The 70,943-nt window shown below is 34.7% G+C and overlaps 6 protein-coding genes and 1 pseudogene across 25 annotated transcripts in view; 1 reads left to right on the forward strand and 6 right to left on the reverse strand.

Moving 5' to 3' along the window:
• LOC108994920 (RNA polymerase II C-terminal domain phosphatase-like 2) overlaps positions 1–8,509 on the reverse strand; it is a 13,842-nt gene extending 5,333 nt beyond the window's left edge. For 3 of the 5 annotated variants that reach the window (XR_001996779.2, XR_001996778.2, XM_018970342.2), the window contains exons 1-15: positions 8,040–8,509; positions 7,236–7,709; positions 6,303–6,513; positions 5,880–6,037; positions 5,699–5,769; positions 5,491–5,596; positions 5,270–5,359; positions 4,915–5,056; positions 4,297–4,664; positions 4,131–4,188; positions 3,092–3,222; positions 2,945–2,998; positions 2,505–2,601; positions 1,719–1,879; positions 663–736 (exon numbers count right to left, since the gene is read on the reverse strand). Coding sequence is in view for 2 of the 5 variants with exons in the window: in XM_018970342.2 (XP_018825887.1) it covers positions 663–736; positions 1,719–1,879; positions 2,505–2,601; positions 2,945–2,998; positions 3,092–3,222; positions 4,131–4,188; positions 4,297–4,664; positions 4,915–5,056; positions 5,270–5,359; positions 5,491–5,596; positions 5,699–5,769; positions 5,880–6,037; positions 6,303–6,513; positions 7,236–7,709; positions 8,040–8,309 (2,465 nt within the window). In the remaining 3 variants the exon portion in view is untranslated. Of the gene's footprint in view, positions 1–662; positions 737–1,476; positions 1,880–2,504; positions 2,602–2,944; positions 2,999–3,091; positions 3,234–4,130; positions 4,189–4,296; positions 4,665–4,914; positions 5,057–5,269; positions 5,360–5,490; positions 5,597–5,698; positions 5,770–5,879; positions 6,038–6,302; positions 6,514–7,235; positions 7,710–8,039 lie in introns of those variants that run through there. The other 2 variants (XR_001996780.2, XM_018970343.2) reach the window with 2 other exon arrangements.
• Positions 8,510–14,716: 6,207 nt separating this feature from the next.
• On the forward strand, positions 14,717–17,874 carry LOC108994913 (clathrin light chain 3-like). The gene is made up of 3 exons (XM_018970331.2): positions 14,717–15,148; positions 15,362–15,515; positions 17,238–17,874. Exons 1-3 carry the CDS (start codon positions 14,772–14,774, stop codon positions 17,610–17,612), a joined length of 906 nt encoding a protein of 301 aa, XP_018825876.1. The 5' UTR covers positions 14,717–14,771; the 3' UTR covers positions 17,613–17,874.
• Positions 17,875–18,026: 152 nt separating this feature from the next.
• On the reverse strand, positions 18,027–22,072 carry LOC108994912 (putative serine/threonine-protein kinase). Of its 7 annotated transcripts, none has more exons than XM_018970327.2 (7): positions 21,629–22,072; positions 21,357–21,503; positions 20,650–20,762; positions 20,359–20,569; positions 19,737–19,974; positions 18,744–18,894; positions 18,027–18,475 (listed from the first exon to the last, which is right to left on the reverse strand). In XM_018970327.2, exons 2-7 carry the CDS (start codon positions 21,439–21,441, stop codon positions 18,119–18,121), a joined length of 1,155 nt encoding a protein of 384 aa, XP_018825872.1. In that variant the 5' UTR covers positions 21,442–21,503; positions 21,629–22,072; the 3' UTR covers positions 18,027–18,118. The 7 variants fall into 7 exon arrangements, with proteins under 7 accessions (XP_018825872.1, XP_018825869.1, XP_018825871.1 ...); XM_018970324.2 differs by having other exon boundaries at positions 21,357–21,513; XM_018970326.2 differs by having other exon boundaries at positions 21,616–22,072.
• Positions 22,073–27,478: 5,406 nt separating this feature from the next.
• LOC108994859 (putative uncharacterized protein DDB_G0290521) lies at positions 27,479–30,773 on the reverse strand. The gene is made up of 5 exons (XM_018970252.2): positions 30,425–30,773; positions 30,246–30,321; positions 29,223–29,334; positions 28,062–28,991; positions 27,479–27,917 (listed from the first exon to the last, which is right to left on the reverse strand). Exons 1-5 carry the CDS (start codon positions 30,513–30,515, stop codon positions 27,672–27,674), a joined length of 1,455 nt encoding a protein of 484 aa, XP_018825797.1. The 5' UTR covers positions 30,516–30,773; the 3' UTR covers positions 27,479–27,671.
• Positions 30,774–32,007: 1,234 nt separating this feature from the next.
• Positions 32,008–34,642, reverse strand: LOC108994895 (annotated as a pseudogene).
• A 1,329-nt stretch (positions 34,643–35,971) lies between these two features.
• On the reverse strand, positions 35,972–46,457 carry LOC108994909 (mitochondrial inner membrane protease subunit 2). Of its 5 annotated transcripts, none has more exons than XM_035688538.1 (7): positions 46,262–46,457; positions 46,034–46,109; positions 41,099–41,250; positions 38,746–38,947; positions 38,603–38,675; positions 37,154–37,322; positions 35,972–36,237 (listed from the first exon to the last, which is right to left on the reverse strand). In XM_035688538.1, exons 4-7 carry the CDS (start codon positions 38,897–38,899, stop codon positions 36,130–36,132), a joined length of 504 nt encoding a protein of 167 aa, XP_035544431.1. In that variant the 5' UTR covers positions 38,900–38,947; positions 41,099–41,250; positions 46,034–46,109; positions 46,262–46,457; the 3' UTR covers positions 35,972–36,129. The 5 variants fall into 5 exon arrangements, with proteins under 5 accessions (XP_035544431.1, XP_035544430.1, XP_018825864.1 ...); XM_035688537.1 differs by having other exon boundaries at positions 46,034–46,144; XM_018970319.2 differs by lacking the exon at positions 46,034–46,109 and having other exon boundaries at positions 41,099–41,244.
• Positions 46,458–52,802: 6,345 nt separating this feature from the next.
• LOC108994907 (methyltransferase-like protein 2) lies at positions 52,803–67,293 on the reverse strand. Of its 6 annotated transcripts, none has more exons than XM_035688540.1 (15): positions 67,116–67,293; positions 66,940–67,033; positions 66,773–66,826; positions 66,507–66,641; positions 58,931–58,989; positions 57,955–58,020; positions 56,900–57,221; positions 56,364–56,595; positions 55,761–55,900; positions 55,372–55,405; positions 54,819–54,894; positions 53,923–54,100; positions 53,740–53,829; positions 53,506–53,605; positions 52,803–53,224 (listed from the first exon to the last, which is right to left on the reverse strand). In XM_035688540.1, the coding sequence occupies exons 6-15, from the start codon at positions 57,987–57,989 to the stop codon at positions 53,082–53,084; spliced, it is 1,350 nt and encodes a 449-aa protein (XP_035544433.1). In that variant the 5' UTR covers positions 57,990–58,020; positions 58,931–58,989; positions 66,507–66,641; positions 66,773–66,826; positions 66,940–67,033; positions 67,116–67,293; the 3' UTR covers positions 52,803–53,081. The 6 variants fall into 6 exon arrangements, 5 of the variants coding, with proteins under 5 accessions (XP_035544433.1, XP_018825855.1, XP_035544434.1 ...); XM_018970310.2 differs by having other exon boundaries at positions 66,507–66,664; XR_004801160.1 differs by lacking the exon at positions 57,955–58,020 and having other exon boundaries at positions 53,740–54,100; positions 56,900–56,978; positions 57,056–57,221; positions 66,507–66,664.
• Between the last annotated feature and the right edge of the window lie 3,650 nt (positions 67,294–70,943).

The following is a 70,943-nucleotide window of genomic DNA, read 5'->3' on the forward strand; positions in this document are numbered from 1 at the left end:
GAAAGGTTTGCAGGGCGAGATGGACATGACTGTTTAACACTTCAAAGAAACCTACCAACTTTCAAACACCCCTCCATTTTTTTCTTTTACAGGAAGCCTAGAACTTAGAATATATCAACACTTACATGATGCACCCCACATTATGTGCCTTACCAACATCCAGCAAACAAACAATAAAATGTATGCAGGAAAACCATGCTCTATGAAAGTCAAATGATGGGGCGCGAGAGACATTTTACAAATAAGAACCCCAAAAATACAGAATTAATAGTAAAATAAAATAATATTATATTTATAACATCCATAACCAAGCTCCAGACCCTCAAACAACCATCTATTCTGCCCCCTCCTTCCTCTCCAGAGAGCCCATTAATAAGCACGGAGGATCATATTCCACGTAACTGTTTTTTTTTTTTGAGTTAAGACAGAAATCCAACCAAGCAAATCAATCAACATCATTTACAGAAAAATCCATAAAATAATTGCTTGAAATTCAGTCAAAAAAAAATATAGGTAATATTATGAATCAGCAGGAAACTATCCCTTCCTGGATGCTCCACCCCTGGAACACTCAGTAAGAAATGCACCCTCCCACGCCCGTCTCTTTACTCAGGCATAACTTAATATTTAATAAAACAAATAAACCCTTTGTCTTATGATACCTTGGGGAATTGGCACGCTTTTGCACTTGCTGATTTAATACATTAGAAGGACACCCAGGTTCACTTTCACTGGCCTGAAAAGCATTGCCATCAAGTACAGAGGATTAAAGCAGGTCTTCCATGACAAAAACTCTTAAGACTAACTGCACTATACATCAATGGTTTTCGTTCTTCCAAAAAAGAAGTATGTTTAATGTTTGAGGACCATCACTTGGTCTATTGAAAAATTGGCTGATCAGACAAGAGGACACCACACTTAGTGTCCACCTGGACACAAAACAAGTTTCAGAAAGAAGGTGATAAATTTGATTATCAGAATAATACGCAACATGTAAACAATAAATTAATTATTCATAATAATATATGAAATTGAATGATAAAGTATATTACTTTTCGAGTGTTGTATCATTTGATGATGCCATGTGAATCACTCCAGGCATAATTCTAATTGTATTGTGAAGTAGGTTCCATTCATTTTTTATTATCAAAATCATACATTTTCTTCTAAATTAATTTCAGATTCCTGGTTTTCTACATTTCTAAAACTTCTGGTATCTGTAAGCCTATGACCAAGCTAAGTCAATGACCCCACCATCCAAGTCCATAAATCGCAGACCAGTACTTGCACGCAAAACTCAGTAGGATGTCTTTTTCAATTACAGATTAAAAGATTATCATGAATTCATGCAAATACCAAGTGAACAAGATGAATGTTCAATGAAATATTAAGATATAAATATAAAATAGCTGAATTGACTACAAGGGAGTACTTGGATAATGGGTAGAGACTGGGGACTGACCACCAAGCCCTTACCTCTTTATTTAGATATATTGGAGCCTGGGTAAGGCAGCAATAGCAGACATTAAGCCAGCTCACTTCCCTTTCAGTGATTTTAGCTCTCACATCTGGGTGCAATGCAAAATCCAAAAAAGGAGCGGTTTCTCTCCATGTAACCAATACCCCTCATCTGGAAAATTCTTGCCTACATACCCTTTATCCAAGCATCACCTATGTAATCAAATCAAATATGGAAGGGCATCATCAGAAATTCCCACCTCAGAAGTGCTTTCTTTAGGCAACCCATCTTCTCTTAGGGGTTCATCCGCTCCAGGACTGAAGATATCCCATAGAAATCCATTTTCATTCCCAAGAGAAAGCTTGTCAAAATCTGTGTCCACGGCCCCAGTACGAGGTGCAATGTATGCTACATATTTTTCTGCAATTCATGGGGAAAAAATAATAATTCAGAAGCGTAGCATTTATGATGTCATTATCCAATAGCCAGAATCAAATGGCACAAGTGCTGAGAAGGATGTCACTACTCAATATCAAAATCAAATGCAAAAAAATGACATTAACTTCCTTGTACACCAGAATACTGAAAGATTACAAGTTTATTCTACTTCTCTACAAACCAACAAAAAGGAGGCATGCCATATCCCAAAAACACCAACAGTAGGAGACATACAAACACAGCCTTGCTTCTAAAAGAACCAGCTACCCCTCACCTCTCACCCAACACCCAATAAAAAGATACAACATAGATTCTCTCACCAATCAAGCTCCTCTTCTTTATCTCACCAATACATTCACACTCCTTATTCCTTAACTAAAGTATACAAATTTCTACTTATCAAAAAAGAAAGACAGAAATTATGGAACTAAATTATACTTCTTTTGTTAAATGAATGTTTATTGATATCCATAGGCCTAATCTCTACAATTTCTAAGGACACATTTCAGTAAAAGAAATAATTGTTAAGAAAGTATATCTAGTATAAAGTCAAAGGCAGATTAAACCAAGAAAACGACTGCAGAGAATGAAAGGCAGATGGTTTTACCTGCTAAGCTGTGAAGGGCATTTTCGGCAGCTTGTTGTTGAGCATCTTTCCTTGTCTTGCCCATTCCAACCCCTATCTTCTCGCCAGTGAACAAAACCTGCACCAATGGATCAACAACATTGAGTTTTTTCAAGTCCAAATGCTAGACGTAATGTTTCCTTGGACCTACATAAGTTTTAGAAAAATTAAAAAATTAATTTAAAATAAAAAAGGAGGGAGGACACAGATTTTTGCAGCTAACCACGTAGTTGGGACTAAAAGATAGATGAGTTGAGTCGCGTATTTGTGAATGCAAAAACAAGAAATAGAATCTGTTACCATTGCCTACATTTCAACTTGTCACCTTATAATACACATCAATGAAATAATATATATGTATATATACACTTCTTAGTATAGAATCGAAATAAGTTTCAGCAAGGAAACATGGTTTCACTGACCTCAACAGAAAATTGCAAATCCTTACTGGTGCTGACAACAGACCTGAACTCGACCTGCATGGGAGGATAGAATGTGGTGAATAGCAGCAAAAAGGAGAAGAAAAAAGGGAGCAATGTATCCCTGGTAAAGCCAGAATGCATTTGTACCTTGGAGTTGCATCTTCGTCCAATCTCTTGCAGTACTCCAATAGATAAAGGAGAAGGTAGCATGTTTGATTTTCCAGCTTCAGTTTGAATATCTCTGCTAGTAGACACCTGATTTTGAGATCCAGCAACCTCTGCAAGAAACCTCAATCAGCAAATCAACAAAACAAACATGTGTTAACCATTGTAAACAGGGCATCATCCATAATGTTTTATTCAAGCTTGTCGTTTACAGAAAAGGCTATAAAGATTGTAGGGCTCGTTTGGGAAGTGAGATGTTATGAGAATTCTGTGAATAATAGTGAAATGGTTTGAGTTAAGATGTTTTATTAAGTTTTGGAAAATGAGAGAGAAAAAGTTGAATAAAAATATTATAAAGTTAAAATATTGTTAGAATATTATTTTTTAATGTTAGTTTTGTTTTGAGATTTGAAAAAGTAGTTTTATTTTGTGTTTTTTTTTTAAGTTTGGGAAAGCTATAATGATTAGGTAATGATTAGATGAAAAAGTTGAAGATTTGAAATTGAAAAGTATTTGTGTTTTAGTGATGTTTGGAAAGGAAATTATGAGAAGTTTTGAGATGAGATCATCTCACTTCCCCAAACAAGCCCTAAAAGATCAGATCGACCCTCCCGCCCCTCTGATGTCAATGCAGGACAAAATCAAATGCGAAATCATTAAAAAGACAATAGGTTAAATTTCTAAAATATTTAGATAATGCAGCACAGAAGCATAAGTGAAGTTTAAGCATTAAAAACGATGAAATAACAAACAAAAGCAAAATATCGAAAACTGAGAAACCATCCATGAAATAATTCAGTAGTAGCAAACTGGCATGTGAAAAAAGTCCCCAAAAAAGAAAAAGATGGATGGTACATTGAAAAATCTTTATGGTCAAAAGGAAAGATATGCGATGGGTAGTAGCTAAAAAGTAAATTAACGCATGATAAGGTAATATCTTTGGAAGTTTGCATACATCGAGAACCAAAAGTTAACCTTGCTTGATGGACAATGTGAACACATGATTTGCTAGTTCCCATACCTGATGGCAGACTTGCAGGTGGAAGATTTTGTTTTAGCGTATCATAACTAGCACATGCCTACATATAAGCAAGACAAGAGACGTTTTAGAGTGCTCTCCACAGGAAGAAAGATTGTCAAACTAGATATTAATTCTCATATAAGCTTGAGGGATATCCAGAACAAACCTCTTCAACCTTCCCTTGGGATGTTTGTGAAGGTAAAGCAGTAGGAGTAGATCCTGGTGTGCTAGGTGAAAATGGCATTAAATGTGCAGACTGCTTATCAGGTTTTAGCGCATCAGCTTCAGGAACAAATCCCGAAGGTCGACTATTTAAATGCCCTCGACTAATATCATCTTCCATCAACCAGCCACCCTGTGGCTGCATCAATGATCCAGATTGTGTAGGCAATCTTGACAAAAGGGGGGGTTCACCTGAGCTTTGAATCCTCGAATCTAGACCATGCTTCATAGTGAGGAGTCCTCTCTTCATATCATAATCACGATCAGAGGAGATGCAATCTCGTCTAACTGGAGCTCCAAGCAACCCAGGTTCTTCAAGGTAATTGAAAGCATAACATAAGAAGACAAGAAGAAAATATTGTCAATGCTGTATATCAAACTTCAAAAAACATAAATTTATTTATTTTTTATAAGTAATGCCTAGCCCAAGTGCACATGGAGAATACAAGCGGAAACACCTAGATACAAACTAAAGACTAGGAGCTAGGAAATGCCAAAAGAAAATCATTTAGATTTTACTAAGGCAAGTGCATAAATTTATTGGGATAAAGGAAGCAAATACTCTGAGAAGGCATCAGTGTTCTTGAAGATGCAGGGCCAATGGCATTCGGCAAGATTGCAACAGGTGGCTTAGAGGCCTCATGTCTATACTCAGAACTATTTGTCAATGAATGAGTAGCTGAATCATTAGCACATTTCTCGTCCTGGAAAAAAACATAAGGGAATGGAAAATGAAACTAAGTTATCAAACTTCCATTATGCTAGGGTACATAGAGAGCAGCAACAGAGAAGACAGTTTCATAAGAATAGCAACAGCCAATCAAAAACTATACCAAATGATTATTTTGTACTCATATTGCTAACACAAACAAGGATTCAGTGGTAAATACATATCTGCCAATATACTAGAATCCTACCGTTGGGTTTAATCTCCGTTCAACTTCAAGACCGTTCATTCCTTCACTTATGGGAGCATTAGTATTGCCATTTGGTACAAATCCAGCATCCTGACATTCAAAAATATTTTATCATAAAAATTAAAAAGAACAAAAAGGATACTTGTTAACAGCTAACTAAAGCATACAAAGAAAAACGAGTGAGTTTCATCAATGGGTTGAGAATCAGATCAATGAAATACCTCTGATATCATGTAGTTGCTAACATCAGGAGCAGGAGGTAAATTTACCACCTCATCCTCATAAAAGATCTCAGAGATTCTCCGTAATAAATTCTCATCAAATTCTCTGAATGTAATCATTACATATATAAAATTGCAACTGTAAGCCAATTGTCATCAATGAATGGTTAAATAAAATGCTATTAGCTTGCAAGGTAACTGCTCTTACTTGAAAAAGTAACCTCTGACATTGCATGCAACGTTTCTTGCTACACAGAGGACTGGAACAGCATGGGCGGTCTATTAAATCAATAACTCAACCAATCAATCAAATATAACATTTTAAAAGAAAGGAAATTAAAGAACTTCTCTCAATAAATATAGATATTAAAAAAAACATAATTTAGTACCTCTGCTTGAGGAGCATAATAAGGAGTGAATGCTGGAACCATATGAACTCGTGGTTGGTCCTTATCTTCCCAAACCTTCGAACGGTCATCAATTACCATTGCCATCTTTGGATGGCACATGGCATCTTGGAAGACATTTAGCAAAGATTTCCTGGAGCCTACCCAGTCAGAACCAAGGAAGGAATGTCAAATATTGATGTAATGTCTAAAAAGAGGAGACCACCATGAGACAAAGCTGAGAATCTAAAGCAAAACAACTTCATTTAGCAAAATTGTGAAAACAGAAGAACAATGTTCACTAATTAAACATCCCAACATGTATCACAATATATTTTTTGATGGGGAAAAAATGAGAAAAAATACAGGTATCACAAAATATGAAGATTCCAAAAGTAATGTTCTCAAGACGATATCAACACTTGCCTGATTTGACACAGATAACACGGTCCAAAAGTTGCTTTGAATCTATAAGATGTGCCTCCGGGTCAAGAAGCCTCCACATTTCCAGGGCATAATCTCTTTCTGCCATTGTACATACATAAACTTCAAACCGTTTCCTTCCTTTTGCAGTTAAATAACTTCTCAGATCCTCCCACGCAGGTCGTAACCTCACAAGCACACTGGTATCACGATTCTACCAAAGAAAAAAAAAAACAACCAGTCCTTAGGAAAGGAAAATATTACATTTCAGAAAGTATAAAAATAACCATATCAACGTGCCATAAACATATTAAAGGTTGACTTCCTATTAACTTCCTATCCATAACTTCTATATCACTGGATTAGTATTAGTCATACTATAGAGGTTCCCAAGTTTTCCTAATAGCAAAAGGTGTTCTAGCCAAACTAGAAACCTGGCAAACAGAGTGGTGATGGAGACAGCATAAATACAGTAAAAACCACTATGTGCTACCGCAAGAAGCTTGGCCTGTCCAAACTCCCATATCATCCAGCAGATACCATGTAAATGCTTAATTGGACCATGTAAATGCTTATTTGGGTTTCCCAACACATTGTAATACGTAAAAATGATGTCATTACAGCAAAAGCTCTTAACTCCTTGGCTAGCAAAATTTCGTAATGCATAGTGATCTTCTTCTTTTTTTATCAGTAAAAAGAATATTATTAATATTAAATAATGAATAGGGATCTAGTATTGCAATAAGGAAAGCTCCTTTTCTATGCATAGGGATCTTCTTCTTTTCTATAGGTAAATAGAATATTATAAATATTAAATAATGCATAGGGATCTAGTATTGCAATAAGGAAAGCTCCTTTTCTATGAAATATCAATCATCTCGCTAAATGAAAAAAGCATATAGGAACAACCAAATAGAGTGAAAGAGATCATCTTACATCAGGATTGATACGAGTGAGGACAATATTCTTTTCTTGCAATCTAATTACTGGCCGAACAACTCTTTCATGGTTATCAGATAGTGGTGGAACCTCCTCCAATTGAGCATTAAATGGCTTCCCATTATTATCGACCACGGTGTCATTCTCTGTGTACTGCTTCAATAGCGCTCGATCATCTATGTACCGCTTCATTTCGGCAGTCATTACTGACGCACGCAACGAATCATTCTCGCGTACAATCCAACTTCGAATGGCCTCAATTCTATCCTCGAATGACTTCATGGTGTTCGCAACAATGAGCGTCTCGTCGAGATCAAATACGATTGCCAGACAACGTAAATTTAGCATTCCTAAGCTTGCGTCGTACAGACCTGCAGGAACCGCATAGCACCAAAAGCACGGAAACTTCTTCTGCTTACTTGGCATTGCAACCAAGTGAATCTCTTCGTCTCCAATCAATACCACCGCCGTCTATATAATCAAACCAAAAAATTTCCAAAACTCGGTTTAGTTTTCAAAAAGTAATCTAGAACATAGAGCATATATTTATTTGATTTCCAGTACTTACAGTTTCCAGTTTCCAGTTTCCAAAAATGAATAACATAAACTGGATTTAGGTAATCAAAGAGTGATTGTAATAGGTCCATTAAGTAAAGGTTCTAACAAATCAACACTCAGAAATCATATTATTCAAACTTTTACTACATTCTCGGTGACAAAATAACAAAAGGAAATCGTTTTATGAAAAAATTTTCTCAACAGGGAAAGAAAATGGTAAATGAAGCAGATTGAGAGGGGGACCTTGAATTCGTAGAAGCAGGAGGCGTGGAGAGTGATCAGATGGGACTGTTCGACCGGCGAGGACGACTCGAGCTTGCACCGAACGGAAAACGAAGAAATCGTTTGGAGAATTGAGAGCGGAGGGCATCGTTCACTCTGTGGCGATATGTGGTGGATACGAATCTCGTGATTCGGGAACTGGAAATTCTGGTCCTTGACCGGAATAGCGTCCAGCTCTCCCAAGCACAAGTCGCCGTGATATACCACCGATTTAAACCCTAAACGACTCATTTAAATCAACTTCGATAGGTAAACAAACGAGGAAAACAGAAGAAAACGTAAATGTCTGTAAAATGGGAGGAATCGGTGGGAGAATTGAGGGTTGATTTTCTGGTTAACCTCTATTTTTTTGCTGCTTCGTCTCACTCTCAGAGCTCTTCGCTCTCTCTCTCTCTCTCTCTCTCTGCGCCTACGGTTACAAACAAAGCCTTCGTTTGGGAGAAGGGGGTGTTCTCAATTTATAGGAGGCAAAGGTGGGATAAATATATACCAGTTGGTTTTGAACGAATTTACGAAAATACCTACTCGATGCGAACCAATCGGCGTTGGCCAGCGAGGGAAGTAAAGACGGGTGGGTCATGCTCTTCGCGGGGGTAATGGGACACACCTTGCATACGTGGCATCCGAAGAAGGTCAGTGATTTTGAAGAGCCGACTTCGAGCCGTCGGATCTATCGGTGGCTTTGAGTCGTTCGTTTTGACTTAAGTATGTGTAAGTTGCACTTTGAAAATTAAATAAAATAGAGTGAAATTTAAAGGTATTCCCTTCCTTTTAATTTCCAAGGACTGGACCGACATTTCCATTTTTCTCTTTGCTTTCAGAACAAACTCCCTGTTACGGAGGAGCTATATATATATATTTTTTTTTTATATAATAGTTGTATAAATTAATTATATAATTTTTACAAATTAATTATATAATTTTTATTTAAGGAATTAATATTGATTATATATATAATGAAATTATTTAATATTCATTTATCATATATAAAATATTAAAACAATCACTTAATTTTAATTTTATTAATTTAATTAACTTTTTGTATTAATTTTTTTGTCAAAAAATAATAAAAAAATTGTTTATGGATCGAATTGGGCCAAATAGACTGACCAAACCAATAACTAACGGTTCAATCCGGCAAAAATGATGGATCGAGATTCTCGATCCATAATCTGTTCAAACTAGACCAATTATGCCTCTACTTCCTATATGAGACGTTAGAATTTTAAATATTTTTTTAATTATTATTTTGTATTTGAAAAAGCATAGTACAATACAGCCCCCAATTCGACCCTATCGGCCTTTTTATTTTTTCACTTTTCAAATTTTTAAGAATCTAACTGATTTTTATTCATAAAAAAAAATTGAAAAAAAAAATTGAAAGGTAAAAGACAATAAATAAATTGGTCAAGTATTTTATCAAAGGGTTAATATGGAAAACAAATAAGCCCAAATGAAAGAAATCATCCAAAGAGGAAAGCATTAAAAGGAATATTTTAATGATGAAAATCGTTCCACAGGTTGGAATGGGAGAAAGATTTATTCTTAAACCATGGAGGTGGCCCGTACCTCGAATGATACGGTCTGAAGTCCACGATGACAGTTTGGGATGTCGGTATCATGCCTTTACATACATTCATAACATTAAATAGAGAAATAATACAAAAAATATAATAGAGAATGAGATACACAAATTTACGTAATTTGGCACAGAACATATGTCCACGGATAGTTTAGAGGGCAAATCCACTTTAATTGTAGTATTTTACAGTTTCTCATTATCTCTCTTATCTTACTATACAATGAGGGCTGAGACCCTTTAGCCTATAGAAGATAAAAATAACGTTTCGCCTAATGAGGTTGAAGAAAATATTTCCCTTATTTCAGTCGAAGTCTAGAAGTCCAAAAGTCCCCACTTTTACTCGATCAGATCCCTTTTATTGTGGCCCTATCAATGATATGCGAGAAAATCAATTTTATGTCACTTTCTCCCCTTCCATATTTGACTTGCTTTCCTCCTCCCCCAGCTTTAGCTTTTTCTTTCCTTCATTTATCTTCCTCTTGCTTCCTAATGTCACTTTTATCATGGATTGGGCTTGAAATGCTATAATGGGCATGATATATGTACCCCAACAAAGATTTACTTGAAAATTGTTTTATGTATATTGTGTTTTTACATCTATTAATAGATTAATACAATAGAGGGCGACAAATTCTTATCTAAATTATAACAAGAACTAACAAATTAATTAGCAGAATTGCCAACTAAATTATGAAATAGGATTTTTTTTAGAATTTTTATTTGAATTCTAGAATCTAGAATGGAAAAATCGATAAAGGCATAAATAAATTCTATAATATTTAGTATTTTCTAAATATTCATATAGTCAATAATCAATTTTTTATATTATTTTTATTAACAATTTTATGAAAATGGTGTAAGATATAGTGGGACTATCATGAATATGGTAAAATCATTTTCGTTTTTGGATGAATCTCCATAAAAAATTAGGGTACTACGATACATCTATGGGATTGTTTGGGGAAAAAAAAAAGTATCTCAAAATTATCATCTCATCTCATCCTTTATCCTTCCAAAACATTACTAAAATACAAATATTTTTAAACCAATCATTATAACTTTTTCAAACTAATTATTATAATTTTTTCAAACTTTCAAACAAAAAATAAAAAACAATTCAACTTATTCAAATTTTCAAAAAAAAATATCAAAAACTATATTCTAACAATATTTTAACTTTATAATATTTTTTATTCAACTTTTTCTCTCATTTCCCAAAACTCCATAAAATGTTAGGGTTGGTTTGGATGGTTAGATGAGATACAAACTATCTCATTTGGCTTGTACAGCTGATTTAATCTATCTATCCAAACAGTGAAATACACAGATATATCCCATCTATATCTCATCTTAATGTTTCAAAAAAGGGTAGTGCTACAGCCCCAGCGGGGGCTCCCGCTGGGGCTGTAGTATTATTTAATATATATTTTATTTAAATAATTTTTATATAGATTTTTTAATATTTTAAAATATTTTTAAAAAATAAAATAAAATAAAAATATTATTAAGAAAATATTTTTTAATAATATTATGATTTTTTTAAAAAATATTTAAAATAGTCATATTACAGCCCCCGTTGGGGGCTCCCGTTAAGCTTAACATGTACTTTTTTATGTGTAATTTTTTAATTTATTTTTTATATAGATTTTTTTTACACTTATAAATATTTTTAAAAAATAAAATAAATTTAAAATATCATTAAAAACACTTCCTTAATCAAAAAGTAAAAAAATCATTAAAAAACACTTCTTTAATCAGAAAGTAAAAAAAAAAATCATTAAAAAACACTTCTTTAATCAGAAAGTAAAAAAAAAAAATCATTAAAAAACACTTCCTTAATCAGAAAGTAAAAAAAAATCATTAAAAAATACTTCCTTAATCAGAAAGTAAAAAAAAATCACACTTCCTTAATTAGAAAGTAAAATATAAATCATTAAATATTAATTTTTATTCTATTTCGTAATTAAGAAAATATTTTTAAATAATATTATAATTTTTATTTTATTTTTTAAAATATTTAAAATTATTAAAAATATTTATATAAAAATAAATTTAAAAAAATATATAAAAAAATACTACGGGCCCAACGGGAGGCCCCAGCGGGGCATGTAGCATTTTCTTTCAAAAAAATACAATTAGTGTCTGACAGTAAACAATGAAAAGTGAGTGAATAGTGAAAAGCATTGTCTTCTTCAATGACCTGTCGTGCTTTTTCCATCCCTTCGAATTTATCCTTAGTTCACACTTCACGCCCCTTCCCCTCTACAGTAACACTACAGTATCCTTACAGTGACGCTACATTATCGCTACAAAGTTTCATCTGTTTCTACAGTACCGTTACAGTAACATTTACCACCACATTTTTAATATATATAATCATCTATTAAAATTTTTTATTTTATTGTAATATAAAATTAGAAAAACATATTTCAAATTTTATAAAATATAGTATAATAAATAGGTCATAAAATAATTTCATTTAACAAAGAAATGCAATAATCACAACCAACTATAAAAAAAATATTTTGGAAAAGTTAAAGTATTTATAGGTTTTTAAATTAATAATAGATATTACTTATTTTTAATATATTCATAATATTTTCCACCCCATAATTAAAAATATTTTCAATAATTGGTAGGACTCAGTGACCCACCACTTTATCAAGTTTCCACAAAGTTAAAACTATCTCATTTAATCTCACTATCCAAACACACTTTTTTTACAAAATATCTCATATCATCTCACTATCCAAATACACACTTTTTTACAAACCATATCATATCATCTTAACTCAAAAAATCTCATTAATATTCAAAATATCTTATCTCATCTCATCTTAACTGCATAACCAAATAAGGCATAACTCAAACTATCTCACTACTATTCATAAACTATTTTATTATTATTTATAAAATTCTCATCTCATGCTACTCCTCAAGCTTGTCCATATATCACTTTTATTAATTAGATTAAATGACTAATCATTGTAGATAGATACATATCAATCCACCACACTTTCTCCACTGCAACAATTGTACGGAACAATCTTTCACTTTTTTTCCTCTACACCTTTTGCCTATTTTCTAAGACAAAAATAAATATAAAGACTTATTCGTCCGAATAATTTTATTTAGAGATCTCTACACTCCATATTATTTATATGGTATAATTTAATTTTGAAAATAAATTTTAAAATTTAAATCTTACAAATCAAATTATGTTATGGTGTGTGGTGTAAATACCTTCAAATAGCATTACTCATTCCCCCACCCCATTTCCCTTCCCTTTCCTTCATCTTCTTCCTTCTTGTTCGTATGTTCCAAGCTAGATTTGTAGATTTCGTCCATTTCCTCCACAAAGTCAAGCATCAATCAATTATAACACAAAACTCTACCCCATTACAAGTGTATTTGATGCGGCATCGTTATATGCACGCATGATTATCTACTTCATCTCTATCCTCGTTTTGATGCTTATTTTGCTAACATTAGCCAATAATCTATTTTTTTATGGACAATTATAAAAAAAAATGGCATTAATGATAATATTATTTTTCATTTAAAAAAATTGTTTTAAAGAACTGTTAGAGACACAAATGGATCCCGCAAACTAATGTGACATTGTGTCACGTTAACTTTGTTTTTTCAATCTCTTGCATCTCTCATTTCTCCGCTTCCTCAATGTCCCCTGCTACTAAGGTTTTTTTTTTTCCTTTTCTCTCATTCGCCATGCTAAGGTTTATTCAGTTGCTTGTAAAGGTATTTTTCTTTCATTTTGTTATTTTTTTTTATGTTTTTCCAATCCCCAGCAATTTGTCCCAATAACCATGTTTGGTAGTGCAAACATCATCCTATATATCGTCCCTGCATCCTAGATATGTTTGGTAGTGTGTAAATACTGTGTAGTCGTTTTAAAAAAGAATGAGGTTCACTATTAAAAAAATTATAATTTTTTTATGTGAGTCCTGTATTTATTCACTTTTTTCAAAGTAATTGTACGGTGCTTACACATTCATGAATGTAACTATCATTTCTCTATACGAATTGCAAAACACTGATGAAAAAAATATATAATAGGCTTCACAAGATTTAAAAAATAGGACAAAATACTGGATTTTTTACTTTACACATTTGTATTTTTTTTTAATTTATCATCTTACTTTTTAGGTTTCATAATTTTCTCAATTTAGTTATTTTCTCATATTATCTTTAAAGTAATGACGGATATAATCTTGAAATTATGTGCAAGCCTCAAACATTCCATTTGAAAAAAATCGAGACTTTTCATTAAAAAGTTAATTTTATATATGAGTTTTATATTTAATTTTTTTTTAAAAAGTGCAAAAGACTAACACATCTTAAATCTGTAAATATTATTTCTTTTCTTTTAAAGATGATTTCATTGTATATAAGAAGCCTTGGTCCTTGGATATTTTATATAGAATTAGGTAATTATGTTGTATCTTTCGTAGATAAAGATTTAAAGTGAGAAATATATAGATACATAAAGTATATAAACAAGGTTAAAAAAAAGTATATAAACAATATTTAAAATTATTAGAACAAATTTTTTAGATAGCATTAAATGTTTAATAAATATTATAAGATTTAAAAAAAAAACTAAAATATTAATGCATCTTTTTTTTTAAATACAATTATTTTAAAAAAAAAATTAATAGTTATGAAATATACATAAAATAAAATTAATTTTTTAATAATAAATTTCGATATTTTCAAAATTACTTTCACTGCGCATAAAAGTCTTGTTACTCCTCCAACCAGCCGCCACAACGGTTAATGAACAGTCCAGGTGGTGGAAACAGTGAAGCGAGGAAAAAGTAGATGTCTGCTCTACCCCACACAAGACCTTTTCTGTAAACGTGTCAGTGAATCGTTGGTTACACAAAAGAGCCTCTTTGACGCTCAAGCCTTTCCAGCCAATAGGAACCTTGGTAAAGTTAGCTTTACTGTGGATCTTGTAGCACAGTACTGATTTCTTCGTAGCCGTACGATTTCTTTAAGAGACATTGAAAGGTGACGCTTGTGATTCACCGAGACCTTCGGGCGGAGCTATCGAGCCGTGTCCGAAAGAGAACGTCAACCAGAAAACCATGTCATCGTTCTCAGGGTCAACCCGCCCCTTCGACGACGACGGGTACATTGGCTACGATCCTCGCCTCTCATCTCAGCGATTCCACTCCTTCTCGGCCTTCGATGCAGAATCGGTCAAAGATTCGGCCGGTGACTCTTCCCCGATCTTCGCCAACCAATCATACGGTACCGGAGACGACGTTTTTTCCTCGCAGCCGGTACCGGAGACCCCATCGCCGCCTTCTATGTACTCCACCGGCGGAGGATTCTCGGAGTTATCGCCGGAGCAGAACGGCGGGGGCTTTGATGAAGGTTTTGGCTCGTCGGAAGGTCCGATCTTGCCCCCGCCGGCCGATATGCAACCGGAGGAGGGCTTTGCTCTGAGAGAGTGGCGCAGGTGAGTCCTTCGTATCAGTTCTCCGCCACTTCTGACTTCATCTATGCGATCATTAGGTTCTAGTGAGTTAAAAATTGGATTTTGATTTTTCTTTAGATTTAAATTCTGAGCTCAATTCATCATTATATATTTTAGTTATATTAAAGAGCTGGTCATAGAATTATCTGGTGGTTTTGATTATAACCAGTGAAATTTTGGGGATGAATGGCGCAGAGAGAATGCGATTCGACTGGAAGAGAAGGAGAAGAAGGAGAAAGAGATGCTGATGGAGATAATCGAGGAAGCGGAGGAGTTCAAAATTGACTTCTATAGGAGGCGCACTGTTACTATTGGGAACAACAAAGCTGCAAACAGAGAGAAGGAGAAGGTGAGTGGCCATAATTCAGTACTGCGAATAGTCATAGAAATCATGTGGTATATGTTGGGATGGGAAAATCTGAAATTTAAATTAAAATGATAATCATAACTTGAAGAACTGTAATCTAAGTTTAATAAATCGAAGGACAGAGATTTTAAATGGCAATTATGGATCGCTTTGGGGCAGTATAAAGAACTAGAGCTTTGATTTCTAAAAGATAAATGTTTGGCCTACAAATAAAATTTACAAAAGCAAACTAACAAATTGAAGTAGTTTGACGTGGTATGTTAGATTATAATTCTCTTTTTATATGTTTTATTTCATAAGATTTCTTTGTAGATCTGGCACTTATCTTTACAGAATTATAAAGAATTGGGTTTTTAGAATGAAACATGACAAGTTGGCTGTCTGACATGTCCGCTCTAAAAACTCTAGACACTCGGACAAGGCTAAATATGTACATTTTTTTTGTATTAATGATACAAAAATTTATCATTGAATGTTTGTTTTCATGCAAAAGAAAGATACAAAGTAAGACAATTAAGAAAATGAAGATTATGATACAAGACTCTAAAGAGGGTTAATGCGTTAGTGAGAGTGTGGATATGAATTTGGTTTCTATTATGTGTTCTATCAAGTGTTTGTGTAAACTGCTGATGCTGATGACGGGATGATGGGAAACTATTTATTGAGTTATTTATTTTTTCCCAATATCTGTGCTTCCTTTATCTGAGCGAATGATAATTTATGTTTGTGCACAAAAAGTTGCAATGTTCTCCATCCATTAAAATTTAATTGTAAAATTGTCTTTTTATATAGGTAAAAGAAATTTTATTAATATTAATTAATTGTAAATTGTCCCAAGTGACTTATTTTTCATCCATTTTAAGTGTCATTATCAAGCAAGGGGTACGTTGTAACTTTTTAATAATTTAGAGTATAGGTTGCAACTTTTTGTAATTTGAGGTGGAAGTTGCAAAATGGGTGATATTTTAGGGTGCAAAATATAGTTTCCCTTTTCTTTTTGTCCAGTATCCATTGTGGGAAAGCACAAAATAGGAGATGCGCAAGAGAAAATATAGGACTTGGAGGGCTGCCTTTGTAAGGCAGTAAGATTACAATGCAGGTATTGGAGTTGCTAAACTGTTGACTAGAATGTTAAAGGTATATGCAATAAGCCCATTGGAAAACACAATTTATGTTCTTGATCCTTATTGCTTCAATTATAGTGGGAGCTCATTATGGAATCAAGTGTTGTCAGACTTGGCGGGTCTAATAAATCGAAAGGATGATAGTTCCAAACAAGTAAATGCGGCTGAGTTTGTTGGGATCGCAAAAGTTTTGCATAAGTGGATTGCACAGAATTACATGCTGAAAATATTTAAATAGGGTCCCAGAGAGATTTTATTGAAGAAGGACAGCAATGTCTTAGAAAGGTTGTGGGTTTTCATAATCATTTAGCCAGACTTGCTAGCTACCATCATTTAGCTATATCTAGTGGAACTTATTTCAGTAATGCAGGTAAAGCATAGGATGATTTATGACAAGAACTTGTCTCTGAAAAATGTTGGGTAAAAGAGAAAAGAAAGGAAGGGATAATTGCAAGCCAATTTTATTATCACGTATATATGGCACAATATCATCTGATGGGATTTACTAAGAATACTCATTTACTCCGAGCTGTGAGCCTACTTGCATGTAATTTTATTGACTTTGGATGTAATGTATCAGCTATTTTTGGCAAGTCGGGAGAAGTTCCATGCTGAAGCTGAGAAGAATTACTGGAAGGCAATCGGAGAACTTATCCCACATGAGGTGCCGGCCATAGAGAAAAGAGGGAAGAAGGACAAGGAGAAAAAGCCTTCCATTGTTGTGATCCAGGGGCCCAAGCCTGGGAAGCCAACTGATCTCTCAAGGATGCGTCAGATACTTCTGAAGCTCAAGCACAATCCTCCTCTCCATATGAAGCCCAAACCACCGCCACCACCACCTTCGACAGAAACCAAAAAGGATTCTAAAACCACCAGTCCCACAGCTGTTGGTGCTAGTGTTGCTGCTCCCAAGACTGCAGCTGCAGCAATCCCCGAGGCTTTAGCTGCCGTTTGAGAAGGAAGTGGCTATTTACTCAAGTCTTCTTATGTATGTAAAAAGTATGTTGCTGTGACTTGGAGATGCCGGGTTTATATGATGCTAAAAACAGCTATGATAGGTGGAAGTGAGTCTTTATGTGCATACTAGTTTGGGAGTCTAGCCAATGTAGAAGGGGTACCTGCATTATGTATCTATCTATTCTGCTTGTTTGCTGTTTTGGTGGCGTTGCCTTTTTGAGGCGGTTAATTTTTCTGTGGCGGGGCATGGGTTTTGTTTCTTCAATGTTGTCTGGTAGAGACGATCTGCCTATGCACTTGTCGTGATGATGGGGCTGTTGCCTGTTGACAAATTATAGATCACCACTTGCCATGCTCAAAACATAAAATAAAATAAGATAAGATGATGAATTTAAAGAGATTTTACAGGTTTCAATCAAGAAAGAGAAGTTTCAATTGACAGTCGGTCAAAAATAATTTTAGATAACAAATACAAGAAGCCACTACGAAGAATGGGTGAATGCATTATCTTGGAAGCAACAGTGTCTCAGTTTGAGAGCTATATGAGTGAGTTGAATTTACAGAAGGATTTGCCGGCTGCTTTTGCCTCTCTGCCCGAGATGTTTTCGACAAATTAATGCCACTCGAGTGACCGGAAGAATGAACCCTAAATATGTCTGGCTCCGTTAGTGCCTTTTCATTGAGGTGCACTTCCTTGGAAAGCATCTCTAGGACTTGCTTCATGGTGGGCCTTTGGTGTGCACCGCCTTGGGTACAAAATAAGGCGACTTTAATGAAGCGCATCACCTCAGCCTCTGGATACTCGGTCAGTTCAGGATCAACAATGTCCAGAAGTCTTTCTTCTTTTCTCAATTTCCATGTCTGCAACATATAAACATAAAACTCAGCACATTCTACAAGTATAACTAATGATAATGGCAAAGAAATGGCTCCAAATGACTGCTACTATCTTGCAGAAAGACAGTAGAGAACTTGATTTTTCACCTTGTCATGAATCAATAATAAAAAAAAAAATGATGAGGCCGGAAACCAAGCCTCATTAGGTGGATGTAACATTGGATCTTCCCCTTCCTTTGGGTACGAAAGTCACTCATCCAAAAGAAACGGTAATATAAGTTTAGAAAGATACCCATTCCACCAGAACCAGTAACTCCTCCCCAAATGCTGCCATATTGCTGCTTCTACCACTAACTATTTCAAGCAAAAGCACCCCAAGACTGTATACATCCGCCTTCCTTGTGAGTTGCCCTAAAAGTGCATACTCTGGGGCCAGATATCCGCTGCATATACCTAGGATTGTTAGTGAGATGCAAAGAGGGAGCAATAATAAACTACAACACATTACAATTGGCATATCACATGGGCAACTCTCCTGTTCTCCCACTACCTTAAAACAATTTCATATCCAATGGAACCCTCTCAATCTATGACTACTATACGATTTGGATCCATTCTTGTTATTAAATTATCATCTCTCACTCCCCATCTCTTTTCGTTCACCAGTTAGTTACATTCTCGCCAGTACAGTTTTCTTTGTAGTAAATTCAGGCAGTCTTTTAAATTTAATTTTATGAGTTCTGTTATTATCTTGCCTGAAAAGGTGGTGTACCCTCCATGTTGACCACAATACAAATTGGAAAAGCACCAGTATTCAAAGACATGATGTATACAACAACAGATTAAACAGCGCAAGTAATGAACTATCTCATTTGAATAAGACCAATCATGAGCATGGTTGTCAAATTCAGTGTTGCTTGTGCATAGAAAATTTTCTTGAGAATCCCATCAAACTCATGAATTTGAGAATGTGAAGTGAAACAAATGACTACAAATGCTTTCTCCTAATACGTGGAAATTTATGAATGATTTCTGCTAAAAGCACATAAATGGGACTGTACCTATAACCTTTGCCTTCCACCTTTGTTTACAATGGAGGAGTCATTTGCCCCAGACGCAAGTTAAAGCAGCTGATTTATGAAGCTTTACAACAAAATCGAATGCAATGTTTGGACATACTTAACTATCTGAGTACTTCACTAAAATCCAGAGTCTAACAGGTTTCTAAATAAATAACCATGCAACTCACACGGTAAAATAAAATGCAGCACAAAGTAATGCTTACATGGTTCCTGCCACTCGAGTACTAAGATGAGTGACATTGTCTGGAAAAAGCTTTGCCAGCCCAAAATCTCCTATTTTCGGATTAAAGTTTCCATCAAGAAGTATATTGCTAGCTTTAATATCTCTGTGGACAATATGTGGTTCAGTTTCCTCATGCAGAAATACAAGACCAGAAGCTGTTCCCCGGCATATAGCAGCTCTTGTTGGCCAATCCAAAGCAATATGTTTACTTTTTGAACCTGAAATAATTTTTTCTGGACATTAGCAAAACCCTGAAACCTTACCCCCAATACATCTGAGGAGTTAACTCATCATCTGAACAAATCCAATAGGTTAATCCAGTTCTTTTACAGATAAATAGGTAAAAAATTCCATCTAGAGTAATACATATAATCAGTCTGGTGCTTCAAATCCAATTGTTTAATTCAATTAATTCAGTATTACCTTCCATAGCATATTCCCACCCACCCAAAAATGCATCTAGCAATCAAATGAGATGGGCAAACTTTCATAAATGGTAAGAGTTGATAAAGATCAGGCTAACAAGTCATCAAACATCTAGTTGTACATAATTTTTGATAAATTTATCCAATAAACATGAACTCTGAAGATCTGATAGCTACCTAGCAAAGCACTTGCAAGGCTGTTATTTTCCAGATACTCATATACCAATATCCGATGATTGTCCTCAACACAGCACCCAATGAGTTCAACAAGGTGTGGATGTCGTATATTTGATATCACATTAATCTCCGTCAAAAATTCTTGAGTTCCTTGTTTAGATTCCGTCGAGAGAGATTTAATCGCAACTTGAGTACCATCTCTTAAAACCCCCTGCAATTAAATAAAAGGAAAGTTGTGTAAGAATCCACCAAATAGAGAGGGGAGGGAAAGGAAGAGTTAGTTAATCTCACTCTATAGACAACTCCATAACCTCCTCCACCAATTTTGCTTGAAGGATGGAAATTTGCAGTTGCTGATCTCAACGAGTTATAAGAAAAGCACTTTACATCGCTGGTAAGAATTCCTAACCAGCACAAAAACAGCAAGCAAAAGACACGTTAAACCATGTGGGGTGAATTTTCTATGTGTCCATATATTAAATGGAAAAGTGAGGAAAACCATTAAACAGCATCCAGTTTCTAACATGTTTCTTTCCCCAAATATAAGTAGGGTAAAAAAGAAGAAGACAGAATGTCTGTAAAGGTGCATTTTTGGCTAGCTTGATACATATTCAAATAATTTCAAACTTTCTCAACTGATTTAGATGGTATCCTGAGTGAATAGTGTATAATATGCTCAAAAGTGTCTGACATGAACAGTGAAACTATTTATCAAATCCTAAAAAGTCAAAACTATCTCATCTCATCTTAACTTAAAAAATCTTTCTACTATTCATCTTATCTCATCTCATTTCATCTGAACTGCCTATCCAAACATGTCTAATAGAGCCTTTATGCATCAGCTTGATAAGAGAACCGGAGTCCAAACTGGAAATATGATCATGGATTCTTGATAGATAGTGACCATTAAATTAAAACGGTCTATGCCGCAGAATCAGGAAACTTCTGATAGGGGATACAGAACCGAGATGTAATCAATGAAATGAATTCAATCGTACCTAGTTTCTTACCTTCTACCTGTGTCTGATTTCCACCATGCTTTCCTTTACAGCCGCTGAAGGCACCAAACCATGCACAACCCATTGCTAAACACTTGGGGGAGTTCTTACACACCTAAATTCTTCATCATATCTCCTTTTCAATTCCTAATTCATCCTAAAGTAGATTCAGAAAGTTAATTAATCAAAATGTAACGAAGTAAACCCTCAACCCCACCCCCACGCGAAAAGAAAATAGACATGAAAATCAAAGAATTACATAAAAATCTAACATGCGCTTAGGAGTGTCACCAATTCCAAAATGCCCTAGCCAAAAAGGAATTGGATGGTCATATTCTTGTGGGTTTGTAGGAGCAGCAAACGCCAAAACCCAGGTAAATTATCAAGGAAGGTGGGTTGGATCGAAATGAGTGGGGAGGAAGGATGAAATACATTACCAAAATGTTTGAAATATGAATACCACATTTCAAAGCCTTGATAATTAGAGAAAGGTCAAAGGTAAAAGCTAACTATCTCAAAGGTGATGGTGAGCTTTTTGTGCATCATTTATCTCTGTCTTGCACTTCGGCTTTAGCCTTTACCATGTGAGGAGATAGACATCAACCCCTTGTTCACACGTACAAGAAGTTGGGTGACTTTCAGTGTTTATATTAGCCCAAAAAAACAAAAGAAAAAGACTTTATGGTTAATATATTTCTTAAGAAAACGGCTATTGGGTCTGCAATCACTCAGTCCGTCGGCTATTTGCCCAACAAAACAAAAGAAAAAGACTTTATATTTCTTAAGAAAACGGCAATTGCGTCTGCTGCACTCATTCATTCCGTCGGCGAAGAGAGTTGAAATATTGGATTGCGTGGACATCCGTTCATGGTCGGCATTTTACTGTATTTTGAATTTTCTTTCTCTTTGTAAATCTTTAAGCGAATTTTGTTTTGACTTTTCCGTGTTTCAGTCCGTTATTCGCTCCGTCCCAATCACTCTGAGCTTCCGACAATTGTAGTTGCAGTTGACGTTCAGAGCATTGACATTGATTTTGTTAAAAGTCTAATTAAATATAAAATATAATAAATTTTATTAAAAAAACATTGTATTAAATTAGTTAAAAAGATAAATGTAAAATTTTAAATTATAGTAAATTTATAAATTTTTTTAAATTTGAAGAGTTATTATTCACTCATTAAATTTATTTTTTATTTATTTTTAATTTCTAATGGTCTTTTTTATTCACATTTAATCTCTAACTATCTTGTAATAATAATGTAAGAATTAAATTAAATTATTAATTAACATATAATTAGTGTAATTATAAAATATTATTATTAAAAAAAATAATATTATATTATTATTTTGATGAATTCAATAATTAATTCCATGTGAAATTATAAATAATGAAATTTTAGATAATCAAAAGTAAAAATCAAATTAAAATTTAAAATAATATTATTTTATTATATAATTGTAAACAATAACAAATTGTTATAGAGTAACAATTCTATCATTTTTCTTTTTTAAAAAGGATTTGGCTTGCCTTCAGTTACATTTTTAATACGATATCCTGTTAAAAATTAGAAAAATGATAATTATAATCATGGGTATATAAATGACGTGTAATTATTTAAAAAAAATAAATAAATATAAAATTTATATGAAAAAATATTAATTTTTTAATAATAAATCTCACTCTTTTTTAAAATGACTATATGATATTTATACATTTCACAATTATATATAATATTATTTTAAAATTTAATAATAAGTGATCGATATATATATTTTTTTATAATACTAATAATTGTAAAAGAATTTTAACTTTTTTTTAATAGCAACAGCTGTAATAGCAATAACAGATTTTTTTTTTTCTCTCAAATTTCTGACTCTCGCGTCTATCTCTCCCAAATTTATTTTCATGATGTGTTTGTAATATAATTTTTTTTTTTATGAAATAGTCATATAAAAAAATAAAAATGATACTTGCAGTCGTGGGTACATAAATATCGTATAATTATTTTAAAAAAAGTTAATAAATATAATATTTACATGAAAAAAAAATTAATTATTTAATAATAAATCATACTTTCTTTCAAATGACTGTATAAAATTTACGCATTTTACAATTGTATGTAACATTAATTATAAGAAAAATATGAGATTTTCTTGTTTGGACTTTTTGCAACGTAAAAGAAAAAGAGTTTAGTAGCCGGCATCCAATGACCACCGTTATGATTTTTTGCACTCTCATGCCGAAAGCACTACACGACGTCGCTTTGATAAAAATCTTGTGATCACTTGGACATTGAATTTTAACAAGAGATATGCTGTTACTTTTAGAAAAGGAGGCAAGCCAGACCCCTTTAAATAATCATATTTAAGATTAGGAATGTTTTTATTAAATAACTTATCAAAATAAAATTATTTTATAAAAATATATTTATTTTAAAATATGGCGGTGTAAAGAGTAGTATATGTATTATTAATCTTACAAAATTGTTTTTCTTTTGACTTCTGAATTTGTAAAACTGATATAGTAATATTATCTCTAACATTATTCAATTATTATTATTATTTTTTATCTAATCATTTGAAGATGTGTTGAGTCCTTACCCTGTTTTAATTTGTGTTTTAGTCTTATTTTTATTTATTTATTTTGGATAATCATAAGCCAAATATAAATGAATTGCCATTATTGCAAGATAGGATAAGTACAGGTGTTTAATAGTGATATCATATGTTATTGGAAAAAGCCAAACCCTCAAAATAATACTTCTCATATATTTTATTAAAAAAATATATATGTACAATTATAAATTATGTAACCGTCACGTAATCGTTTTAAAAAAAATAATAAAATATAAAATTCATTTAAAAAAATTAATTTTTTAATAATAGAGTTCACTTTTTTTTAAAACAATTACGGGATGTTTACACACTTCATGATTATACGTAAAATTACTCTTTTATTAATCAATTATAAGACTCTTTAAAAGCTTTCAATCATTAAAAAAAAAAAAAAGAATCAAACCGAATTAGAATAAGATTCAAAAATTAATTAAATATAAATAAATATATATTTGTTTTTATAGAGTATCCTTTATAAAGCCAGTCTGAGCTGGAAAATTTCTTCCAAAAAAGTGGATTTGCAATTTTCTAGAATTTTTATCTATAGAATTCAAATCGTTGACTAATTCGTCTCTATTATTTAAACATAGAATTTTAAGAATAATCTTGATTCAAGAAAAATATATTATAATTTTTATTTAAAAAAATTATGTTGCATATGATATAATATATTAGGGAAAGTCATATTCATACAACCTCTTGCTTCTGTTTGCATGTGTTACATAACAAGGCTCACGTGGTAATATATTAGGGAAAGTCTCAAAAAGCAGCCATCCAACTTGGAGTCCATGATTTTACTTTAGGACTGTTCATCATTTTGTAAAGTAAAATTATATAATTTGGGCAGCCAAAAAAGTTTCGAGGAAAAGAAAGAAAATGGGGTAAGTAAGGTTTGGTAGTTAGTTAGGATGTAATCAAGCTTGGTCACCTTATGAGGTTTAACAATTGATTCATGTTGTTTTATTCAGGTGAAGACATAAGCTGTTTGATAACAATCTCGTTTATTTTTAAGAAATTTTTAATCTCATCTCATCTAATCATTACAATTTTTTTTAAATTCTCATACAAAATAAAATAAACAATTTAATATTTTTAAATTCTAAAACAAAACTAATATTAAAAAAATATATTCTAATAATATTTTATTCAATTTTTTAATTTTAATTTCATCTCAACTCATCTCATCTGTGAAAACAAACGAATGAAAATTGAGATGAAGAATATAAGTAGAAGACTTTAAAAGAGAGAAATTTTGAAAGCTACATCTTGATTATTTACAATAAATTGAATACAAAATATAAGTCTTTACTTATGGAGAAAGTACACAAAGACAGAATAAGATATATAATTATCTTATTATTATGAAAATCAAATCTCTTGATAACATAAAATCCCTTCATATTATAGAAATCATATATTTGATTTGATTATGACCCAACAAGGGAAGATATGTATATGATAAATTCATTTTCATTTTGGAAAATAATATTCAATCTTTTTCACCTGACATGAAATTATTAGTGAATAAACTTATGATAATCAAAATAATAATGATAAATAACATTACTCCCATATTTTAACAACATTCTAGTATGATGATATTATGAAATGTTTAATCAATGTGGATTTTGATTCTGATGTAAATAAGGTCCTCATGAATCAATGATCGTGGCGTAATAAGGTCCTCATCATTGATTCTAGAATCAATGATCGTGGCGTAATAAGGTCCTCATCATTGATTCTAGAAAAATTGAAAAAAAATGTCATTATCATTGAGAGAACGTGAATATGATGAATTTCTCATGTCCGATCCAACGGCTTTCTTTAATGCTATTTTGCCTGTTGTTATCATAACAGACTGAGCCTCAGCCTCATGTAAAAGAACGTTTAGTAAAAATGGGACGCCACACTGCATCTTTATAATTTTTATTCATCGAATTCTTTTAGAATTATTACGAGATGCAAAACAGATTTTTTTTATACATATATTAAAATATATTTTTAAATTAATGTGTAGAGCACATCATCCACATTACTTAAATGATAAATCTGATTTGTAAGACTCAAATTTTAAAATTTATCTTTTAAATCAAACTATGTCATGTAAGCACCTTAGTAATTATGCTCTACACACCAACTTGAGAATAAAAATCTTTTCTATATTTAAAAGCTTTTCTACTTGATTTAAATGTCAGGCTGAGCAAAAATTTAAAAATTCGACTTCATCCAACAAAACGGAGTCCGAGTCAGATTTTTTTTCAACTTTTCAGTCAGAGTCAGAGATGTTGATGGACCTCTAACTCCAATCCGACTCTAACTTTAGGCTCTGACTCTGACTCCAACTCTACCCTCTGATTCCAAATCCGACTTCGATATTGTACATATATTATAAAAATATGTATTTATTTATATAATTATCAACTTATCATACATACTAATATAGTTATATAACTATAACTTATATAATTAAATTCAATAATAAACTAATATGAGCTAATTATTATAAAATAACATATTTATACTATAATATAAATAGACTCATGATAGTTTAGTATATGTAAACATCATAGTATTTCTACCGTACATAATCAAGTATAGAAATAAGTTAAACACTAGTATTTAAGTAAGTCTAATATAATAAGTTAATAACACATTAATTTACTAAAGTGTAATTAAACACTATAGTATAAAGTCTTGTATATAAATAAATTAGGCACCAGTATAGAAATAACTAATAAGTCTAGCTTAGAAATAAGTTATAAATAAGTTAGACACTAGTATAATATAATAACATGTAATATCATAGTATAATAACATGTAATCAAACACTAGAAATAATATGTAATACTATAGTATGATAACATGTAATTAGACATTATAGTATATGTCTCGTATAAAAATAAGTTAGATATTAATATAGAAGTAAATTAGTGAATGATTTAATTTTAATTTTTAATTTTTTGAAAATTTTGAGATTTGAAAGCCCATAACAAATTATTTTTTAAAATGAACTCAATACGAAGCTAAAAAAAAAAAGCCCAAAGAAAGCCCAAATTCGGCTCCGCTTCGACAAGTCGGAGTCGGATTGGAGCCTACACAAGTTAGAGTCGGATTCGGATTTAGGGAAATCTGACTCCGACTAAGTTAGTGCTCACCCCTATTTAAAAGTATTTATGTATGTTCAATGTGTTCAGGTTTTGCGACATACCTGCAGAGAGAAGAAACTAGGCCTCGTTTGTTTTGGAAAAACATCTCATTTCATCTCATCAAATCATTACAACTTTTCCAATTTCTAATACAAAATAAAATAAACAATTCAACTTTTTCAAATCTTAAAATAAAAATAATATTAAAAAATATACTCTAACAATATTTTATTCAACTTTTTAACTTTAATCTCATCTCATCTCATCTCATCTCATCTCATCTCATATCCGAAAACAAACGAAGCCTAAATCTTGGGTCAACTTTGGTAGATAAATGGGAGGGAGCTCTTCACTTACCAGTTTTTCAAATTCCGGATACCAAGTAGTCCTCTCGAATAATATAGTTTAGATGATAACATGACTCAAATATCTCTGCAATTGTTCATAACGGGTTGTTGCTAAGATATGTTGATAGTTAGCCTACCATGTACAAATAAAACATCTCCAAGCAATGACTAGCATGCACTGTCTTTTGGATTGATGATATTTTTGGTCACTTACCATGAGAGGAATTTCCTCTCTTGCTTGGCTCATGATCGTCTTCAATTTCGCTCTCATCTAAACAAAATGATCGATTTTTGGCACTTGGCTCCGAACTAGCATTGCTGCTAGTAGCAAGAGGAGAGTCAACAGCACTAACTGTCATTTTTGCGGGTCTTGATCTCAGACTGTAGATAGACGAAGCAGGAATGTTTGTCACAACTGGGCATAGGTCTAATTGGATGCTTCGTCCTATATCCTGCAAAACAAAATTCCCAAAGCAAACCAGGAATAGCACTTAAAAATTAAAATCCTCCATTTGAAATCATTCAACATACGCCAATACACCTAGCTAACACGTAAGAGGTGGTATGCAATTACAAGAAGGATAGAGGTGCCATACCATATGCCTCAAAGCCATATCCAGAGACTTCTTTGAAAGTGTTCTTCCAAAGCCCGAACTGTCACTGAACAAGGACTTACTACCTTGATTATTATGTGTAAAGCGACCATCATCTTGCTTTGGTGGTGCAAGTTTCCTCATGTTTACTAATCTTTCAACCATCTTTGTTCCAATAAGCACAGGGCTATCTATCTCGCTGTCATTTCCCCTTGATCTACTATTCTCTTGAGTGGTGATTCCATTACTATAGGCACTGCCATGAGAAGCTCGCCCTCTAGAAGAAGAGCATGATTGTTTTCTCGTTTTCCCACTTGAAACAGAGTTGATAGAAGATGACCGAGCTTCCGGCTTATCCTTAGAGGCTGAAGCTGTCCTCTCTGGAAATGATGTCCTTAAATGTGGTAGAGCCTCAGCGGAGAAACCAGCCTTCTCAGAGGGTTTCCAAGACCTAGATTTAGTTTTTAAAGAACTTCCACATGATAACGGATTTCTCGAATTTGTGGGTGCTGACTTTGGTGCTGAAGTAGATCGACTAGGAGGAGCAGATAAACTAGGTGCAATTGATGAGGTCAATGGTCCACGGTTTGGTGTGGCTGATCTTGATGTTGACTTCGAAGCTGGTAAGGAAGGTCTGGAAGTTGGTGTTAAAGACCGAGAAGTGGATCTAGAAGTTGTATTTCTTACCTTTGGAGCCACATTCTTAGTGGAACCAAAGGTGACTCGTGAAGTAGGTGTGGAGGATCTTGAGGGTTTTGTTGCAGAGGGTAATGTGGGCCGTCCCGTTGGTGTTGCGGGTCTAGGAGCAGTCAAGCCACTGGATAATGAAGGCTTTTCATTATCATTGCCTGAAGAATTTTGTCCAGATGGTAAATTTGGCTGCTTTGGCGGCATAATGCTCCTTGAAGCAGCTTCTGCTGGGATCTTAGTCAGCTGCATGCCCATGAAATAGAACACAAGGAAACAAAAATTTGCAGATTATAATAGAAGATGCTAAGCTATAAAAACACAAAACATTAGAGGGGACTGGGAAGATATACGCTCAAAAAATATGAAGAGCAAAGTAATGGTCTATGAGTCAAGTGTTAAAGCTGCACATTCATGGTCCTGTCAAGCCAGTTGACAAGGCCCTTAAGCGTCCAGAACTAGAATCAAGCCTCTTACCCTAGATTTCTGAGCAGTGGGAAGAGTATTAGGAATCTCAATCTGACTCAATACAGTTTTCTTTGAATCCTTCTCCAAAGAAGGAAAAAGTGAGGTTTCCAGCGGTATAAGCCTGAATTCGGAAGAGGGTTGTCATCAATACCAAGTAAAAACAGATAATTCTCCCATAAAACGACAACATATAACAATAAGGAATATGTCACACTCATCCCCCCCCCTCTCTCTCTCTCTCTCCCCCTCCCACTCGGGCGTGTGCACATGCACACATACATGGGAGTGCATGTGTGAGAATATACCTATGTATGCATGCAAAATCTATAATGTATCTGTTCTAATTTTCCGCCCTAGATGATCTTCAACAGCCATAGCATAGGTTGAGAAGGTTATTCATTTCCACTGTGGAAAAATTAAGCATTCCACAATCCAAACCAGATGACAAGAAAAGGAACTACTCAAAAACCCCGCATAGGTGCAGACAGAAATGTGCATGTATAAAGCTTAAAAATAAGTAACTGAGTATCTTCTTTATGATACCGTTAGCTTTAGTGGAACTTTAATCATAAAAGACTTTCAACGAGTGAGAGAAGAAAAGTAAGAAAATGCTTGAGCAACAAAGTGACCCCATACACAACATGAATTATTATGACCAAGACTTTCAAGTGCAATCAAGAACCGCGAAAAGTTCGATTGAAATTTTGAGCATAAGATGTACACTGTATAGCATTGGCAATTCCGGTGGCCAGTGGGGTCCATCAAAAAACATCATTCCTAAAATGGAAATAGGATGCTCCAAGTTTTTTGGCCACTCAGCGAGTTCTTGAAATCAATTATTAACACATAAGTGCGTTTCTTTTAAACAGCGTGGTCTAGAATTTAGCGACATTTTGCTCACAAATTTTTAAATCAATTTGAGAAGATATTGTAAACGGAGTCTCAATTGATGTTTATCTCTGATCACAGTAAAAAAAAAATTGCTAAAAAAATATTGAAAAGAAATATAGGAGTTTGAAGTTTAAACATCACCCGTCATGATCAGATTTGTCATTTTCCAAGTTCCAGAATTCATCGGCGCGGCCCTTGCGGGGCGGTGGAATTGACTCTGCAAAATGCAACATCATCATCAACAAAAACAAAACAAAACTCCGACGTACAACTTACAAGAAGAATGCTAAAATCGACCCAGAGAGACTCAAAAAAGAGACCTAAAGAGTTGTGAGGGAGGAGTAGATTATTCTTCCGATTGTCCATGTCAACGAACAGTGCGAGCTCTTCTTCTTTCTCCTTCGTCATCATATGTATCCGGAAAAAGCTTCTCTCTCTCTCTCACCCTCTGTTTCCCGGTCTCTCTGGACACTTTCAAAGTACTCTCTAGAAATGAAGGCCACGAGTAGTACTAAAGCTCAGCTATATGTTTCAAAACGAACTAAGCAATCTCAAAAACGAAGACGGATCTGAAGAAAAAGCTTCAAATGCAGCAGCTGAAGGAACCCTCGCCAACACAGTGATAGTTGACGAAAACGGAGCAGTTGGGAGTTGAGAGTTAAGCCTTGAGGTTTTTCCACAAATGGAGGATTTGAATTGCAAGTTAACTAAAAGGAAACGGCTACAGATTTGAGGAGAGTTACGAAATTGCCATTTCGACGCAATTGAAAGAGACAGCACACTGCCCAATGAAACATCAAACTTCGAAGTACACGTCGGGATTTTCCGGGTACATTCATTCAAAATTATTATTAGATTTTTTTTTTAGAAAATAATTTTTTTTTTTAAATTTAGATCTCAATAAAATAAGATGAGATATGATTTAAGGCTTCGTTTGGATGACAAATATCTCTCAACTCATCATTACAACTTTTTCAAATTTCAATATAAAATATAATAAACAATTCAACTTTTTCAAATCTTAAAATAATAATAATATTAAAAAATAATATTCTAACAATATTTTATCATCTCAACTCAACTCAACTCAACTCACCTCAACATCCAAACGCAACCTAAATAAATTAATATTAAAATTAAAAGTTAAATAAAATATTATTAAAATATATTTTTTAATATTATTTTTATTTTAAATTTTAAGAAAATTAAATTATTTATTTTATTTTATATAAAAATTTAAAAAAATTATAATAATTAGATAAGAGAAGTTGTAAAAATAAATTAGGCTTAAAATAACAATCATTATGCAACGTCAAATAAAATTAAATAAGATAAACATATATTCAGCAAAAAAATAAAATAAAATAAAAATATAAATACAAGTGTATTCTTAAAACTGAAATCTAGAAAATATTAATAAAGTTAAAATAAGAAAAATAAATAAACTTAAAAAGTATAGTAAAATAAATCTAAAATTAGCTAAAATCAGAAAAATCTAAAATAATTTCCTTTTTTTCCCCAAATGGTGATTGGAGCTCTCGCCTAAAACCCACTCCTTCCATATATCTCTTGGGCACAATTTCAAGCGATCCCATCAAACTCCAAATAAAAAGGGACTACACTTGGGGAAGTCCAAGTCCAAGTCCAACCCAAGTTTGATGGCTAAAATATAAAGACTCTTTTTGGGCCACGATACATCTCAGCCAAAAAGAACAAGTTAAATGCTAGGCTATACTTACATGTTACATGCATCTTTCTTGGGTGGGCCAGACAGAGGCTATACATCCATAATCCAACTCACTTGTTTCACCCATCAACCATCCCACTTTACCTTAGATGCAAAAAAAAAAAAAAAAAAGACTAAAAATTTGCAATTAAAACAGTCAATCACTTTCGATAGGATTCAGGCATCATCAGCATCGCTTCCATCAAGTTGAGCTTTCATGAATTGACATGTAATAATTGCTTCTATCAGGACCCAACACCTTAAAACTGCTCAAGCAATAAAAATTAGATCCCTCTAAAAGTTATGGGTGCAACAAGCATCGACAGTGATTGGCTACCTCTCGAGGATATGTTTCCCTTCCTTGTACTTCTGGCTCTTTCTCATTTGCAGCCTCCTGAAAATAGGGAGCAAAATTTAAAAGAAAAAAACTTGGAAAAACTGGGTTGACAAGTAGAGAGAGATGATTTTAAAAACAGATCTCACATATTTCCATCCCAGAATTGATCCGCATCCCACACCAAAGATGTCAACAACAGTGTGCAATCCAGTAATCATCATGCGGTCCTCTTTCTCTCCAACTGTGACATTCCGCTGTGACATTCAATATCAATGAGTTGTATAAAATATTATTAGAATATTATTTTTAATATTATTATTATTTTAAGATTTAAAAAAATTAAAATGTTTATTATATTTTATGTAAAAATTTAAAAAAGTTATAATGATGAATTGAGATAAATTAAGGCGAATTTTAAATTCAAAGTTGAAATGTTACTTGAAGTACTCTGTATGTAAGATTACAAAATCATGATAGCAATAGCACTGTAGTGATAAGACTGGTAGCACTGGGAAAGCAAAATGCATATCTAGGATGCAAGTGATGATGAGTTGATTTACCATCAACTAGCCCAACCATGGACTATAAAAGGGAAGACAATGATAAGAGGTAACGCAGTTACACACGGCATTATTTAGAGAAAAGACAATGGTAAAAGGGAAAGTAGCACTGTTACAAAGGCATTGTTTCTCATTCCCTCAGGCAAGGCAAGCTTTTATCAACTCATTGGTGGGAATGAAGTCCTTTTGGCTGCTCATATCAGGCTGGTATTGCAGCATTCTTTTTCCCCGATCAATTAGAGCACTGATTACTGAGAAACAGCCTTTTGGAAAATAGAATGACCAAGCAAAACATTTTGGGAGTGATGATCTATTTTCTCATAGCAAAACCAATTGGTCATTCAAGCGGCCTCTCATACCAATGTGACCAGATTTTCAGTCGGACCTATACAACATTGAGGAGTGGTTTAACTTGCCAATATTCAGACACCTATACTCAATAATAGATGAATTATTGCACATAACAGATGCTACTTCCTTCACATGTGCTTCTTCCTAACTAGTGACGATGCCAAAGTTGAAGAATGCTTACACTTTATCAAAGAGATAAGCCTTTCCATGCCTGCAGTGAAAAGACTGATACAGAAAGCAAAGGGTTAGAGCATAACAATGAAGGGAATACACGCCAAGTTCAAACAAAGACGAGTCACAAGAAGCTAACAGCACAATCTCTGACAAGGGCCATTTTAATATTGTCACTGCCTTAATTTGATTAATTATTTACTTAGGAGGAAAACATTAGACTCGCTATTTCAATCATACGAGTAATACTAGACACAGTCTTAGGATGTGCAAGCCACGAGCACTTCCTTTGATATTAAAAAAATAATTTTTTCATGTGAGTCTCAGATTTAACCACTTTTTTCAAAAGAAGTGTGAGCTTGCACATTTTAGAACTGGAAATATCATTTTTCAAAACTAAAATCACTCCCCATGTTTCTGCGTTAGCATAGTTAAAGCATGATAGTAGTCACACTGGCTTAACCCAACAAACTTCTAAACCAGGTTTGAACATTGAGCACACCATTGCAAACTTTCAGCAATCCAATCTCAAAGGTTTGAAGTTGACACAGCAAACTATGGCATGGAAAGCAAAATAAGGTAACTGGGTATCTTGCAATTCTTCATATATGAAAAAAAAAAAAAAAAAACAACGAAAAAAGGAAAAAAGAGTAACACTTATGCAATATCGACACAATATTTCCAAATTAATTAACCAAGTTAAACAAAATCATATTAAGGCTTCCCTCTTTCTTTCTTTCTTTTTTTTTTTTTTTGTGTGTGTGTGTTTCTTAACCTCTTCTCGTTCCCCTAGCAGATTTATAAGTGAAGGGTCTTCCTTGTACCTGATATCTAATTCCCTATTGGAAAGTTAGCATGAACTCTCGATACAAATAATAATAATATGTCACACGTTAACAAAACACGACGTTGCATCCTTCAACATTACGCTATGATTATCCAGAAAAGAGCAAATTGATCAACACTGGGTTTGAGACATAGCGGGTAGCGAAACAAAACCTTCGAAACAGTATCATCAGAAAGGGCAAGGTGTGTTTTGCAGTGCTTGCAGCTATAGAAGCTTCCTTCAAGAGTGATCACAAATAGCCTTCCCATCTCTCGATTTCTACCCGTCATACGCACAATCAGTTCTCATTTTCTATTTTCAGGCAAAGCCATCCAAAGACGATCTCCATGTTAGACAAAAGCATTAAAGCAGCAAAACCCACAAGATAAAATCAAATAAAGTACATGAAAATGGATGTATTACAGCACAAAAAGAAAATCAAAAAGATGGGTTATCACAATGCAGACTTTTATTTCACGTAGAGGGAAATGGCTACGAAAGAGATTACAACTTACAGAGGGAAGCACAGAAGCAATCGAACCGTATGATCGAACGGAGGACGTGTCCCCCTCCATCTCTACATGTGTACCATTTTTATACGGTAGCATCCAAGCGAGTGAAATTGGGTTCCTCCATTCAAAAGAGGCGTTACGAATGACAACACTTGTTAATCATTTCTTCCAGTATCTTTAGCCGATTGGGCAACATTCTATTGGAATTCTTAACGCTTTTAATGTTTGATTTTACTTGTATAATTCAGATATTACAATGTTGGAAACACTACATCACGCACGATGTTGTGTCTGTCGCATGATACTTTCAATGCGGCCTAAAAGTTTAGAACTATTGTTTATTTAAAAAAAAAGGTTCAGAACTATCGGGGTCGGAAAGAAAATAAAAAATTATTACCCAGTTGTTTTTGATTCGTTTTGCACTACATCACATCTGGCATTCATTTACACAACATGCTCTCAGTATGCTCTTAACAAATGTTTTTTTTTATACATAAATTTTGCCACCAATTGATTCACGTGCATTCGCTTTTATTTATATATATATATATATATAAATAAAAAATAACATTTATGTATACAAATAACATCTATATATCTACACACACACATATACATACATATATATATATATATAGATGAGTGCTATTATCACAAAAAAATGTCATAAAAATAAATTTACAAAATGACATAATTTCATATAATACATTAGATCTATTTTATAATAAAATAACTTTACAATCTAATGACGTTAATTTATAAATTTACTTTAGTAAAATTTTTTTATGGTTAAAACATTTCTTTTATATATATATATATATACAAATAATATCATACACCACACTTTTATCTCCCTTTTATTTCACTATAAAATGTTACACATTTATTATTATTAGATAATAAAAAATTATCTACTAAAAATTATTTAATTATAATAAATATATCACATCTTATATAATAAAATAAAGTTAAGATGATGATATGATGTTTAAAATTTTCGTATATAGATATATCGTCAGTTTGCCACCAATTGGTTGGGTTATGCAAAACAAACAAAAACAAAAGTAAACCCCGGACCATAGATCTGTATCATCTTGGGCTCCAGACCTAATCATGTGCTTCTTACATTTGAGAATTCTTGTGAATGTTTAGGTAACGTCAACGATACAGAAATTAGCTGGTTGCAGGTTACAATAACCAAATCATCTCATCTCATATAATTATTATAATTTTTCTTAACTCCTACATAAAATATAATAAATAATTTAATTTTTTTAAATCTCAAAATAATAATATTATTATAATAATATTTTATTCAACTTTCAATAAAATATTTCATCTCAGCTCATTTAAAACTATGTAACCAAACGAGGCTTCTAGTCAAAACTTGCAAGGCGCAGCAAATATCAATAATCATTTGGAAAACAATAAACCATTTATAAAAAAAAAAAAAAATGCTGCCTTGGCAAATGCCCCAAACGACATAAATTAAAGAAAAAAAAAGTTTCTCTCACAAGATGAGACTCGGGGCTGAATAACCATTTAGAAAGAAGAAACTCGTTCTTTAGGATATCTTCTCTCAACTACACCTAATCGCTCAGGAGGCCACACGATGTGGGTCACCCTTCCTTGAACTAAAGCCAGAGGAATCTGCCAAATTAAACAAGTGCAAGTTAGCAATGCATTATGAAGGTGAAGGAAGAAGGGAGAAGGATTATGTTTGCTACAAGCAGATTACAACCTACAATCTAAAGCAACTAGGACAAATCAACAGGCTCGGCTGCATGCTGAACATTCAATAAAAATATAATCATGATCAAATGCAACCTCATAGAGTTAAAAGACACAATTTGAGGTATGCTTTAACCCACGTACACCCCAAGTTTCTATAAAATTTTCCAAATAATCATAAGAATACTCTGTTCTGACATTAAATACAGCAATAACCCTAGGAAATTGCCAATTTTTGAAGCTGTTTGAAATGATAATATGTTGAAGTGCATTCCCGAGCAATATAATTTCAGTTTCATTGCTCAGGGATCATGCTGATCTAGTCTATCATTCCAATATTCAAGGGGAATATAATCTCTCCCTCAAACACCAACATAACCCCTGACCTCCCAACTCCAGGCCCCCACCCCACCCCACCCCACAAAAAAAACATAAGGAAAAACTCTAAGCGGTTTGTAGCATCACAACACTGAATTTTATTAGAATATATTTTCTCAGTTAAGATAAACAGCACTTCCTATGCTATGAACAGGTGCAAAACTTCTTTCCCTTGCACACAAAAGCTTGGTCAAAGAACTTTTTATTTGGAAATAATTTTTTAATGCTGGCGTTCTATGTAGTAATTAGGAATGTACAAATTGTACACTGAATTCGTATGAATGGAGTTTGGTGAAAAATGAATGTTATGTGACAAATCATCACAAGGTTCCATTTTCATATCTGAAATCTCCACCACAAATTCAGAGTAACTCCCTGAGAAAACAAGGAAACTAATATAACCTCCCAGAAAGTGAATAGATTCATGCAAACTAACAAATTGGAAAGGACAACTTACCGGGCCAAAAGATCTGGAGTCCATGCTAGAAGCTGAATTATCACCCTCTACCCAGCAATGTCCTTCTGGAATCTTCAGCACATCATAGGAATTATGAGTAGTTCCGATCCAGTCACCTGGTAAGGCAATTATTCTCTTTATGTGTTTCTCCTTGTAATTACTCGGGGAGCTGAAGAAGGTTGCAACTATAACAATATCATGATTCGGCATTGAAATGTTGGCATCAAAAGAACTCTTAAAAAGCAATAGGACTTGAATCGTCATAATTTACATTGTTGATCACATATTGTCAATAAAAGCATGGGAAGGAAAACAAAATATCATATGTAATTATGTATAGGCATTAAAGCATAGATGATTTCATGCCTAGTATTGGTCTGAGCCCGACGTTAGAGTCAAAGAAAGGGAATGAAAGTTAGATGGACAAGAACTATCTAGGATGCACAAAAAGGTCCCATCTCCACTAGTGAATAGGCTGCTTGTCAGTGATAAATCGATCCAAGTTAAGACTTTGATCTAATGCTTGAAGCATGAGCAAACCAATATCAGTTCAGAAAGGCTCATGAAAACGAGAGAAGACCCAGTAGCATTTTAGCCAATATTTAAAAATAACCAATTACCTTGATTTATTCCCAAGTCCAATTAGTGAAAACAATAAAGCATATGCCATGGCCTGGGTTTGAATGTGGTTGGACGCATGCAGTCAATGAACCCAAGTCATGGCAATTGAACTTGGATGGTAATTTTCAGCCACACTTAGCACAAAACTCAAATTTGCATGAAATATGAGCACACTTCAAGCTGAGAAGACAAACAACCAGTAACCCAAAAATTGCTTGGCCGAACTTACTCCCCAAGCCTACCCAAAAGAAAAACTCAACCTACGCACATTTTCTCCAAACACTCCAAATGCATGAAATTAAAGTGTACAAAACCCAAGTTCAAATAAGTAACCCAAATTTTTCCAGAGAGGAATAAAGATGTCTGCTTTTTTTGGATAAGTAGAACAAAGATAAAGATGTCTGCTAAATGGCATTTGGGTTTGAAAGCTATTATAATATTTGGTTAGTACGACTGTAGAAAGTAAGTTTTCACAATTTCGGGGTTTAGGGTTTAGGGTTGGTCATGTAAGAATGATATCATCACATTTGCAAGGGGTAATTGCGTGATGCAATCTGTTACTAGCTTCATTTCAAAGGACCCAAATCAATAGCTATATTTTGAACTTGACCAGCCAAATCCACTTTGCTTAATCCCAAAGTAACATTGCAATCTCACAGGTATACCACCTCTCCTCCTTCCCACAATTTAATGTCTCACTCAAATCCTTCCATCTTTTGAAAATGTCCCAAAACAAGTTCAATATTGTGCACAGTGCACATGCTTCATGTGTGCTTGGATCTAGTAGAGCAAAAGAGATATTGCAGCACCAAAGGAAAATAAAAGTACCGAAAAACTACAACATCGCCATGTGAAAACTTGTACTTTTCGAGGCAAAACTTCTCCACCAAAACATAGTCATCTGCAGCCAAAACCCATGATCAGAAACTTATGCCGGGCACCTTGTTTAATCTTTCTTTTAAGAAATGTACCTGAAAAAGTGCTGGGTTGAGGATTAAATGCAGGAGACATAGAGCCACCCCGCACAGGAACGATACTTGCATATCGATCGGAAATAGTGAGGCCCACAAGCCCAAAGGTGAAGCACTTGTTTGCAACATTCCACAAAAGATTTCGAGTTCCCATATCCAAGGTACCTCAGATAAATACATATCAGGTGCAAAACCGAACCATCTGTACTAATCATCAAAATTCAAATAGTTACAAAAATTCTCTATATTGGTTTGGTCACAATGATTCAAAGCCAAAAGTGCCAAAAAGAGCTATGCAAGAAACAGAGGTCTAAAAAGATATAGATTCATACTAAAAGAAGCAAAACTACATGTCCTAGGTTTTGCCCGTCTATTCACATAGTGATTGGAGAATGCTGTTCCAGGAAACTAAACAAATTCTGTATAAACAAAATTAAAAGAAAACGAAAAGAATAAAATGCACAAGAGAATTATTGGTAAACTTACCTAGAAGAGACAGTTGGATATGTATGGACAGGAGAGAGATGCTAGGGTTTTACTGTTAGAGAATGTAGAAACACCCACAAAAGGGAGTAAAACCAGTGTTTTAAATTTCGTACCGTACCGGCCGGTACGGCCGAAATTTTTCGTTTCGGCCGTCCGGCCGGTACAGATACTATATCTGTCCCGTACCGGCTAAAATACCGGCCGTACCGTCCGATACCGGCCATACCGGACTAAATTTCGGCCTGGGTGTTTTTTTTTTTTTTTTTTCGTTTTTTCAAACTACAAACTTATTTTTTAACCCCTAATTCAGACTAGACTATTTATAATTTTTATATATATGTATTTATATATAGACTATTATTTTAGAATATAATTTTTATATATTTATATATATAATTTATTTATATATCGATTATCCCGAAATGTTATCCCGAAACGCTATCCCGAAACGGTACCGGTACCGAAATATTTCGTTCCAGTGCCTTGACCGGTACGACGTCCGGTACAGTATTCAAAACATTGAGTAAAACCCCAGTATTCTTCCTCGACACTCGAGTAAGGAGTACATCCTACTAGGAGTAAAACCCTAAAATTCTTCCGTTTCGCTACTCGGTGAAACGGAAAAAACAAAGATCTATTTTGCAAAATAGAAAAAAGAAAATTACCATCACCATTAAAGTTTAAGCTAGGGTGAAGTTATAATCAATTGAGACAATTATTTATTAGGTCCTAAGTTTTGAGCATAGCTTTTCTTTTCTTTTCTTTTTTCTTTAATTGAATTCGGTTAAAAAACTCAATGCAATTCACGTCACCTATATGTTATTTGGCACATCATCATTCCTCTTATTTGGAAAAATAAAATCATAAAAATTTCAAAAAATTACCACTCCTTTCTTCATTGCAATTCTTTTTTTATCATAAGAATAGGCAAGAGCCCAAGTATACGGGACATATACAAGAGCTACTTTATCAAGAAGTAACTGTTCAAAACAAGAAAGATATATCATCTCTAATTTTCTGAAACAAGAAACAACACACTTCACCAAGCGACTGACCAATACAACACAAAACTGAAACAAGCAAGAGCTCATTGAAAATATGCTGGACACAACACGTAACAACAGGAGAGACAGAACACATTTAATACACACCAAAGATAACAAACAAACAAAAACTGCCCACAAAAACTGAAGAAGTCGATGATACAAATTTTCTTTTATAGATTTTATGTTTATATATACATTCAAAAGCTATGTTTATACATATTTATCTTTTCTGGGCAGATTATATTTTAAAAGATTTGATTAGAAATTAGAATGAACTTCAAAACGTATCTTTATGCAAACAGCAAATCAGAGACTATTTTTTACAATATATAGGCATGGAAAGCATGGTACAGAAATGCTTTCAACACCCAGAGACATTAGAACTTATAAAAATCATGACAGAGAACATAATGACCAAGTTTTCCAGAACTTGTCAAAACGTAGTACCACTTATCAGGCAAAGACAAATGAGGTTGCTTTTTTCCAGGTTTGTAAATAATAAGTGTTAATAGTAAGGCTTTAGAACTTACAAAAATCATGGCAGAGAACATGACCACATTTCAAATAGATATAACTTCGCATATTCTACTACATACAAGGTAGAGACGGGCTCGTCATACCTTTTAAGTGCATATCACATTTTTAATGCTATTATTTTTTTGACAAGTGACTTACCCATTCGCACTCACAAGCTACAACATACACAATAGCACAACCCTTTGCAAAGATATCACAATCAACAGCCCAAATGATTTAAGAGCCAATGAAGATGACTGGGGCATTCAAATAATAAGATATACAGAGGAACAAATGGATTTCACCTTAGCTCCAAGTTTTGGTGAGCAGCGACGGCGGCGAGACGTAGATGCTGAGATGTGGTCGGCAGCGGAAGAGGGGCAGATTGTGGCCTCCAGTGGCTCTGAATTCAGAAATAGGCAAATTGCAACGATAGAAAATGTAAAGCGTACTGTACCTATCAAAAAGAAAATGTTAGGTGTACTGTAAACAGAGAGAGAGCATTGCTTACCATCCAACACCCACAGCGCAGAGCAGTACAACACACCGTTAGAGAGAGAAGAATAGTGTATCAACAGAGAGAGAGAGAGAGAGAGAGAGACATCGGCGCAGAGAGCTTGATTCATGTTTGGTTCTCATTTTTCAGACATTTTAAAGTACCTTTGGTGCAAAACTTTTTAAGACGTATTATTTAATAATTTATTTGGTTTTGTGAAAGGATCTTTGAGTAATTTTATAAATAAATTTTGAATCGAAGGCTATAAAAGTAAATTTTTTATATTAAGCAGACCGCACGCCAGCTGAGGTGGACTAATTATATCAATAAAAAATAAATATTATTCATCATCTTCACACCATACACAATATACAAAATATATGATTTGCTACTTTTATCTTCTATTTAAATTCACAGTAAATAAACTGTGTTCTCTCTCAGAAAACAAATTCCTAAAATAGAAGTGTTCTTCCCTATAGTTATTGTTCTTCACTATTGAGCTCGAACCCTCTCTCCGATCTATGTAATGCTGGATTTTTTTTTGGCTGGCAAATAGTATTGAATATAGGAGTTAGTGTGGGGAAGATACAAAGATGAATGTGCAAAAGATTGAATCTTCAAGCCTGATATAGAACCAATTCCAAAGCTGAAAATTTGTCTGGCATAGAAAGTGGCCACTGTCGTCCGTCCAAGTAGTGTCTATTCCTCTTTTGATGAAAACTCTTAGCCTCATTTGATTTATGTGATGAGTTTAGATAAAAGTTAAAAATTAAATAAAATATTGTTAGAATATATTTTTTTAATATTATTATTATTTTGTAATTTAAAAAATTTGAATTGTTTATTTTATTTTGTGTGAAAATTTAAAAAAATTGTAATGATTTGATGAGATGTATTGTGAAATCAAAAGAAATTTGACTGCAAGTGATCTTGAAAATGGGGGTAAAAGCCAGATTTTTAATTGCATGAATAGTCTAACTCTCTAAGGCCTCGTTTGGATGTTAATATGAATTGAATTCTTTATGAATAGTAGTGAATCGAGATGGTAGAGTGAGTTTTGTGAGGCCCATCTAAGATGTGTTTAAATGTTAAGACGAGTTTAGATCTATTTATGAGAAGTTGAAAAAGGTTGTGAGTCTCGCTTGTAAAAAGATGTTGAGTTGAAAAAAGTTGTGGATCTCACATGTAAAGAGGTTTTGAGTTGAGATGAATTTAGTGATTTGAAAATTGAATATTTGGATGTTAGACTTAGCTTAAAATTCAACTCAGTCCAAATTCCAAACAGGCCTAAGAATCAACAAATCCAAAAAAACCAACTCAACAAAACCAAGCAAAATCAATCAACCAGAATTCCTTCACTTCGAACACTCAAGTTCTTGAAACACTGACTGGCTCAGAAAAAATCTGGTTCTCCAAGCAAAACCCGTTAGTATAAAAAAATCCTTGTGCCAACATCACCCAGACCAGCAAACTAAAAACTTGATAAAAAAAATCCTTCTCATCTTGATATTCTTCGTCACAATGTCATCACAGACCAACAAACACGATCTCATCAATGGGCAAAAAAATTGCAGACCAAAGAAATACCCTAACTGTTCACAAATGTTAAAGATAAAAGGAGATGGGAGAAAGGAGAAAAGAGATGGGAGAAATGGGAAAAACAAGTGAACCTTAATGCCTGAGCTTTGTTGCGTGACCTAAGCTACATAATTGTTCCGTTGTGGGTGAGCCTCTGGAGGAAGGAGATGGAGAAAGGGGATAGTTCTTCAGCCGTGAGTGAGCAGGCAAGTGAAAAAGGAAGTCTGTGATTTAAACGAGGGTAAAATAGACCTTTCACAAAGGCTGATGTGGAGGGTCATGTTTGTTTTGATGATCCTAGGTAGAACTCTTTTCTCAAGAGCACTCCCAATAAATTCTTCATCCTATCTTTTAAAATGCATCACCAAAATCTATTTTTTCTATTTTATATACTGACTTTTACAATATACCATACATCTGCTTATCTATTTTTTCTTCATATCATTTAAATATGAAAAATGCTAAATGTACTTAAGAAAAATTTACAAAAAACTTATTTCTCCACATGTCAGTTATTGATACGTTGAAAATCATAAAATTTGAATTTCAAAATTTGAATTTCAAAAGAAAACTAATAAAATAAGTCTTGTAAGTAAAAGTGTAAATAAAAGTGTAAGTACATGTAGAACTACTCTTTAAATATTTTTTTTTATAAGTAATCGATAATATTATTTTTTTTTATAAGTAATCAAAGATATATTAATAAAGATAGGCAAAGCCCAAGTACACAAGATGGTATACAAGAGATAATACCTATCTAGGTCAACAAAAGGGAAGCTAGAAAGTCATAAACATTCAGACCATTAAAATCTAAAGCAATGGCCCATAGCAATAAAGTACTATTCTTTAAATATTATACTTTTTAATCTTTTTTATTCATTTCAAATATTTTCTCTAACTACCAATGATATCCTCATTTTTTTTTATATTTACAATATCTCCTCATATACAATGTCATATAATTATGTTCTATTTTAAATTAATCCAAATTTATAAGCTACACCAAAATATAAATTAATTCAATAAATAAAAAGAAGAGATTATAGAATGAAAATATTCTCAAAATATATTATGAGAATATCTATTCTCGATAATTGTAAAAGAATATTCTAATGTTTACCTCAGCTATGATAGCATAGCTTGAAGCCTACAACAAATCAGTCGAATCCCATTGACCATGAGATTAACCATTTAGATGTTCCACTGATATGTTATGTTCTACATCTCAACTTAGGCATCATTACTATTTTTGTTTTTTTTTAATGAAACTTGAAGGTCAAGCCTTCTTATTATTAAAAAAAACCCCACTTATGGCGGAAGCAAAAACCGTGGTAACAAACTAAAACCATCCCTTCCCAAACGAACATCGCTAAAGAATAAAGAAATTAGCCCCCCCTAAAGAAAATCATTTACAACTTTTCCGAATATAAGGAAAACCCCCCATCCAATCTAATTAATCCTCTAGTTTGCAAAGGAAGATCTGAAACTGAGTACCACACTTCATTTGAACCTTTTGAACCTCTTCACGCTAAATCATCTGCTGCTGCATTTGTCTCTCTAAAAGAATGCGAGAAAGAGACCCGAAGACTCTCTGGTCTTCTCTTCTTTGAATTTCATCCCATTAATCCTCCATATACCAAAGCCCACATCTTTTCGCATTCAACCATTTTATCACAAGCATAGAATCTAGTTCAATCTCAACATTTATCAAACCCAGCAAACAAACATATCGAAGGCCATGAACTACACCCATGACTTCGGTAAAATTGTTAGTACTATGACCAGAAATTTTGCAAAAGCACATACCATCTCCCCACTTGAATTTTGAATCACCCCTCCTGCACCTGAAGAACCAGGATTTCCAAGAGAGCTACCATCCACATTCAATTTAAACCAGCCATTAGTAGTATACATCCATTTTACCAATTTAATCGGTTGTTGTTGAACCGATTTAATAGGAAAATTTAAACACCGAATTACCTATTCATCACAACGACTAAGAACCTTGGCATCCTTTAACTTTAATGCAGCCCATGACACCCAGTGTTTGATAGAACACCAAACCGAGTGCACTGACTCCATAATTCCTTCCATTTTTGCTTTATAGCGTCTCCATCAAGTCTCCAAGGGATGATCGATGGAAAAATTCCCAACAATTGACCACAAACAGATGACTGACAGGCCCTCTTATACCAACTCTCAACTTTCTCATGCCATGAACGACCCACCATTCTCGGCATTCCAAGATTTATTATTGCTTGATTATTTTTACTTGACAACTCCTCTGCATATTCTTCTTGTTCTTACTAAACTAACTTCTCTTTGTTCATTCCCTCTCTCCCTCTCTCTTGCTCTTCTATGTAATGCAAGTGATAACTCTTACAACGTCATCAATTTATTAAAAAATGATGGAAAATGATGTTGCAGCTGTGTGCTCTACGGGAGTTCTTTCATAAACTATGCTATTTATCCTTCTTTAAATGACTCAAAAATACATTTAACAGATAAAAAAAGAAAGACAGAAAGCACATATCCAATAATAATTGCTCTATTTTCAGACGCATTTCTCAAAGTAACCACTCCAATTCAATCTCAAACTACAAAGCATGTGCTCTCAACATGCCGTGATTAATGGATGTTATATAATTACCGGAGTAGCAATTCTTACAATGCTAAGAATCCCAGACTACACAATAACTCAATTTGCCAGAAACCGCACAATAACAGAAACAGATAAACACCAAGTCGAACATAAATCATTGTCGATGCCATTAAAGCCAAACGTCGAAGGCGATCAAAATTTTAGATGCTGTCAGCTAAGAAGCACAAACGCCACCGGCCATTTTTTCGAATCTCTCAACGTAAACTACAAAACTATATGATTCTTGGAACAAAAGAAACATAGACTACGAAAACTGATTCGTGGAATCGATAAAATAGGGACCAGGTATTACTCAATGTCAAGTAATAAATTGAGAACATTCAAAGTTCAAAGTCACGCACGCACACATTCAAAGTCAAACCAAATTGATAACAGATCTAAAAAATTTCTAAAACGAGGATCCTAGAATGGGATACGCAGTGGAAGTAAGAGGAAATCGAACCAAACAATTTTCCGAAAAGGGTAAAAGGAAATGTTCAAGAACGAGAAAGAGAGACGAATTACATAGAAGCTCAGATCGAACCAAGACCCATTGCAGATAGCGCACACGCACCGAGACAGAGATTTGGTGGGTGGCCAGCTAGGAAGTATTGATTGTACGGTTTAGCTTGATTACTAAAATAAAAGGAATCAAAGGATACACGAAGTGGGCGTCCAAGAATTCCAAAGTATTTCACCCAGTCTCTACTCTGAATCGGTACACGCTAAAGGAAAAAAATTTCTAATGTTTACCTCAGCTGTGAGAGCAGAGCTTGAAGCAGAAGACCATGGATGATTGGTGATGGAGTCGACGAGCGAAGTCGAGGAAGATGGAAGGCTCTGATTCTGTCTTTGGCGCCAAGCAAAGAACAAAGCGTGAGAACGAGGGAGAGGGTCTTAAACGAGAAGAAAGCAAAATGTGTTGTATATATCATTACTGAAGAAATGGAAAAACTCAACCCGAGGAGGAAAGAGAAATTAATTAAAAACGCTTACAAATTTACAATGATTAACGTGATCTTCCATATCTTGCGGGTTCTTTGTAGCAGAATATAAAGTGTATATAAATAATATAAGACGCTTTTAAGAATATTTTTTTATAATTTAAACTATATATATATATCTTTCTAATACTTAAAAGTGTTAATAAGATGAACAGTAGTGAATAGTGCCGTCCAGCACTTTCTTTTCTTCTCCTTACTTCTTCTTGTTGCCTTCTGTGAAATTCCTTTATTCTCAATTCGATTTTTACTCTTCTCCGTTAGCATTTCCTCGTTCAACACATAAAATATCTCACCTTTACATACAACAGATGGATTTCATCATTTCCAGATTCACATTTACAGAACAATTTACAAACTCAACTCAAGGAAGAAAAAAAATTTCCCGTGCTCTTCAAATTTGTTCTCACCGTTGGTACGCAATTCTCTTCAGATTTACAAACTCATCTCTACCTTCTGCATCTTTTTTTTTTTTTTCCTGTTTCTCGCATGTTTTTTTTCTTTGTACACCTCAAATGGGTTTCTGGGTGGAAATCAGTGTGCGACGGAGAGGGAAACGGAACCTCGTGGTGGCTGGGTCTCCTAGAGGTTGTCGTCGGTGTCAACTGGTGGAGCTGTGGTGGCCTCGGTGGCTGCCTACGGCTGCAGATTCGGTGAAACAAATGGGTGAAACCCATTTCGGTTCACTTTCCGTGGGGGAGAGGAAGGGCTGCGTGTGGGGGACTTCCACGGCGGCTGGGTTGGTCGCCGCCTTGAGGGGGACTCCTCGGTGGCGGTCGTGAGTTTCGGTGGCCACGTACGGCGGCGTAAGATGGCACAAATGGGTCGAAACCCATTTCGATTCCATTTCCTTAGGGGAGAGGGAGGGCTGCGCGTGGGGGACTTCAACTGTGGCTGGGTTGGTCGCCGCCTTCAGGGGGACTCCTCGGTGGCGGTCGTGAGCTTTTGTGGCCGCGCACGGCAGCGCGAGATTACATAAATGGGAGAAACCCATTTCGGTTCTCTTTCCGCGGGGGAGAACCATGGCTGCGCGTGGGGAACGATGGAGATGGCAGCGATGCTCGTCGGCGTGAGGGGAACACGCCGGTGGTGGCGGTGATCATGGCCGGGGCTCGGCAGCGCCGGGCTACGCTGGAGGAGAAATGGCCGTGCGGGAGAATCGGCTAGAAGAGAGAGAAAAATTAGCAAAAAATGTTTTTTTCCTACAAATTTACTTTAAAAAATATATATATGTTCCTGTAATTTACAATTTCTGATCTGAAAAATATTAAATATTAGTAAATTCTTTTTTTTTTTTTTACAGCTTTGCTTTTATCTTTACTAGAATATTACATTGACGAATTTTTTACATAGGTTGAGCTCCGTGAAGTTGAAAGTCGAAACAAGATATTCCAACAACTAGCTACGTATAAAAGTGTCGAAAGTATGAATCCTTTAACTTCTTAGTTCTATATTGTGAATTAATAACTCAAATAATATTTTTTGCTTCTCTGATTTTAGCACCTTTTAAGTCATTTATTTAATGTCATTTATTCAATAATTATTTTGCATGAACTTTGAGCTGTTTTAATTTATAATTTCGAATTAATTTAAAAATAATACTACATTTTAAGAAGACTTTTCCTGAAATCTTGCACTGTAGATTATTTAAAGTCTTTTAGAAATATAGCAACTTTTATATAAAAGAGAATCTACTACATTTATCTTTAAAAAAAAAAATTATCTCATCTCACATTTACATCTAAACATATTCTAAGATAAATCATATAAAAATAATACTATATTTTATTTAATAAAATAAAATTGCTTAAAGCATTCACTAACAATATTTTATTTAATTAATTCCACCTGTCTTAATTCACTCTAAATTATAAGTTTGTTTCTTTTATAATTCCAAAATAAACAAAATACATTTACCATTTGAAAAACTACATCAATATTTACAGTTTAGTTATATAATTATATGTAATCATTTATTGAAATATTGAAAATTTTAAAAATTGAAATTTGAATTAAATAATTTGATAAAATAGAGTACATAATCAATAAAAATAATATTATATATAAACTTATACTCTAAAAGATGCTTGAAAAATAAAATGAAATAAAAATTTTGTGAATATTAATAAGAAAGTTTGTAAATAATAGAAATGTAATTTTGGATTAAATAATTATTAAATTTTAAAAAATAAGACATAACAGTTGAATAACAAATATTATAAAATTAAAATATTTTTAAATTATAATTCAGTAATTATACCTCTTTTACTACTATTTTACTACTAAATAATTTTTTTTTCTTTTCTTATTTATATTTGAATTAAAAACCTCATAATTTATTCTTATTGCATAACATGTTCCACTCAATGATTTCATTTGCCCTGTACAGTTATTTTACTTCAACTACATAATACCATTCCAAAATTTTCAACACTTTCTGTATACTTGATTCAATTTTTTTTTTTTATAGGTAAAATTAATAAAACGGTAAGATTCAATTTAAAGCATACCTTCCGGTAAAAAGAAATATGAGCAGGTTGCCAAATGAGGCAGCTTTGTATAATCTTTCTATACATTGTATCACCATCCAACGTGCCCAAACGTATTGACCACCAACGGGGGCAACACAATACCAAATCTTCTGAGCCACAGTTAGTCCCCATCCTTCCACACCTGTTCTGACCCAAGCCCGTGATAGCCATGTAGTAATAGAAATGCTGGAGACGGTGATTTATAAGCCCAACAGATAACATATGGACTGCCCAACATTTTACTTTGTCTATATTGGAACCGACAACAACATAGCTTGGTAACACAACTGGCCGCATAGTTTGGATCTATTCAATGTTCTCTCCATAAATGTTGTGAATGAGGAGAACACACCACTTTGAATCCATAACCCGGACACTTTACTTTCAGTAACAAAAGAAACACTTATGTAATATTTAGTTCTTTCAGACTTTACTTTCAGTAACGAAAGAAACAATTATGTAATATTTAGTCGTTTTAGACTTTACTTTCAGTAACGAAAAAAACAATTATGTAATATTCACTTTCCAGACTTACTTAAACGTATAGTTTGTTTAAATCTATTATTAGAGACCTTAAACAATTATAGTTTGCTTAAATAATTAGTTATATTATCTTTATAGACTTTATCATTAAATTCTCTTCTTCTACACTAGATGTTTATATTTTAGAATAATCTAACACAGGGCAAACGTGCATCGCACGTAAATCCACTGCTAGTATAAAATATATATATCATACAGGAGTGCTCTTAATGATTTTCCCATTTGGTATGCCTCCAATTTCAAAAAAATAAAAACATTTACTTTTTATGTGAAATTATAATCGTTTGGCAGATAACATGGTTTTGTATGAAATGTCTACACTTCTGCTTAAATTAATTTATAAACTATATCTTTAAAAAATTAAAAAATCGGAAATGAATAAATCAAGAAGACCCTCTTAAAATAAAATCTCTCCTTGCTATCGACCATTTTTATCAACAACTTATCATTACTACAATGGAGAAATTATGGGATCCATCAAATTTAGCTTTTTTGAGATCAATCCTGCTACATACGGGCAATGTTGCGCATGAAATTGCGCATGCCGCTGACGTGCGGTACTTTTTTCAAAAAAAAACAATTCTTCTACGAGCAGAAAACTTGGTGCAAGAATTGAGCACAGACGAGTTGGGATTGCCACATGAACCATAACTAAAGAAATAAAATAAATAAAAAGAAAATGGAAGATGACTACCCAACACGAACGAAAGGCTGAAAGCTGCAAAACAAGACTAGAGGCGCTCATCGTTCCTCGGCTATCTATTTTCACAACCCATTTCTGACCCATTCACGTTCGTCTCCCTCATTCACATTCGTCATTTCTTCATATTCAAAACACTGATTTTCGCAACCCAATCACTTTCGATGTTCCTCCGCGACCCATTCCTCGGCTAGGTTGCATTGCACTCCTCCGCCACCCACCCCACTATCAAACCCCACAAGAAAGTTTGAAGACAAATTTTTTTTTCCTTTTTCTGGGATTGAGCTAGCTGTCCCTGATCAGTTCCTTCTTCTTCTTCTTGTGTCTTGGCCCATGTTTTGTTCTCCATTTCTTTTGTTCTTTATCGTTTTAATTAGTTTTTGCTTGTTCTTGGGGAGAACTGAGAAGAAATCATATCATCTTAAGAGATGATTGTGGCTCCAAAAGGTCAAAGTGTTACCCTTGATCTTCTCAAGAAGAAGACAACGGAGTTTGCCAGGGAAAGGGATTGGGAGCAGTTCCACAGCCCAAGAAACCTCCTTTTGGCTTTCGTATTATATATTTGCACACAAACCCTTGATGAATTTTCTCTCTTCTTCTTATTCATGACTGTCGTGCCATTTAGCACTCAGTTTGCTTATGGCCATTTGGTTCATGATGTTTGTTAAAAACCATAAAGGTAGAGAATCATTTCATATTTTCCTATTTCTTTATAGACTTTGGAAGATTTGACCAAACAAATTAATACAGCTGAAACTGGTTGGATTGATAGAGAATGGAGGAGGGAGTCCGCTGAAAATGGAAGAGTGAGTCCGAAAATGGAAGATGAAGGAAAATGGAGGGAGAACAAAAAGCTGGAAGAGTGAAACCGAAATGCACCGCATCATTTTTACTGTGGATCTATTTGCTTTTCATGCGCAATCTCTGCGCCAAGTCCCCTGCCTATATCATTTTTCAAAAAAATAAAGAAGAAGAAATACACGATGAATAAGGCAGTAGTATTCCGTTTGATTTCTCCATTCTTAGATCTGACTTTCGCACCCCAAATACCTGCAAGATTCCCAATTACCTACAATAAAAGGAAATATATACACATATATGGCACATAGTCCTGAAGAATAACGAAAAAGAAGTATATATCCTATAGAAAAAGCAATATTTGCATATGCAATTATCAAAGGAATTTGATCCTAGCATTTTTTCACAATAGGCTCTGATATCAATCGAATCATCATGAAGCTTTGCATCTTTAACATGACGCAAGGAAATGTATCTTCAAGAAGCTATGTACAAGCAGCCGCCATCACACACTTGTATCTCATCTTCCTATTTAGAATTTTCTTGTCATGATTCGACTTCTATTACAGATACACAATTTACCACTCAAGCTTGAGATCACGCCACATACCATATTAAGCATTAATGGCTACAACACCTCAACTACAGCTCATGATAGCATGATTTTCTCCTAGATTATTGTGATTTGTTTTTCATGTTTTTCTGTATATATTTACACCAATGTACAGAACATATATTGTAAGAAATTATTTCATTTTCAATATTCATCATGTTATCAGAGAATACCCTTATGTTCTTTCTCTATTTCTACTCTTGAAAAACAGAGCATCATTTTGCTATCTTTCAACATCCAAATTCGATAGATTGTGTATTTGTAAAAGCTTCAGGCAAGCTCTTTTAACCCATATGGCATGCATACAAAGAAAAACTGAAGTTACACGTTGGCTGTATAGGAGCATAGAAAGCTAAGTTCAAGGCCACATGAAGCATCAAAGAGCAATCTTCTCCATTTGCAGGGACATCCTCTTTAATATTTACATGGATGGTGCAGCAATTCTCATTGAGAGATTTTGATAGTAAACCCTTCTTTTCCTAACCATGATATGTAAAGAAAAAGATAAGCAAACATCTCTAGAGGCATGAGATCACTATATCATTGGGGGAGAGATACGTGCACCTGCACTCCTTCGCCACCATTTTCATTCGATGATTTCAACCCACAAAATTTCTCCTCCCACCTCTCAATTTCTCCTGCCCAGACGCATCCCATTTTCCAAGCTCCCCAAAATGCCCTGTATCATTTTCTAGTTGGCCATGCCAGGTCTTTTTCATGCGTAAACTCGCCTGCATACAAAGTTTTTCTTTTGCAATATTTATCAGACAAGATTGATGTTTCATGAGTGTCTATTTTAACGGATCCAAGTGGTTTTTAGATTTTCCTGAGGATTTATATTGCAAAAATAAATGGGGGTTTGGATATTTTGCTTTATATTTAGGAAAATGATACTATAACCTAAGTTTGTCCCCTCAATTTGACCACTCATGCATTTTATTTTATTTTTTAAATTTTTGTTACTTAATGATTAAAGAAATGACTATTATTGTATTGGTATTTTTATTTTTTAAAAATGTTTAAAAATAAAAGGCAAAATATATATATATATATATATATATATATATATATATATATATACACAATTTGCATTAGGAGACGCACCAAGTGGACAACCTTGAGTGACATAGTAGCACTACCCTTATATTTACGTTGCAAAGGCGGCTAAGCAACAAAACAGCCACTATGCTCTCAAGCTTCTCTTATGCCTGACCTAAATTTGAGGTTTCCCATAAACCAAATAATAACAAATCAAAAAAATATAAATATCACAAAACAAGCTAAAATTTTATGGATCCTATTTTTATTAACCATTCTAAAAGAACTATGCCAATTCGAGGCCCCATAAGTTGTTTCCACCTAAGAAGCCTCTGTCCAGATGTGCCGATCATCCATTTCTATTAAAATATTTCAAGTCTTGAAAGTGAAGTGGTTCATTCCCCCAAGAAGTCCATCCAGAAGTCATTTCTCTAGCAAATAGTTCTATACATCGAGTAGGCTTGAACCCTGGAAAATACTCTGGAAGCAGCCCTAAACAGAATACAATTAAATTTACTTTAGAATTAAATAACAATATATTCATATTCTCGGTAAGCAATGGAAGAGTAATGTTACATACCGCACTTCCACGACACTAACATCCCATCATGTAAACACATAATGTGCCACTTTTATCACATCATCCTTTATTTTTATTTTTTAAGAAAAACTCAAAAGTTGATTGGCAATTCCAGCTCATCAGTGACATAGAAGTGCGATATGTAGAATTTTTCCCGATTTGAATATTAATAATTCATATTCAAGACAAGTACCTCCAATCGGAGGCTTCCTTGAGTAAGCTCCGGGGATGCTAATAATTATCTGATTATGTTGTACAGGTTTAAATTTTGACAGGCACTCAGAATCCATGGCCTGCAAGCATCAACAGCAAAAGTGACAGACATGAATTTTTTTTAATAAGCATATAAATATATCTAAACTAAACAACCCAGACCCAAAAGGCAACACAAAGGAATGGCAGGATCAACTGCACTATGTGGGCTCACCTCCCTATGACAGTGGCCCAATAGAAGACATTCATATGGCCTATGATGAAAGAGGTCTAAATCATTAATCAACGAGCCATCTGCTTTCACCTACAAGACTCGAGCAAAGCCATAATATTGGCATAATAATTCACATATTCACTCAAGTTATATTCCCAGGGGTGGAGACAGACAAAAGATCACCTTCAACCAATAAAAAGTGGCCACATGCGTAACTCCCCAGGCAGGAAATAGCTCTTTCTCAACAAAACCACGCAGTTTCTCCCTATTGGTCACCCACAAAGCCACAAGTGCTCCATCTGCATGCGTAAGTTGCTTGATAGGAAGAGACAGAAAATAACGGTTCGGCAAAGTTGGGTACCTATAATGGCAAGGAAACAAGGAAACCACAAAATGGATATAGCGATTATGCACATTCCTTATGTGATACCCCATATGATATAGATAAGGGTAGGTGGTGTATGGGATCCCACATTGCTTGAGAATGAGAAGTTCTTGCTCTTTATAAAGTTCTAATGGGACTCCAATTATATCATTGACTAGTCCTTTTGGAGTATAGGTCATGTGGTTTGGGCCTTTCATTGAGGTGTTACACCTTAGAACCCTGTTTAACTCAGAATTTATAAAAGTTGATAGAGAAAAATAGCAGCTCTAGGTTTTGCATCTCATACCATATTAACACATACCTATAACCACTATCAACTTTTATAACTGAATCCCATCCAAGCCTCAACGTTTGAGGATTAGAAAGCCAAAAAATTTCCATCAGCCATCTATACTCCATTTTGGTTGCATAGATGGATCTACCAAAATTTAAAGATGAGAGTTTTTTCTCCACTTAGATCTGTTGATCAAACAATTCCTAGCATTCTCATAGTTTTCCCTTCAAAATAACGCAATTGGCAATGCTAAGTATCTCTAAATAAATTATCTCTATGCTACATTAAGAGAAGTTCTTTGTTTTTGAAGAGTCTTAATCCAATGAGTGCATTTACAGGATACTCATAGATGAATTTTCAGAAGCTTGCCGATTTTGTAAAGCTAGGGAGCATGTATATAAGCTCAAAGATCTGAAATACCTTGATTTCTGACGAGCACTTCCATTTTCCCATGGTGGATCGACCACTATAAGATTGAAGCCACAACAAGACTCAGCTGCATAAAAGATTAAACATCCTCTAAAATTTAGTAAGTATAATTGGCAAGACTTTTCTGATTTAATTACCAATAGACTGATAAAATCTATTGGAAAGACCAAACTTAGATTATAATGTATTGTGATAAGATGCTAATAACTAAGCTAACAGGTGGTAATGGTAGCTAAGAGGTCCAAAAGGACACAATAACATGCTGAGGATGTTCCCACCAACCAATAAATTCCACACGACTTTCAACTCAAGTAACCATTGAACTTTTGCAATTTATCAATTGGGCACAAAGAATAGAATTAGAAAAATAGGAAGACGTGTTTCCAGAACAAAGAAGATATGGGTTGAGAAGGAGAAGTCAGCAGGAGAGATAAATAGATGGCAATACAAACAATTATCTTTGAGTTGTTAGCCACAGTTCTAAGCCACTTACACGTTTAAAACATACTTGACAAAATAATTGACTACTTAACGCAATCATTACCAGGAATCAGGCTGTGAATCTGCTCGAGATCAGACTTCCACATGACAGAAAACAAAACATATAAAGACATGTAAGACACTTGAAATGAATATAAGCACTTAGCAACTAGTAGGTAAGAAACTAAGAGCAAGTTTGCTCGTTGAAACGACACTATATTCATTGTAAGTGAAGATTAGAAACTGTTTAGAGTGCATCTTTGGCTGAAAATGAAAAAGAATTTCATGAAACTAGGTGAAAAAAGGTCAACACTACAAAAGAGATACTTTTTCATCTTTCCTCGGGGACTAAAAGCTGCGAATGCAAACATAGACATTCCAAAGGCCAACAGAACATAAAATAATTTAGGGAGTATTCCATGTGATAAAAAAAAGAGTAATAAGTTAAAATACCATTAAGAAGCAACTCTTTCGAGGTATTACAAATCGACTGCTCAGAAATTCAGCCTCCACATCATCACCCGTCTCATTCAGAACTAAGTTATTAAAGAGAGGGTGCACTTTTTGTTCACTATATTGCATTATCATTGACCCTGAAAATTAAGAATAGAGCATGAGTTGGCAGAGATTCGGTAAAGAACTTCACGAGTGCAACGGAGCAGAAGATTAAAAATCTAGCCTGTCAATTTCAAAGAGAGGCAGTGCCATAAATTTATGGCCCTTAAGCACTAATGTTCTAGTTCACATTCTTCGTAACAAAACCACAACTTAACAAAATAAAGGCAATTGAATAAATTCTAATAGTTACGCCTATCAGTTAACACCTATCTGGAAGTTACATAATCAGAAATGGGATATCTTATAATCAACTGTAAAAAAATGGTACCCTAATCACTTATCGCTCTTATCATTAGATTGCTAAGAAAATCAAGACAAATAAAAAGAAATATATATCTTATTGTCCTGTTTTCTATTATACAGAAGCAAAATCTATATTAGAGAGGAGGAAATGGAGTTCAGTACAAATAATGCAACATTTCATGATTAAGAAACCACCTTTGTCAACATTCAGCTTCTCATACTGATGGAAATCAAGGATAATCTCATAGAAAGGGGCATGCCAGTCCTGTCCCAGTTCAACAAAAGATTGTTGTGGAACACTGGGCGATACCAAGTCCCCACATTCTTGCAAAGACTCGGAATCACTCCGCATATTGCTCATTAGCTCCAAAAGAGCGGTAGCTCTCAGCAAGCATTTGTGTGCCTTCAGTAAGAAAGGCCTTGCTTCCTGCAACCACATGCACAGCCAAAGTCACAACCCACAATCACCACCACAACCCTCTAGAAGCACTAACCCACTACTACTTCATCAACTACTCAAGCATGTGTATCTATACGTATACAAAATACGGCATACAATTTCACATCTTCAACATGCTCATGGTCTCCAAACTCGAAAAGCTAGTCTCAACTAAACCATATTCACTATTCATAAAATAAAAAAAAACTAAACCACATTCACAATAGCAATTGCAATAAAATTTTCCTACTAACACTTCCACCAGAACCAAACAACAAGAGTCAATACTTACCTGGTGTCGTTGTTCGGCAGCCTTTTCTCTATCATTGAGAGAGTGTGGTTTCTTCTCCTTCCGCTTTCGCTTTCTAGAACTAGAAGATGAAACCCGAGATTCTTGAGCCAAGGCTTTGGATTCAAAGAAACGAGGATAGTATGCAGAAGGGGAAACCTGGAAGTGGGTGTAGGAGCGGTTCATGACACGAACCGGGTCGATGAAAACTGCATTCGAGTTTTCGAACTGGTAGATACCAGAATTCAAAAACGTAGAAAGCCCATCACCCATATTCGGGTGCTCCATTGATTCACTGGTCTCTATAAACAGGTAGAATTTTCTTCTGTATGATAAAAAACAGAACAATATAAGATATATATTTCCTTTTATTTGTCTCGAATTTCTTAGCAATCTAATGATAAGAGGGATAAATGATTAGGGTACAAATTTTTTTACAGTCGATTATAAGATAGGCCATTTTTGGTTATGTATCTTACAGATAGGTGGTACCTGATAGGCCTAACTATTAGAACTTATTCAATTGCCTTTATTTTTTTAAGTTGTGGTTTTGTTACGAAGAATGTGAACTAGAACATTAGTGCTTAAAGGCCATAAATTTATGGCACTGCCTATCTTTGAAATTTACTCCTATAAGGTGGGGTTAACATAAAAACATAAACCTTTCATATAGTTACTGCAGAACAGGGCAGGCCTTGGGAGGACTTCAACCTAGACTTTCCTTTCACTTTCTATTTTATTTTCAAAGGTTTTCTTTCTTTGTAAAAATATTTTCTTTCTTTTATTTTGAAAAGTTTATAGAATCTTTTATAACCTGGGTTTTGCTCTAATACCACCCTGTAACGCCTATCCATGTGGTAAGACTTTTAGAAATAGTTTTAGAAAATAAGACGGGAATTACTGAACTTTTTAAAATTTTCCATTTCCTCCCTAGGATATAAAAAATTCCATAATTAAAAGATAAACATGCTTTGTAAATTTAAATAAGAGTTTATAGCAGAATTCTTTAAATTAAAATAGTCACTTTACAAAACATGATTTTGTACATTTATTAAAACCTGCCTAGGTTTCTGTCACATTTTCCTTGGGCCATGTCCGTCCTGACGCTTCGTCCTCATTTCGTTCTTGGGTAGGGCACACACAAAAACAAAATGAGTCGAATACTCAGTAAGCATTACTTCATACTGTAAAAATATACTAACATAGATTTTCATTCATGCATTTATCATTCCTCTACATATTTTATATAAAACATTTCTTTGAAAATATTACAAGGTGGATTTTCATTGCTCAAAAACATTTCCAACATTGTACATTCCTTCCTAAAGCAACTAAATCATTTCATACATTCAATTAATTGTTATCACTTTCCTTTAGCCGATACACACTATTACGCTCGTGTGTTGGGGTTAACAGTCTTTTAGACCCTATTCCACTTGTAGTCGCGGATTGAGAATCCCTCAGCCAAGGGGGTAGCACTAGGTGCACTTCTAGTACTACTTATTCAGCATTGCAATATGCCCTCATTTGGTACCATCATTCATTTAGACATGGTTGTTACGTAACTTCATACATTAAAACATCCCTTCATTTCTAGTCCTTGCATTCATTCCTTCCACTACTTCTCTTTTCATTCTTTTCATTCATTAGTCCATTTCATTTTATAAAACAATATCATTTCATAACATAAAGCATAAAACCTCATCATTTCATTTCATAGAACATAAATACAATAAGTACTATATATAACATCCATTTCACATGCATACAACTATTCTTGGGATGCATAAAAATGGGGTTCCAAAGAAGGTCATTACATACATATACTTTAACATTAATACCTTAGCATATTTTCATAAAACATCATTTTGTTTCATAGAAAACATTTCCGTTTCTTTCATTGCATAAAAAGAAATAGTTTTCTTATAAAAGCATTTCATTTCATTTTCATAAAGAGAAACAATTCATTTTCATTTTCATTTTCATAACATTTAGAAAACTCTAGAAGAGTATGATTATGAACATAATACTTACCTGGACTCCATGTCATCTTCATTTCATGCAGTCCATTCATGTGCGTGTCCGATGGCCAACTACATGCATTCATAACTTTACATCATTTCCTTTTCATTTGCATTTTTTTTTACTAGTATTTCCTTTTCATGTACATAAGAACATTAAACTTAGAACTTGCATGATAAAACTACTTTTAACTCTTAGTGTCTTTTCTTCCACGTGATCTGATCCTTCAATTCATTCTTTACTTAACTTCCTTCACTTAGACTAGTCATCGTCCAAATAATCTCCATCAACTATTTACTTGCATACTTCTTCATGGCCTTCTAATTGTACAAACTTACACCTCTAGGTATTCATAATATCCATTTCATTTCACTTATACAAGCCGCCATTTAGTCCTTGAAGCATAATCATTTTCATAAATCCTAAGCCTAAACTATGAACCTAAAAGCCTAACTTCATTTCTAACTAATAAAGTGAGCTCTTATGCTTCACTTTAACCTCCAAACCAACACTCAACAAGCCTTACAAATTAGTCTCACTTCATCATTAGATCCAAACTACAAATACAATATCATTCCTCATGCAATACCCTTCCTCCATACATACACAACCCAATCCAACATCAACTCAAGTTCTCATTCACTTTCTCACATACAAACATATAACACAATCCAAAACAAGTGTACATATACAATCCACCAAACATACACATGTATCATACCCCTTTATCACCTAAGATCAGCATACAATCCATTTAAGTATCCACTTGTTCTTACAAGCTCCATCCATACATAATACATTCAAAGTACACAAATCTGTCTAACACATTTAACCAATCAATTTACACAAGTACCCTACCCCTACCCTTTTTATCACCTAAAATCAACATACAATTCATTTAAAGCATTCATTTGGTTTTACAAGATTCATCCATACACAATACGTTCAGAGTACACAAATCTGTCCATACTAGAATCATCAACATATATACAGGGTTTCCAAGCTTCACTAGTCAATTCAATACATGACACACTTCAATACTTGGCACCAATTCACAGCATTCCACTTCAAACTTCCATACACATAATCTAATTTATAAAGTTACTAACATGCTTTGTTGCTCAACAATACACTAGGATTACTAGTGGCTTACAAAGTACAAGTTGGGACTACCCAAGTTGATCACCGGATTAAAGAAAAGGAAAGACTTAAGAGCTGACTTACTATAACTATCAAAAAAAAAAAAGAGCTGACTTACTAAGCAAAATCGCCAAAAACAAAATTAGGAAAGAGGAATCATATTCTCATTCGAACAGCCCCAAACTTAAGCGATTATCCTTAATTCATGTCTCCATCTTAATCAACTTATTTCACATAAACAGCTACTTGACCTCAAGACCAATATAATCATACACCAAGTTCACATAACAAAATCTGGAAACTGGCGGAGGTGTTGAGGGAAGTTGGAAAAGAAGAGCTCAAAGCAAAGGACGACGGTACCTCAACAGCACCACCAGCCTCGGTCGTATAGGGAGGCACTCCAACAACCCAGTCGTGAAGGTGTCAGAGGGAGAGGTAGCTCTGATGTATTGGCCTGCCCGAGAGTTGTAGGTCTACAAAAGTCATGTAGTGGTGTTGATTCCGTATATGCCCAGAGTATGGTGGAAGATGGCAGGGACGATGTCGGTCTAACTGAGGAAAAGGAGCAGTTTGTTTTGTATGAGATGAAGAGACAAACAAATGGGAGGTTCTTTTCAGGGAAGGCTAATGGGCTTCAGCAAAAAGTAAATGGACTTCAGCAAAATTCTAAAGGGAAGGAAATAATGGGTCTGGGCCTAGGCGTCTGGACCCAACCCATGGCCCAGCAAGGCCCTAACCCACACGCAGGCCCCGTGTGGAGGAGACGGAAGGGGAGTGATATAGCAGGCCCATTGGCGCACGAGGATCAACCACCATCGCCAGCGACGAGCTAGGGGTTTTTCTCAAAGGTGGTGGAGCCACCGACGGGCGTTTCTGAGCCGCCGGCGAGCACCCAAGGTGTTTTCTCAGGACAGAAGGGTGTGTCTAGCACCAGTATTGTCCCGCTTGTCGCCGAGGTGTCGGGACCAACACAAATGAGGTCGACGGAGGCAACTGGTGCCTCGACTGTTGCTACCTCATCGTTAAAAGTGCCAGCGGAAATTTTTGTAGACAAGGGGGTGGCACTTCGATGAGGCCGTGGGTGAAGTGACACTATCGCAGGGGGGTATCCACAGACTGAGTTGCTTGAGGCTTCTGCCTCTTTGATTGGTAGTCTTGTGTCAGAAAACTTACGATCGCAGGGGGGTATCCATAGATTGAGTCGACAGAGGCTTCAGCCTCTTTTATGGGTATTCTTGCGTCGGAAAATTTATCGGATAGTGGAGGAGAGGGCCCTCAGGGTAGTTACATGGAGATGGGCGACAGTCTTGGTCTGATGGCACCCAATCATGGCCCAAATTTCTCTGCCAACCCGAGAATGGAGGAGGTAGCTGGAGGGGTGTCGGATGACTTGAACCTGCAATTGATCCCCTGTGATGGAGTGTGCAATGACGGGGGAACTGCTGAACCAACCCCACTATGCACGATATCTCACAGTCTAAACTCAGAGAGGTGTATATCAGAGTGGGTGTTTAAGAAGATTGAGGAGTTACAAACTGTTCTTGGGATTTCTTGTGTTGGCTTTGAAGAGCAGTTTAGAGCCCTCCTTATAGCTATTGAAAATACTCGTTTGAAGTCAGCCACAAAGAGAGATAGTGAACTCAAAAGGCTCAAATGTACCATTAATTATGCAGCACATGAGGGAAGTGGAGGAAGGGATAGATTGAAAGGGAGGGGTGCTCTTTTTGTTAATGAAACCTAAGATCCTTTCTTGGAATGTGTGGGGGATTAATGATCGCAACAAGCGCCTTCGCATAAAATCTTTCTTGCGGCTGTAGAAGGTTGATGTTTTGGGTTTCCAAGAGACCAAGTTGCGTGTTATTGATAAAAGAATCATTCGTAATTTGTGGGGGTGCCCTTTTATGGGCTGGTCTTATTTGGCTTGTAGGGGAGCTTCAAGTGGCGTTGTTCTGATGTGGGACAAAAGAGTGGTGGAGGCAGTTGATGTATTGGGAATTTCCCGGTCGCTAGCTTAGTTAAAAATGTTGAAGATGGGTGGGAGTGGGCTTTTGTAGGCACCTACGGGCCAAACATGGATAGAGATAGGAGAAGACTTTGGGAGGAGTTGGCGGGTCTATACTATTTATGGGATGTGCCGTGGTGCATAGGTGGGGATTTCAATATTACCCGCTTTCCCAGTGAGCAATCGGGTCGCTATTGGAACTCCTCGGCAATGGAGGAGTTCTCTGAGTTCAGATTTGATTTGGACCTCATGGACCTTCCCCTTGTTGGGGGTGAGTTCACATAGTCAAATAGCCGAGTATGCTCAAACCATCTTTCTATCTTGTTAGATTGCGGAGGTGTTCATGGGAGACGTCGGTATTTCAAGTTTGAAAATATGTGGCTAACAGCTAAGGGTTTCTCAAAGAAGGTCCGTTCTTGGTGGTCTTCTTATCAGTTCACAGGTACTCCCAGTTTCATTCTTGCAGGTAAGCTAAAGGCTCTGAAGCAAGACCTAAAAAAATGGAACTTGGAAGTCTTTGGAAACATTGATGACCAGAAGACTGCCCTCATGGAGAAGCTACAGGAGTTAGAAGGGAGGGAAGTGTCGGGAGATACCTCTGAGGAAGCATTATTGAGGAAGAGTTCAGTTGTGACGGAACTGGAAAGGGTGTTGTTGATGGAGAAGACCTCGTGGAGCCAAAAATCCAAGGCACTTTGGTTAAGGGAAGGTGATGATGTACAAAATTCTTCCACAAAGTAACTAATTCACATAGGCGTAGCAATGCTATTGAGACGCTCCACTTAGGTACTCAAGTGCTCTCTTCCCCCCCAAAAATAGAAGACCATATTGTACATTATTATGAGAACCTCCTCATGGAATTGGCTTGCTAGAGGCCGAAGCTTGATGGTTTGTTGTTAGAGTCTATTGACCAGCAGAGTGCGAGTTGGTTGGAAAGACCTTTTGATGAAGCTAAAATTCATAAGGTCATTTGCGGCATGGCAAAGGATGAAGCACCGGATCTGGATGGCTTTTTGATGGGATTCTTTCAAGCTTGTTGAGACATTGTGAAATGTGATGTTATGCAGGTTTTCTTTAAATTCCACTCTTTTAAGAAATTTGGGAAATGTCTCAACGCGACGTTCATTACCCTCATACCAAAGAAACAAGGGGTTACGGCAGTTGAGGATTTCCGCCCCATAAGTCTTGTGAGTAGTGTGTACAAGATCATTTCGAAGGTTCTCGCAAATGGACTAAGCCCGGTTTTGGAACAAATTATTTCTAAGCCTCAAAATGCATTTGTTCGGGGAAGACAAATTCTTGATTCGGTCCTTATTGCCAATAAGTGCTTGGATCATAGGCTATGGGAGGAAGTTCCGGGTATTCTATGCAAGCTTGACATGAAAAAGGCTTATGACCACGTGAATTGGGATTTTCTTTTATATTTGCTTGGGAGGTGTGGCTTTGGTGATAAATGGACTTCATGGATTCGACATTGTATCTCTACCGCTCGATTCTCGGTATTAATTAATGGCACCCCTGCTGGTTTTTTTAACAGTTCTCGTGGTTTGAGGCAAGGGGACCCATTGTCTCCTCTACTTTTTGTTATTGTCATGGAGGCACTTGGTTGAATGGTAAAGGTTGTTGTGGGTGGTGGTTTGTTATCTAGATTTTCGGTGGGTAATGGTACTAATGGCTCTATCTTAATCTCACATCTCCTATTTGCAGATGATACTCTCATTTTTGTGAAGCGGACCACGGCCAGATTCAAAACTTACGAGCACTTTCATTATGCTTTGAAGCCGTTTCAGGGCTTAAAGTGAACCTTAGTAAGTCCGAGATGGTTGCAGTGGGTGTGGTGCCTAGTCTCAATAGCCTAGTGAGCCTATTGGATTGTAAAGTGTCATCCTTGCCTATGAAATATTTGGGCCTACCGTTGGGAGCAACCTTTAAGACTAGTGCGATTGGGATGGGGTTGTGGAGAAATAAGAGAAAAGGCTGGCTGGTTGGAAACGGTTATATTTATCGTAAAGGGGTCAACTCACCTTAATTAAGAGCACGTTATCTAACCTCCCCACCTATTTTTTATCTCTATTTCCTTTGCCTGCAGGGGTGGCAAATAAGATTGAGAAATTATTTCGAGCATTTTTGTAGGGGGAATGGGGGAGGAACGGAAAATCCATCTTGTTAAGTGGAAGAAAGTTTGTTCCCCAATTTCGAATGGTGGCTTCGGAATGTGCAACGTGAGGATTTTCAATAAAGCTTTATTGGGGAAATGATTATGGAGGTACCACATGGAGGGGGATTCACTGTGGAAGGAAATCATAAATGCTAAACACAGAAGTACTTGGGGGGGTTGGTGCTCCAACAAAGTGAAGGGGGGTATGGTGTGGGCTTATGGAAATTTATTAGGAGGGGAGACAGAGTTTAGAAAACCACATCTATTTTGTGGCTGGAGAGGGCACCAAAATCAAATTTTGGCAAGATATTTGGTGTGGAGATTGCGCACTTGATAGGGCGTTTCCAGATCTCTTTCGTTTTGCAGCTAACAGGGATGCCTCTGTGGCGGATCTGAGGGTCTCTTCTCATGGTTCCCACCAATGGAATGTCCCATTTAATAGGGATATTCATAATTGGGAACTGCACACTGTTTCAGAATTTTTTTGGTTGATATACTCTACGGGAAACAATACGGCACAAGGTAATAGGATGCAATGGAGGTCCAAAGGCAGCAGGAAGTTTACAGTCCGGGATTATTACAAAATTTTGGTATCACAAGGTAATGCTCTATTCCCTTGGAAGAATATTTGGAGATCTCGTGTGCCTTCTAAAGTAGCTTTCTTCGTTTGGACTGCTGCTTTTGGGAAGATTTTGACCACAGACAACTTGAGGAAAAGGGGACTCATTGTGATGCATTGGTGCTACTTGTGTAAAAAAACAAGGAGAATCGGTGGATCACTTATTATTGCATTGTGAGGTGACAAGGGTGTTGTGAGATGAGATCTTCAGAAGAGTTGACGTCGCTTGGGTAATGCCTCTAAGGGTGGTTGATTTACTGGCTGGTTGGATGGAGATTCAAGGCTGTCATCAAGTGGCAGCAATGTGAAAGATGATTCCACTGTGTTATGTGGTGTATTTGGGTGGAACGGAATGAGCGTTGCTTTGAAGATAGGGAGCGCACAATGGCGGAGCTTCATAATATTTTTATACACTCTATTGCTTTGGTTTTCTGTTATTGTACTTAATGGGAACAATGCTCATGATTTTATGTCCTTAATTTATCGTTCCTAGAATGTATTTCGGTGTTCTTTTCTATACTTCATGTATATACGGGCTATGCCTATTTCATTCGTATCAATGAAATTTACCTCTTACTTATAAAAAAAAAAAAAAAAACATACAACAAACCAACACAATCACAAAGCTTTACAAGCTTCATTCATAACTTCATAAGATCCCAAACTTCACAAATACTTTACTCAATTAATAAGCCTTTAGCAATACATGCATATTTCCAAATTACCATCCAACACAAGCACACATACTCCATAACAAGTTCCTAATCAATACATCACTTCCTCATATTTTATCACAACCAACATATTTAATACACCAGAGTGTCCTTATACAATTTTTATGCTACTTAATAGCATTCATACATCTCCAAAATGTTACCATCTTGCAACTATACATCATATATCTCACACAACATAAAATGCAATAAAACCAATTTGAACACAATCTGTCCAGCCACTTGAACCAACATCCAATTGGTCTTTCCAGCTTCATACACACACCAAAAATAATCCTAATCAACATATCACTTCAACATCTAGTATCAATTTACATTATTCCACTCCACCCTTTCATATACACAACTCAATTTATAAAACATACTAGCATACTTGCTGCCCATGTACATTAATCCAACATAATTACAATTCACAAAGATTTATAAGCTGCGTTCATGGCTCCACACAATCCCAACCTTCACAATTACTATGTTCAATCAATAAGCTTCTTAACAATACATACAACACACATACTCAATCCAAGTTCCAATTCCACATAGGACAAACCAACACAACCCCATACTTCACTATCTCCATGCTTCACTAACAACTCCATTTCAGTCTCAACCACACCTCACTTCTTCTCAGTCTATCACAACCAAAACCAAACATCAATCAACCAAAACCAAGCATAAATATGCAATTACAACTAGTTTTAAATACTTAAACACCACTTATAAGCATTACATGGAAGCAATCTCAATCGAAGCTAAAATCTGTCCATACGGTTTCTAAATCAACACAAACACTACTGCAATGTTTTATAAACTCCACGATGGCTCCATACTACCCCAATAAATTATATGTAACTTTCCTCTGCCCACGCATTAAAATACAACACCAACTCAACTACATAAACATAGTAATCCATGGGATAACGGAATAAAGATTGTACCGGATTAAGGGCTGAGGCAGGCGTGCACTAGTGTTTCACGGCTGCGAAGAGAGGGAAACGTGCAGCTTGGCAGTGGCTCGAGGTGTTGCTGAGGTGGTGCTTCACGGTTTCTGCCGTCATTCTTGTGATACACGGCTGGACGAGGTGTGGCGGCCTCCCTTGGCCACGGTGGTGGTACCGGAGAGGGGACAACAGAGGGTTAGCCAGAGAGACAAAGAGGGACAAGGACAGAGAGGGGAAAGGGGAGGACGGAGAGAAGCACTTACCGACGGCAGAGGAGCTCGACGACGGCCTGGTGGCACACAGCGGCGCAGAGATGGCTACCGAGAGAGAGAGAAAAAAAAAACAGAGGGAGTGAGATGCGGAGGGGGGAAAAGGCTGTCGGAGGGAGAGATGGAGAGAGAGAAGCTGAGACGGGGAGGGAGGAACTCACAGTGGTGGCCGCTGGGCACGGAGGAGCTAGGAGCTTCTCTGGCGGCGTTAAAGAGAGTTCATCCACGGTACTGTCGCTCGGTCGGCGGCTGATGCTGCAGTTCACGGTGGCTGAGACGTGAGCTGTGCTGCGGCGGAGGAGAACGGAAGTCGAGAGAGAGTGACAGAGAGACTTACCGGTGGCTCACGGAGGTTGAACTACGGCGGCTGTTTCTCACGGTGGCTGAGCTGGGCTTTTCGTGTGGTGGCTTGCAGCTGTTCACGGGGAAGGGGGAGAAGCCGAGAGAGTGGTTTTGTTTGGAATGAGGAGAGAAAGGGACAGATAAGAGCGTTGCCAATCCAAGCAATTCCAAATTTTAACTAGAATTTAAGATTTTGATTATGAGTAATGATATACTAATAACATATTTTTATAAGATGATTGATAGAAATATAAAGAGATTTCACATACTGATGTGGCACGTGTCCATTTTTCCTAGTCCCTCATTCTCCACTTTCACTCTCTCTCCTCTTTTTCCCTTCAGCTATGCACCTCACACAACTCAGTTTCCCAGCCAATACAGCACCACTGCATCTCGTGGTCGGCCACCAGCAGTGGCCGTTCCACCTCACCGGTGACCTCCCAACTTGACCCAGCCCCCACAATACAGCCCCTCTCCCTCTCCCTCTCTTCCTCCTGAAATCGAACTCCTCTCACACGACTTCTTCCTCTCACAGCTACCAACGCCGCCGTCGTAGCCCAACTATGCCACTGCACCCGGCCCCTCTTCGACGTAAGCTTTTCCCCAGCCACCGAAGCCCTTCTCTCTCTCCTTTCTCCTCGAGCAGCGCATCCCTCCCTTGATAAAAGCGCCTCCCTCTCTCGGTAACCTCCTTATCGGCGCTCCACGCCAGCGGTGCCGCTTGGACCGCCAACGTCTTTTGTCCACCATGAGGTGGTCCCCGACCACCATGGACGACGAGGGGAGCGAGCATGGGGAGAAGGGAAGGGCAGGTACGAAGGGGAGAGAGGAGAAAGGAAAATAAAAAATAAAAATAAAAAATAGGGCGAGATGTGGCACACTGGTGCACTACCAGTGTGTGAGATTTTTTTTTGGAATTCATTTGTGTCTATAGTGTTTTCATTTTCATAATGAGTAATGCTACATGCAGTCGTAGAGTGCGCAAGCGTCGTACAGTCTCTTTGAAAAAAAGTGAGGTCCATTATTAAATAATAATTTTTTTTTTCATGTGGGTCTCGTATATATTCACTTTTTCAAAGTGATTGTGCAGTGCTTGTGCATTCATGACTGTAACTATCATTTCTCTTTCACAATATATTTTACAATAATATTATAAGATGATAGTATTTTTATAAAATGATATTACTTCTATAAGATGTTTTATAAAAATACCGATCATTTAAAACATTGTTGTGTAAAGTGTTGTGAAAAATGTTGTGTATAAATCATTTTCCTTTGACTATAGCCAACATTTTTAAAGATGCCTGGTTTGCTTTTAAGATTAAAATCCAAAACTTTAAAAATTTTGAAAACCTCCCATATCATAATTACAACTTTATCAAATTCTCACATAAAATAAAATAAACAATTCAATTTTCTCAAATTTTAAAACAAAAATAATATTAAAAAATATATTATAACAATATTTTATTCAACTTTTTAAATTTAATCTCAACTTATCTCATTTCATCTTATCTCATCTATGAAAACAAATTAGGCCAATTTATAGTCATTCTAAAGTCAAAATATTAATATAATATTATATATTTTAATAATATTTAAAAAATTAATATTTTAAGAGATTAATCTATATTTGATTAGTCATCCTAAAGTCAAAATAGTAATGTTATATATTTTAATAATATTTTGTAAATATACTTGTATTAATATTAAAATTTAATATTTTGTAAATAAACTTGTATTTAATATTTAATATTTTGCATTAATAATGAAATTTAATAATGAAATAGAGATGTAGTTGGATGAAAAAATCATAAAATATTAATTTGGTCCTTCTATAGTGACTCTCCAAATATGACTAGGGGCTCTAAATTACTGTAACTCAAAATTTCACAAATATCTATTTGGTTAGTCTAATGTAGGAGTTTTAACTCAAAAAAAGTTAAAATTTGGACTTAGACTCGGCAATGACTAGTGCTCTCAGGTACGAGGGAGAGAGTGGAATCAAGAATATTGAGAGGCAAAGAGAATGGAGGACTATGGCTTTGTGCAAAACCGATCCTACTTGTTCTTAACTTTCATCCGAGGGTAAAAATTAAGGGCAAGTTTGGAGCCTTAGATGAGATACAAAATTTTTATATGATCTCATTTCATTTCATCTCATTACATCTTATTCTTAGAATACTTCACTATTATTTATTATTTTAATATTACTTTTTATTATTTTTTACTATTATTCACTATTATTCAATATTCTATCATTACTTTTTCAGTATAATTCACAGAAGATATGAGATCACCCCACTACCTAAACACAACCTAAATATAGAGAAAATGAAAATAAATTAAATAAAAGAAGTAAAAAAATGAAAATAAAATAGAATGTGACTATATTTAAAATTTAATTTAATTTTATTGATTTAAAAATAATATTTTTTATCATAAAATAAAATGATAAATTTTAATAAATAAATTTTAGGAGAAATAAAATCATTTAAATAAATAAAATTTTAACATAAAATAAAATGATGATGATAAAAAATCTTGTGATGCATAATTAGAAGATAATGAAAAATCAGTTCATGTTTGTCACTACTTAAATAAAGATAATTGCATATGTGTTCTTTCAAAATACCAATATATTATCTTAAAATTAATAGACAAGATTAGTGATCCACAAGAAATAAAAGATTATTTGATAAAATCAAAATATACTTTTGATACAAAAAATTATACAGACAATTTCGGGGTCTCAACCACCCCTACAAGTATTTTAGAAATAGTTAATAGATTCGAAACATAAAAACAAAAGATTATGTTACAAGATATATAATAAGAAATTAATGAAATAAAATAAGAAGTTAAGGATTTGAAAACATCTAACTTCAAATAATAAGTTTCAAATGAACAATTATTATAATAAATTATATTATTAAAAATACATAAAAATAATAATACCATAATTTAAAAAAAGGAGAAAATTCCTCGACAATAGTCGTCAACAAAGAAATAAATAATTTTATTAACACCCTTGATAGGATAAATTTTTAAAAATAATATACTGAAATAACGATCTTCATTAATCAAAATTTTTCTTTCACAACAATTGTATTATTAGATACTGAAGCATATTCGAACTATATCCAAGAATGATTAATAACTTTCAAATACTTTGAAAAAATAAAGGAAACCTTATCCTAAGCTAATGACACAAAATTAAGTATAAATTATAAATTATTAAACGAACATATCTGTAATAATGTAATTTGTTTTAAAACTACATTTACTCTGATAAAAAATATTTCACTAAGGTAATATTAGGAAATCCATTTCTTACTTTATTATATCATTTTTCTGTAACATATAAATTAATTTTCACTAATATATTAGGATAAGAAATTCAATTTAACTTTTTATCTCTACCTTTTTCAAAAGAAATAAATTCCTTAAAAAATATCTCATTAACCAAAGAAATTAACTTTATGACATAACACAAAGTTAATATGAAAGAACAAATAAATTTTCTTAAACAATAATTCAAATATAAAAGAATTGGCAAACCCATTATTGGTTCAAAAAATTAATAATTTTAAGACAATAATAGATAAAGAAATATGCTCTAATGTGCCCAATACTTTTTGAAATAGGAAAAAACATATAATTGAATTACATATGACAGAGAGTTCACGGAGAAAAATATCCCTATTAAAGCTAAGCCAATACAAATAAATAATAAATTTTTAGAATTGTGTAAAAATAAAATTAGTGATTTATTAATAAAATGATTAATAAGAAAAATAAATCGCTATGGAGTTATGCTGCA

This window comes from Juglans regia, chromosome 3 (assembly GCF_001411555.2).
Source record: "Juglans regia cultivar Chandler chromosome 3, Walnut 2.0, whole genome shotgun sequence".
NCBI classification, from domain to species: domain Eukaryota; kingdom Viridiplantae; phylum Streptophyta; class Magnoliopsida; order Fagales; family Juglandaceae; genus Juglans; species Juglans regia.

Excerpts from the sequence above, each read along its gene's own strand:
- LOC108994913 (XM_018970331.2), top strand. The coding sequence starts at position 14,772 with ATGTCATCGTTCTCAGGGTCAACCCGCCCCTTCGACGACGACGGGTAC. Across the intron at positions 15,149-15,361 it reads GCTCTGAGAGAGTGGCGCAG|AGAGAATGCGATTCGACTGG; the intron begins GTGAGTCCTTCG and ends TGAATGGCGCAG. Across the intron at positions 15,516-17,237 it reads CAAACAGAGAGAAGGAGAAG|CTATTTTTGGCAAGTCGGGA; the intron begins GTGAGTGGCCAT and ends GTAATGTATCAG.
- LOC108994912 (XM_018970327.2), bottom strand. The coding sequence starts at position 21,441 with ATGGGTTGTGCATGGTTTGGTGCCTTCAGCGGCTGTAAAGGAAAGCAT. Across the intron at positions 19,975-20,358 it reads CCTTGCAAGTGCTTTGCTAG|GTTCAAAAAGTAAACATATT; the intron begins GTAGCTATCAGA and ends AAATTATTTCAG. Across the intron at positions 18,476-18,743 it reads TACTGGTTCTGGTGGAATGG|ACATGGAAATTGAGAAAAGA; the intron begins GTATCTTTCTAA and ends TATATGTTGCAG.
- LOC108994859 (XM_018970252.2), bottom strand. The coding sequence starts at position 30,515 with ATGATGACGAAGGAGAAAGAAGAAGAGCTCGCACTGTTCGTTGACATG. Across the intron at positions 29,335-30,245 it reads GACAAATCTGATCATGACGG|GCTTATACCGCTGGAAACCT; the intron begins GTGATGTTTAAA and ends TTCCGAATTCAG. Across the intron at positions 27,918-28,061 it reads ATATGGCTTTGAGGCATATG|GATATAGGACGAAGCATCCA; the intron begins GTATGGCACCTC and ends TTTGTTTTGCAG.
- LOC108994909 (XM_018970319.2), bottom strand. The coding sequence starts at position 38,899 with ATGGGAACTCGAAATCTTTTGTGGAATGTTGCAAACAAGTGCTTCACC. Across the intron at positions 38,676-38,745 it reads TCAACCCAGCACTTTTTCAG|ATGACTATGTTTTGGTGGAG; the intron begins GTACATTTCTTA and ends TTTTGGCTGCAG. Across the intron at positions 36,238-37,153 it reads ACTCCAGATCTTTTGGCCCG|ATTCCTCTGGCTTTAGTTCA; the intron begins GTAAGTTGTCCT and ends TTAATTTGGCAG.
- LOC108994907 (XM_035688540.1), bottom strand. The coding sequence starts at position 57,989 with ATGGCCCAAGGAAAATGTGACAGAAACCTAGGCAG. Across the intron at positions 53,606-53,739 it reads TGGGCCACTGTCATAGGGAG|GCCATGGATTCTGAGTGCCT; the intron begins GTGAGCCCACAT and ends TGATGCTTGCAG. Across the intron at positions 53,225-53,505 it reads AAGGAAGCCTCCGATTGGAG|GGCTGCTTCCAGAGTATTTT; the intron begins GTACTTGTCTTG and ends TATTCTGTTTAG.